The sequence below is a fragment of the Melitaea cinxia genome, chromosome 29 (genome assembly GCF_905220565.1).
Source record: "Melitaea cinxia chromosome 29, ilMelCinx1.1, whole genome shotgun sequence".
In the NCBI taxonomy this organism is placed as follows: domain Eukaryota; kingdom Metazoa; phylum Arthropoda; class Insecta; order Lepidoptera; family Nymphalidae; genus Melitaea; species Melitaea cinxia.
In genome coordinates, this window is record NC_059422.1 from 3,095,383 (window position 1) to 3,157,530 (window position 62,148).

General features: G+C 35.7%; 4 protein-coding genes across 4 annotated transcripts; all 4 read left to right on the forward strand.

Annotated features, from left to right (window-relative positions):
- Positions 1 to 19,134: 19,134 nt before the first annotated feature.
- LOC123667928 (adenosine 5'-monophosphoramidase HINT2-like) lies at positions 19,135 to 21,044 on the forward strand. Its single transcript, XM_045601758.1, has 3 exons — positions 19,135 to 19,297; positions 19,721 to 19,835; positions 20,772 to 21,044. The coding sequence occupies exons 1-3, from the start codon at positions 19,220 to 19,222 to the stop codon at positions 20,942 to 20,944; spliced, it is 366 nt and encodes a 121-aa protein (XP_045457714.1). The 5' UTR covers positions 19,135 to 19,219; the 3' UTR covers positions 20,945 to 21,044.
- Positions 21,045 to 23,596: 2,552 nt separating this feature from the next.
- LOC123668014 (adenosine 5'-monophosphoramidase HINT1-like) lies at positions 23,597 to 25,526 on the forward strand. The gene is made up of 3 exons (XM_045601832.1): positions 23,597 to 23,779; positions 24,384 to 24,495; positions 25,320 to 25,526. Exons 1-3 carry the CDS (start codon positions 23,666 to 23,668, stop codon positions 25,478 to 25,480), a joined length of 387 nt encoding a protein of 128 aa, XP_045457788.1. The 5' UTR covers positions 23,597 to 23,665; the 3' UTR covers positions 25,481 to 25,526.
- Positions 25,527 to 28,736: 3,210 nt separating this feature from the next.
- Positions 28,737 to 50,509, forward strand: LOC123667845 (translin). Its single transcript, XM_045601681.1, has 7 exons — positions 28,737 to 28,926; positions 29,102 to 29,189; positions 29,324 to 29,420; positions 31,034 to 31,149; positions 48,931 to 49,013; positions 49,855 to 49,946; positions 50,335 to 50,509. The coding sequence occupies exons 1-7, from the start codon at positions 28,849 to 28,851 to the stop codon at positions 50,468 to 50,470; spliced, it is 690 nt and encodes a 229-aa protein (XP_045457637.1). The 5' UTR covers positions 28,737 to 28,848; the 3' UTR covers positions 50,471 to 50,509.
- A 2,981-nt stretch (positions 50,510 to 53,490) lies between these two features.
- Positions 53,491 to 59,122, forward strand: LOC123667954 (cytochrome P450 6B5-like). The gene is made up of 3 exons (XM_045601783.1): positions 53,491 to 54,599; positions 55,481 to 55,734; positions 58,923 to 59,122. Exons 1-3 carry the CDS (start codon positions 53,491 to 53,493, stop codon positions 59,099 to 59,101), a joined length of 1,542 nt encoding a protein of 513 aa, XP_045457739.1. The 3' UTR covers positions 59,102 to 59,122.
- Positions 59,123 to 62,148: the final 3,026 nt, after the last annotated feature.

Genomic DNA, 62,148 nt, shown 5'->3' on the forward strand with positions numbered 1-62,148 from the left:
TCGATTAAATTTTAGATCTCATGGCAACCGAAGCTCTTTCGTCCCTTTTTATCTTAGTCCCTGTATTCCAAAAATCCATATACCTAGTTTACAATTAATTAGTAACTTTGGTCCATATACTTACCTAGTAAGCGAATATTATGTTTTGATTGAAATCCGTGCTAAAAAAAAATCCCAAAAAATCAATTCTAAATAAAAAACTATAATTGTATGGGTTTCTGATTTTAGATAGCTATCTGGAATCCAGATAGCCCAGATAAAAACAGATAAAATTTGTATGAAAATCGTATGAAAATTTTGGCATCCCTGTTTTCTACACACAATAGTTTACAATAATGTGCTGTGTGGCTACGGCACTAAAGAATTTAGCCACCCCCTCTCTTCCCGTGGGTGTCGTAAGAGGCGACTAAGGGATAACAAGGTTCCACAACCACCTTGGAACTTAAGAAGCCGACCGATGGCGGGATAACCATCCAACTGCTGGCTTTGAAATACACAGGCCGAAGACAGGCAGCAGCGCCTTCGGTGCGACAAAGCCAGTACTGCGGTCACCAACCCGCCTGCCCAGCGTGGTGACTATGGGCAAAACACATGAGTTCACGTTATTTTTGGCGTAAACTTGTGGAGGCCTATGTCCAGCAGTGGACTGTCTGTATAGGCTGTAATGATGATGATGATGATGATGATGAATTGGAAAAAACAATTATACATTATTAATATAATTGTTATATAATTTCTTCCTAAAACGATATAATTAATACTACCATAATTGATATGTTTCTTAGATGTGACGTTTAATTGACTATCTTTAAGGTCATTAAATTAATATCCTAAATTCCGTGTACTAAAAAGTCATTAACATCGTAATACATTTTCTCCAATAGCAGATCAAATAATTTTTTCTTAAACATTGCAGTTGTAAGGTCTTTTAAGGTATCGGGCAATGTGTTATAAATTTTTATAGCCATACTGTATACATTTTTTTATAAAGAGTTAGTTTTTGAAATGGTACATATAACTTTTGTGGATATCTTTAACTGAGGTAGGGCACAGCAGGAATTTCCTGCTCAAAATAGCAGCAGCACGACTGGGGTAGTACCTCGACCTTACAGAAGATCACAGCAAAATAATACTGTTTTCAAGCAGTATTCTGTTCCTGTTGGTGAGTAAGGTGACCAGAGAGCTCCTGGGGGGATTGGGGATTGGGTCGGCAACGCGCTTGCGATGCTCTTTATTAATTAAATAATCTATCATTTTTCTTTTATGCGTATTACATTGTATAAAATCAAAATTAACTGAGGAATAAATAGAGGTTTTAATAATATCCTTTAAATAATGAAATTCTAAGTTTTCTTTGAGAATATGATAAACTATGTCTTGGAAATTGGATATAAGTTTTATTAAATTTTTACTGGAAGTACAAAGCCATCGCCGACCTGCATACTTCCTGTATTTTATGTATTCAATTTCATCTTCGCTTGTGAAATAATTTTTGCAGACAGAGCAATTTTTAAAAATAATTGCTTTTGTTTTTTTCAAAAAATATCTGCTGATGTACTGTAGAGGTGCTAATATTCTTGGGTCTATGTCCTCAAAATTAATTTCTAAAATATTTTCAATATCAACTATACAGGTCGACGTGGCTTCAGTATTTTCGTTGAGTACAAAGGAATATAAAGCATCGCATAAGTCATTTTCACAATTTTTTCCTTGTGTGTGGACACTGTTTAAATTGTTTATTAAAAGAGTGGCAAAAGCGGACTCAAATTGGTCGCATGTCGGGTTAACGTTTCGACACCCGTGACTTCTAACCGCCCCAAAGAAATTCTCTAGGGGATCTTGATTAAGGTGCCGCAACCAGACTGATGTTACCCCATATTCAAGTCGTAATTTATTCAATAAAACTTGAAGTCCCTCCAGCGTCCACACCCAATTTTTTATGGTCGGAACAATTTCGACCCTGCCAGCAGAAGTCACAAACTGCATCGAGTTAAAAACTTTTTTTGCTTCTGTCCATGTCTTTATATGGCCAGACGTTAGCGTAGTTGGGCCGAGTAGTGGCTTAGCATTTTTATTTTTAGTATGACTTCCATTGACGGAGTGAAAGACGTTGTCCATAAATAACAGCAGATCTGCAGTTTCTTTGCATTCCATGGGTAGAATTCCTTTATCTGAAAATAAAAAAGGTATTCATTCATATACACATCTAATTGAGTGTAAAACTGTGTTATGTTTGTAAAAATTCTGTGTTATGTTTGGGGTACCTAGTGAACATTTTGTGATTACAAACTTCCTCGAAATTCGTCTCTACTGTACAAAGAAATGTCAATTTCAAGGAAAAGCAAAATGGCTAAATAATAACTATAAACTAAACAAACAATTTGCAGAATAGTCTTGGTCAGTGGACTCGCGTTGACTTTTAGAGATTCTAAGACTAGTTATTAAGTTTTCTAAAGTTGCAGTGAAGTACCGATGCATGTTGAAATAAAAAAAAAAATGGAATAACAAAACCATGGGCATTATAAGCCTGTGAATACAATACAAGCACTTACATAAAACAAAATATAAATTACCTGCTAGATTTCCCATATTGGATGCCACAGTGCGACTAAACACCTGAGATGTAAATTTAACTTTCATCTTGTTTAATTTATCAGGATTTAAGTGGTATTCTGTTAGCTTTGGTATCAGCCTTATGCCTTTATAGCCAGGGTTTTCTTTAAAAAGTTGTAATAAATAAGACCATTTGGCAGTTTTAGTCTCGCTATCTTTAAAAGTTAAATTTTTAGTCATTAAATTGTTCCTCATACCCTTGAGAAGGTGTGGTCATAAAGAGGAATGATTTCTTTATTATTTATTAATATTACATTTTCTTTTGGAATTTCCCCTCTTCTTAAGTAGATCCCCCTGGTCTCATTTATTAACAAACGTATCGCCTGACGATTATTTGTTCCTTGGTAACAGACTGATGCTACCACTATAAATCCTGCTTTTTGTACCTCAGTAATAACATTTTTTATCTGTTTAGCCAACTCTGGCCCTTTTGTGGCACTGGCTGAAAATGTATAATAAATGGCTTGTTTGAAGTTTTTAATCAGACCACGCACCATAAAGACTTGGGCGTGGTCAGCAAATTCTGGTTGCCTTTGCTGGCCATTATCTACTACCCCTGTAATTTTATCTTTTCTTTCATTATATATTATTTGTGCTTTTAATGATACTTCATCAAATAATAATATACACAATCTTTCTGAAATTTTCATTTTTCAGCCTTATCTTTTAATTGCATAAATATATTTATCTACACTAATGTTGTAACATTCTACTTATGTTTCCAATACTTGACTTATAATTACTACTGTTATAGCGCAGACAACAAAACACTCAATTTAAGCAATTTCACAATATGATGGTATAATATCCACATCGATATCGTAAAATCTCATTATAACATCGCGCGCATGCGCGCAGCTGCGCTCTCATTGGTTAGATTTTAATGGCGGCAAAATCACTGTGACAATACACGTACGCGTGAATTTAATTTAATAAATTAAAAGTTAAAAATGGATAGCGACGATGATATTTGTACGCCTCCGGATATTCTAGAATTGGCAACAAAATTAACTCACAATCTTTTGCCAGAAAAATCTAGAAAATTATATGAAAAAGAATATAATAACTTATTCCGACTCCGTCTACGAGCTCTACTGCTTGCCCCGCGACCGCTACAGCTGCTGGATCAATAATTAACATTAACTTTCAAAATTGTACCATCCAAAATTTGAACAATTATTATAAATAAACTATTGTCAGCTTTTACTCTTGTTGTTTGATTAATTGCATTAGTGAAGATAAAGTAGTGTATGCAACTGCATATAACACGGGTATTAAAACACTCGTTCATCATTACAGCCTATACAGTCCACTGCTGGACATAGGCCTCCACAAGTTTACGCCAAAAATAACGTGAACTCATGTGTTTTGCCCATAGTCACCACGCTGGGCAGGCGGGTTGGTGACCGCAGTACTGGCTTTGTCGCACCGAAGACGCTGCTGCCCGTCTTCAGCCTGTCTATTTCAAAGCCAGCAGTTGGATGGTTATCCCGCCATCGGTCGGCTTCTTAAGCTCCAAGGTGGTTGTGGAACCTTGTTATCCCTTAGTCGCCTCTTACGACATCCACGGGAAGAGAGGGGGTGGCTAAATTCTTTAGTGCCGTAGCCACACAGCACGCGTAGCCACACAGCACCCGTAGCCACACAGCACCCGTAGCCACACAGCACACGTTACTACTATAACACTCGTTACTATTATAAAACTCGCTGCGCTCGTTTCATAAACTCACACTCGTGTTTTAATACCCTTCATTATATGACAGTTGCATAAACTACTATAATAAAATGTTTGTAATATAACCAATGAAAGATTTTTTTTTACCAAAGTATGACCAAAGTCAGATAACATTTACTTAACCATGGATTTAAATTGACATCTAACAGTTTTTGTATAGAGTAACTGTCAAAAATTCAAAATTTATTCACGAATAAGACTGTTTATTAAATATGTTTATACTATGTATAAAAGCTATGTCGATTTCGACCTTTGTGATAGTGCCAACTATGAAACTTTAAAAATATAGACACAAACACAAAATAATTTTATGATATTGTATTTAACCCTTGATATACCCGGTGACTTCATACATACACAATTTACCTGGTGGAGTCCCCTGGACTCCCGGAAAAAAAATCGTAATTTTAACATGAAATAAATACTTTTTTAAATAATAATGCTTTTTATATTTATTTATTATATATTTGGTTTAACAATGGCATAAGTTTTTACTTAAAATTATACAATGACAGCCTTTAATTAAGGAACTTCTAGAATATGGCACTTTTTGTAATAAAATTACGAGACCTAACTTCTAGTCTCAACATTTCAAAAACAAAACAATTTTTCAAAGTAAATTTTTAAGAAATATAACAAAAACATAATAAATTTTTATAAAAAGCAAAAAAAAGAACATGGCCCGAACAAAAACAAAAAACGTGCAAGACCTTTTAGTCACGGTTGGTGACACAGTCATTGCATATTTTTTTTGCACAGCTAAGGCACACAGGCTTAGTACAGCTATGGCAAATATATGCAGTTTTCCTTTTTAGACGCGGTGGACAGAGGTGACAATACTTTCTCTCATTTCGGGGCAGTTTCTGCTCATTATTGCTCTCTACAGGTAAGTGAAGTGGAGCTGGAGTGCCTGTTATCTCCAAAATGATAGCGCGTAACTGCCGAGGAAGTTTGGTATTATATTATACAATCTACTTTTTAGCTTGCTTTCATCGAGTTCGGTTGTAATAGCTTTGATGAAATCGAGACGAGATAATTTAGGTATATGCTGCTGCGATTGATGTACTCCGTAGCAGAGTTGTGGTCTGAGAGCTCGCAGTCATCCTCGGATTCAGACACCACCTCGTTAGGTTCTAGTCTCCTAGGCTGGTTCAACGCTATATTTTGTTGATCCTCACCATCACCATCCGTGTCTCTGTCACTTACTTGTGCGAGCCAGTTGTTTATTACAGACTCAGCACCATCGTCAAATACGTTTATCGTACTGTGAGACACCATTATATCATCTGAAAAAAAAACAGTAAAAATACTGTAAATAGGCTAAAACAATAATAAATAAATATAAGATAGATATGTATATAGGTACTAGATAATAGATATAATACTTATATTCTTTTTTTTGTAAATATATACTTATAATAGGTACATAGTAAACACCCAGACAAACACAAACGCTAATGTTCATCACAGTAATACCCCGGTGGAGTCCCACGGACTCCACTAGCGTGATTACTTACCGATCGGAGTCACGTACATCAACATCCACTCTTCCCCGCGTTCGGTGCGTCACTGTGTGAAGGTACTGGAACGCACAATTTCAAAATCCAAAAACTAACGATTTTATGAGCGCGTAAAGTTTTCAATGGAGTCCCAGGGACCTACCGGGTAAATTAAGGGTTAATGCAGGGGAATAAATCACATGTTTGACTGAAAGAGAAAAATGGAACATATTGGTGTTTCGAAACAAATTGGATTTTATATTAAAGAGATACGAAAACTGAACAATTTTTTTTATAAAATGTAAAAAAGTAATTTTGAATTGCGTTCAATAGAAAGTCCCACGTCCAAAGTACACCTCTATGCCGCTGTACACCTCTATGCCGCTTTATTCTTATTCATGTCCTTTTTCTAAAGGTTGTCTGGAAGAGATCGCTCTTTAGCGATAAGACCGCCTTTTGTACATTCCTTTTTTGTTATTATTATTATTATTTCTCGCTTGTTTCTTTTATGTTATTTGTATTGTTTTTGGTTGTACAATAAAGTATATTTATATTGTATTGTATTATCCCAATATTTATGATTTGGCTATTAAAATGTGATATGGTGACATACTTCTGCTGCCCTTGCACCAAGGAACGCAGCAGTGCTTATCCGATGACTTGATTTTTAAACTAAGGGAGTCTTTTATCTCAAACTTAACTACACATAATTCACACTGTGTGAACTTCCAAATTCCAACTTCCAACTTCCAACACCTCCAACACCCCCAACACCTCCAACACCTCCAACACCCTCAACACCTCCAACACCCCCACCACCCCCAACACCTCCAACACCCCCACCACCCCCAACACCTCCAACACCACCAACACCTCCAACATCCCAACACCTCCTACACCCCCAACACCTCCAACACCTCCAACACCCCAACACCCCAACACCTGCAAAACCTGCAACACCTGCAACACCTGGAGCACCTGGAACACCTGCAACACCTGCAACACCTGGGACACCTGCAACACCTGCAACACCTGGGACACCTGCAACACCTGGGATACCTGGGACACCTGCAACACCTGGGTCACCTGTAAAACCTGCAACACCTCGGACACCTGGGACACCTGCAACACCTGGGACACCTGTGACACCTGCAGCACCTGGAACACCTGGGACCCCTGCAACACCTGGAACACCTGCAACACCTGGGACACCTGCAACACCTGGGACACCTAGGACACCTGCAACACCGGCAACACCTGGGACACCTGCAACACCTGCAACACCTGGGACACCTGCAACACCTGGGACACCTGCAACACCTGGAACACCTGGGATACCTGCAACACCTGGAACACCTGCAACACCTGGGTCACCTGCAACACCTGGGACACCTGTGACACCTGCAGCACCTGGAACACCTGGGACACCTGCAACACCTGGGTCACCGGCAAAACCTGGGACACCTGCAACACCTGGAACACCTGGGACACCTGGAACACCTGGGACACCTGCAACACCTCCAACCCCTGCAACACCTACACTGTGCCCTGTTCACACGCACTGGAGTCCTATCTCAATTTTGAAGACACAACCACACACAAAATTACTTTCTGATCACAAACATGAATTAGTCGGAGGAACATTGCCTCAACTCAACAACAAACGCATAACATAACACAGAAAGATCACGAAAATAAACAAAATGTCGCAAAAAACCGGCGCAAGCGTCAGAAATTAGCAGACATTTGTAATCACACTTCACACGTCAAAGTCGTGTAAACATCGTTTATAACTTGCTCCGTTTTTAAAATTGTTTTGCATACTTAAAGTTTCAAAAAAGTGTTCAAAAGTGTGATTGTTTTAAGATTTAATTATGTGTCAGTGTTTTTAAATTAACATTACATAGTAAATAGGGAAAAACACATTAATGTCTAACCTGCTTCGTAAAGTGAAAATACAAGTACCCTCAAAATTTAATTAAATTGCTAATCATAATATTAAGTTGGAAGATCAAGCTAGATAGTTGTAAACTTTTTTTTTTTGATTTTTAAATTTTTTTTTTTTTTTTAAATAAAGGCATCTTTTAAATGTGCTGGCTGCATTTGTGATGTGGAGGAGGATGAGACAATGCATTGCATGAGTTGCTACGACTATTACCATTATGATTGTTTAAATATACCGAAGAAAACATTTCGCAGTTTTTCTGTAGCTCACAAATCTAAATGGGTATGTCCAACATGTCGCTCTAAAGAGCCAAAAACAAATAATACGAACACACCAGTTCGATCAATTACTACTAATGCATGCAATGCAAAATTATACATGAAAATGTTACACTAAGATCGAAACCGACATCTTCAATTAATTGCACATGTATTTCTCCGGACATTATTAGAGAAATTATTCGGGATGAGTTGCGATCTGCTTTGGACAATTAGCTGCTTGAAATTAAAAACCAAGTAAGCGTATTTGAACAATCACTACAGTTTTTAAGCAATGAGTACGACAGTATGAGAAAGGAAATCGAATCTCAAAAGAGTAATTTGATCTCTTTACAAAAAGAAAATGACTTATTGCGCACCACAACCCGCGATATGGCGCAGCGTCTTAGTATGATTGATCAGCAGTCTCGTGCTAAGAATATAGAAATTAATTGTGTTCCTGAGCACCGCAATGAAAATATATTAAGCCTCGTTCAGCAGTTGGGTAAGATTATAAATTGCCCTGTCAAAGTAGAAGACATTTTCTACTGTTCGCGAGTCGCTAAAATGAACACTATTTCCACCGGACCACGGTCAGTGCTGGTTAGTTTCAGCAGTCCTCGTCAGCATTTTGTAATCTGTATTAACTGCGCATATTTTTGAAATAGTTGGCCGCTTAGGTCTTCATACTTTTTTCTTATCAAATTTTATGCTAAAAATTGAAGTTGATATTTTTTTTCCGAAAAAGTACAATAGATACTCATACTCTTTACTGCATTTCTAATAGTATAGTCTATGAGGAAAAAGATAACACCAAAAACACAACAAATTTCATTAATTTTTTCATCGAACACCTGCTCCGCCACTGTCCTTTCTAATGGAGACTTTACCGTGAAATGCCTTTGAAATATATTGGCTATTTCATGGGGCTCACACACCCCCGCAACGCTCACGGGAAGACTCGGCTTATGATTAAATTGATTGGTTGCTTTCCAAAATTTTGAGAAATTTTTATTTGCACGATGTTCAGCAATAATATCCATTTTAATTTGACGTTGGTTATTTATACACCACTTCAACTTGTGTTTGAAATTTTTTCTTGCCTCTTGCATTTCAATATAAATACGACCCGAGGTAGGTTTACCGAAATAATTCCAAGTTAAAAAACAAAGCCGGGCCTTGGCGTGAGCATCGCGAACGTGCCTATTCCAGCCTGTAATATATTTACCTTTCCTTATAGGTTTAATATTATAACTTTTAATAGCGGCCTCTCGAAGAATCGATATAATGTTATCATACATTCCGTCTAACAGTAATTTATGGCTTAGATCACAACATATTTTACCTGCACAGTTAGAAAGCTCCAAAGGAATATCAATTTCTCTCAGTTTAGAGTGACAATGCCTATGATACTTATCGATCTGATCCCCGTTACGCTCCCCCCATATAATTTTATTTATATTAATGTTATTATCAATTATGGCTGTAGGTTTAATACAATTCAAATTACATTCTAATATGAAAGAAGATGACAGAAAAGAAGACGAAAACAAAAGAGAAAAATTTGGGTGCATCCTATTTTCAGTAATAGATTAGAATATGGGCAGCATCATACATTGCATTCTAAACTCAGATGTTATCCAGATAAATTTTTTTCATACTACAGAATGAGTATTTCGTCTTTTGATCAGCTCGTATCTAATTGGGCCAGCAATAATTAAACAGGACACACCTTTCCGACTCGCTATAGCCGTTGAAGAAATGATCGGATTAATTATTCGGTAAGTAGGGTACCTGCTAGCTTAATAAAATCTCAAAGTCTCATTTCTTAATTTTTTTATTGATAATCAAAATATAAAATAAAATTGAATAATTAATTTTTTAATTAAAAGTAAAACAAGTATTTAAAACAAAATTATCAAGTATTATAAAAACAAGTCTTGTTGTACGAGTATACTTTATAGTTCGTTTTTAATCCCCGACGCAAAAAGAGGGGTGTTATAAATTTGACATGTCTGTCTGTCTGTCTGTGGCTCCGTAGCTCGCGAATGGATGAAGCGATTTCAATTTAGTTTTTTTTGGTATGAAAGGTGAATTACGGGTGATTGTTTCTAGATGTTTGATGAAAATCGCTTGAGTCGTTTAAAAGTCGTGGGGGGTGAAAGTGGGGAAGAATAAGCGAATGTCTGCAAATATAATTTAGTGGGGTATCAAATGAAAGCGCATCACTTGCACATTACAAAATAATATGCTATGTACTATACAATATAAATTTGAAAATTTTTGACAAGAACCTACGTATTTACAACAAAATCTAACCAATGAGTAACAATATTACTTATAGAAACAAAAAATAGTAATCAGCAAATAAGTAAAATAAAAGCAATCAATCTTGACCTTAAATGTAATCTTTACCTTAAATATAAATTTTAAAAATTTCGACAAGAATCTATGTATTAACAACAACAAAATTTACATTAGAAAAAGTTTACCTATAAAAAGTATAAAATGAAAAATTAAATTAAAAATTAAAAAAAAACCCTGACAAAATAATCTGTGGTTTTTTTTTTTAAGTTTTTAATTTAATTTTTATTATATATAGGTCTTATTATTTTTTAATTTCCTATTTATACTTTTTTGAACTCTGTTTATTTATTATAAGTAGTGTAGGGTGCCTGAGCCTTAGCGAAATGTTTTATAATTTAATGTTAAAATTAGAAAGAACTATAGTTCAAGATGTTTATTAAATTTAAATGTTATTAATGTTAAAGAATGTTAATGAGCGCATCCGATGATATACACGGTGAATTATGCACTGAAGTAACATGCACGGCGTCGGCCTAATTTATTTAGTGTGGCGCCATGCATGTGCGGTGTTGTTTTGCTGAGCAACACCTAAATGCTCGGTAATTGACCGAACATATTCCCGGGCGGGAACGGATCACAAAAAACTTAAAAATTTAAAATATGATACAATGCTGGATGAGGGTTAGTATGCGACAAATGATTGATACAATTTTTGTTTTAAACTAATGATTGTTGTTAGGACATTGTTTTGTTGATGAATATTAAAATAAAGTATAATAAAATAGGTAAAAAACTGTTACACTGTTAGTCTGTTTGTTCACTAAACACTAATTTTCTCGGAACTGGTTTTAAAAACTTTAATTGGGATTCACTGTTACATTTGCGCACTCCCGCACTACATTCACTGGCACTACACTGACACTGCAGTTCACTCATGCTGGTGGAGCGGGCCGGCGGCGGCGCCGGCGCCTCGGTGCGCGTGACCGCCGCTGCAGGCTCGGCGGCCGCCGCCGGCTCCCGTCGACTGCGCCGCCTCCTCCGATACAGTACGAACGCGCCGGTTAAAGCTGCTCCCGTAATCATACAATACAGAAGAATGTAATGGTGTATATCGTGGGATGTTATAGTTCCACTCGATAAATCCGAAGAGCCATCAGCTTCGTTTAGCAATTGGAGCTTTCGTTCTATCTCCTTTTTTAGCTGCTCATTTTCTATGTCTTTATCACTTTCGGTAAAATTGTGTACGGTGATGTTGATAATGTTATTAATTGGCGCAATAATATTAAAATTAAGGTCATCCTTTATATTCAAAGTGCTTTTCTGACTTTTGCGAGCAAATACGGTGAAGTTATCGGTTTTTATTACACAGTCGTCGTCTATTACAATAATGCTGGGAATTTGTAATGTTTGTGATGAAATTTGATCGCGACATATGGTACGGACTGGACTCGAACCACAACAAATGTACAGATAGGTATTTAATTTTATTAAGGTGTGCCACTCGTTTTGGCACGCGACTATTCTCGTCTTACAAATGTTAGGGTTTTCCTCGTCTTTGACACAAAATTCTTGATCATTTTTTATTTTGTAAATAGGGTAAGTTACAAATTAATGTTGAACTATCTTTCATCATGCAATTTTGATAATCTTCTTTAGATACAGGAATGTAGGAGTCTTTCTGAAGGCTTATCGCAACTCGGTCAGACGTGGGGATTATTTTTCTAATATAATTACCATTTCGTCGTGGAAGAGGAATAATTTGGTACAAGTCATAGGTGTCCCTGCTTATTAATGGAATTTTTATTTCAAATATAAAGAAGTCTTTAGTCATTCTTGCTTTAACTCGCAGTAATTTATAAATTTCTCTCACATTTGCTTGAGGATTAGGAATAGGGAGTGTGACGTCAGCTGTTAATAACCCAGAGATAGTAAGGAGTTCGGCCTGTAGCTGTTTGAATGTCAACAGATGCACGTTGAAGTGACCTTGATATATATCTGTCACTGTGTCCAGCCGGCCTAACATGCATACAACGAGATATCTCTTGACGAGAGAGAGAGATAATGTCTACATCGAGTATTTTCTCGATTACCCTAACATGCGCACTACGAGAGACAAAATTCTCTTCCGAAGACTTCGCCTTGCCGAGTAGAGAAACATTATCAACCATAATCACAACTGAATATCATTCTTATTTCTTATGTCGTAAAGTTGAATTTACAAGGTTATTGACCAATCGTGCCAAACCGGGATGAGCCAAAGTTTGTATAATTTCAAACGAGTGACACATGTTTTATTTAACAATGTTCTCGGCCTTTTGGCTTTTTTTTAATTTTTAAAATTTTTTGATTTTTGAATTTTTTTTTTGATTATTGATTTTACTTTTATTCTATTTAATTTTATTTTTAGTTATTGATTTTTTTTAATATAATTTTGTTTTGTTTTTTATTCTGAATGTTGTCTTGTCTAGTTGTACTAACCCGATATGGACTTATACTTTGGTCTGAAATAAAGTATTATTATTATTTAGAATAAGAAGCAACAGGGCGCAAATACGTTTTTTGTGTCATTATATGGCACACTTCACTCGACTTTTCGCATTTCCCGCTCTTCCCATACCGAAATTATATAATTATAATAGGGAAACGCCATGGTATACAAAAAATAGGCACCCGGTTTTATTTATTTTTCATTTATCGTCTTTCTCGTCGATAATATTGAAGACGAGAAGTTTCTCTTCCTAAAACGACAAAATTCGACAAAATTACGATGTCATGTTAGCTTCCGTAGAGATAAATATCACAGATCACTAAAATTTAATGATTATCTCTTCTTGACGTAACGAGAAGAGTATCGCGTGCACGCATGTTAGCTACTGTAGACATAGAGAGATAATACGAGAAAAGGGGTAGACAAAATTTTGTCGTGGCGCGCATGCTAGGCCTGCAGGAGTGTTCGTTGGATATCGGTTAATGTTTTTAACATTTGTTGAGCAGTTAAGACCATCAATGTAAAATCTTCCGAGAGTGAAATTTCATTTAATTCGCTTTGCATAGTTTGAATGGCTTTTTCTACACTGTTTAAATGTTTATTAATAGTTTTGTGTTGTTTACTAAATATATCCTCTGTCCGCTTGAGTAAATTATATTCTGATTCTATAATTGTGGTTTGTTTTTTCCACAAGGTGTTTAAATGTGCTTCATTTTCACGTATCTGTTTTATATCTTTGGTATACTGTTCGGCGAAACGCTCGTCTAATACTCCGAACAACGTATTCGCTAAGTATCCTATTCCGTCTACGAGTCCGCGACGCTGTCTGGCGTGGCCGGCAAAATGCTGACTTGTTAAAAGTTCATTGTAATATTGTAACTCAGTGTATTGGTGATTTAATTGCGTTATTATCATGTTACATTTATTGTTTGAATTCATAGCAGCACATGACTTTATTAAATAATTATTCATCTTTTCAAGGACTTTATTTCCTTCCCAGTATGGAGACATGTCATAATAAACTACTAAAGTCCAACTGTCCCGAATCAATTGCATGTTCGCTATGGGGTCGAAATATAAAACTTGATTTTCATTTAATTCTGTAATAACACCTTTTGTGTATGTTTTAGTAAATAATGATAGAAAACAGATTATTGTCACTACAAATTTTGCTATCGAGAATTTTTTAGGTTTTATAATGGACTCTTGCTTTACTTTTGCTGACGATGACTCTGGTGTAAAATTTTGTTCTTTTGAGTTAATTGGTAAACGCGCCAATTTCACAATTCCATATTTGTTTAATTGTTCGATTTTTGTTCTAAATTCATTTTGTTGCACAAACTGCAAAATACATAATTCAGCTTTATTTAATTTTTGTAATGTGAGGTGACCCGCTGACGGTGACGGCAACTGCTTACGCTGCGGGTTCAATGATCTACGTATCCATGCAATAATACGTTTAATTGTTATTATAGAATTATATTTATGAAGCAAATTATTTATTAAGTTTTCTTTGTTCTTAGTTTGAATTATGTTTGTTTGTTTAATGTTTTTTGATCTCAACTCTAAATCTGTATGGTACTTTTCATGTTTTAATAATAGCTCATGTTGACAAGAGTGTCCTCCAATCCAAGAGGGACCTTGCCACCATAGTACATTATCTTTTAATTGAGATGCATATAGTCCCCGATTAGCTGCGTCCGCCGGGTTATCACTAGATCTTACGTAATGCCAACAATTTCTTGAAATGACGTTGGTGATTTTTATGATACGATTTGATACAAAAGGCTTCCAGCGGCTGGGTTCTCCCTGAATCCATCCCAGCACCGCCATCGAATCGGTCCAGCAGTAGAATTCAATTTTATGGGGAAATAAAGAAGTTGTAACTTGATCTATTAGTTTTGATAGTAACAAAGCACCGCAAAGTTCTAGTTTTGGCAGAGACAATGCATTTTTGTGTGGTACCAGCTTTCCTTTCGCTGCAACTAAAATCGTTTTTGATTTTCCTGGAATTCGAGCATAAACAACACAGGCGTACGCTTTCTCTGATGCGTCGCAAAACCCATGTAGTTGTACTATGTCTGTTGAATCGCACAATAACCATCGAGATATTTCGAAAGTGTTAATCAACTGTAAATCTGTTTTTGTTTTTAACCACTCTCTGTAAATATCATCTGTAACTTGATCATCCCACTTGAGGTCAAGTCTCCATAATTGTTGAAATAATAATTTTAGTTTTGTTGAAAGAGGACCACCCTAGTGGGGCATAGTGTTTCGAGATTTCTGATAGTAAAATTCGTTTTGTAGGTCTCAAGTTTTCTTTACCTAGTTGATACGGGAAAGTGAACACATCTAAAGATGAATTCCAGCACAACCCCAATGTTTTTGACGTACTGTCTGTTTTAAAATTAAATAGTACATTATTTTCACCCTTTTCTTGTTTAAAATCTGTTAATAACTCTTCTTTATTCGCCGACCATTTTCTCAAGTTCATGCCAGCCCCTTTTAATAATAAAATAAGGTCATTAATTAGTTTTTTGCTTGCTTCTAAGGTGTAACATCTGTGAACTAAGTCGTCCATGTAAAATGCTGACTCTAGAACTTCATTTATTAAAATTTGACGATATATTTTTTCGATATCAGCAGTAAAGGAAGGATATTGTCGCCACTTTAATAATAGCATTTGTATGTTTTGTTGGAGATTGGGACCCGTATACATTAAATCGTTAAGGCTGTATACAGTACTCGTTCGGGCCCGTCCGTTAAATACCACTCGGTTCTTGGTGGTAGTGGATTCGATGCGCTGAATCACGTGGTGTGGTAGATAATTTTCTAATTCGGGATCAACGTCATCATCTAATTTCATATGTTTCAATATTTCGGATTCAGTCATAAATGCTTTGTAATCTATTGCTAACTGTTCCTGTTTTTCTAATTTTCTTTCAAGATTTAAAAATTGTGCTACAGCCATTTGTTTCGAGGACCCTAATTTCTGTTGTAAATCTTGTTTAAGGGGAAGTCTAACCGCATATTGTCCATTTTCTTTTCTTACTGTTGGTTTTAAATAAAAATCGATGCATTCCTGATCCTCGACTGAAAGGTTTGTTGACGATTCATTTTTTTCTTCAATTTCCCAAAACCGTTCGATGTTTTGTACGTTGTTTAATATAACGTTACACTGATATGTTCTCGTATTACCGCATAACACCCAGCCCAGCTAAGTTTGTTGCGCAATAGGCAAGTTGTCGTCGTCGTTTTTAATAATCCCACTTAAAATAATTTTTGAATATATATCGGCTCCAAATAATAAGTCGACGGAGCGACTTACATAAAATTCTGGGTCCGCTAACTGAACGTTTGATATGAATTCCCAATTTGGTTTTTTGAAAGTGTTGTTAGGCAAATTTTTAATTAAGTTGTTCATAATAAGTACTTCTGCGTTAAATGTAAAATTATTAAAGGTTGAATTACACTCGATGTTTACAACTCCTTTACAAGAGTTTTCTTTTTGTCCTACTCCAAAGATAACTCCCTTACATTTTTGTCGCTTGAGACGCAATAGTTGAGCCGCTTTCTCTGTTATTAGTGATATTTGGGACCCTTGATCGATTAAGGCCCGTAATTGATGCTGGGTTCCGTCCGCTGCTTTAACTTTCAATAACGCTGTTGCTAGCAAAGTCTCAGAATAATCATTTTGTGACACATGTGAGTTTGACGAAGCCTTTTCTGTTTTCATGTCTCCAGTCAATGACCTAGCTGACCCTTGATCATGCACCGCGGTCTCATATGCGTCGTGCAAAATAGTATTATGTTGACTAAGACATTTGCGACATGTTTTTGTTGAAATACATGTATTTCCGTTATGTTGAAATAAACAATTGTTACATACTTTTAATTTATTTACTGTTTTTAATTTTTGTTCATTCGACATTTCCAAGAATTTTTTGCAGTTGTAAAGCCCGTGGCTTTGCTTACAGAGAGGGCATTCGAAGTTGGATGAAATGTGAAATGTCTTCATAAAAGGTTTCGTGTTTTTCATATGAAAATTATTGTTATTTTTTGTTTGAACAAATAAAGGCTGTTTAGGAAATGAATGTTGGTTTTGATGATTTTGCAATGTTAATTTTTGTGGTATGTCTTTGTTAAAGTAGCTTGTTTTTTGAATGTTATCAGATTTTCGTCGTGACGATTCCAAGGCAAAGAACTTTCTTTCTAAAAATTCTAAAAGTTCTTGTAGTACAGGCAGATCTTGAGGTTTTCTTAGAGATTCGATATACTCAGCGTGGGTTTCTGAATCCAATTTTTGAGACAACAAATGGACCAATATTGGATCCCACGTTGATATATCGATCTGTAAATTCTTGATAGCATTTAAGGTTTCAATGGTGACGTCATGCATTTTCTTTAGTTGTCCCGCTGACTGTTGTTGTATGTTAGGAAGACTTAATAAAGTTGAAATGTAAGAAGTAAATATTAATTTTTTGTTATTATAGCGATTGTTTAGTATGTCCCAACAAGTGTTGTAGTTTTCAGAGCTTATTTGGAGATGTTGAATAAGTCTTTCTGCGTCTCCGCGCACATTGCTTTTAAGAAACTGCATTTTTTGGGCATTGGAGAGAGTAGGGTTGCTATGCACAGCCTCCGTGAATAGATCTTTAAACGACACCCATTGGTTATGATTGCCGTTGAAAACCGGAATTTCTAGTTGAGGGGTTGACTTTTCGCGATGCGTGACTGACCACATCTTGGAGTTAATGTCCCTTTTAATTTTGTTATATTGTTTTTCGTAGGAATCAAAACGTGTTTCGTATGAAATGTTTTCTTCACCCATTTCACAAACTATCTCCCAGTGTAAATTATCCACGGCCGACCACCTGTTTTGTAATGATGTAAGCGCGTCTTCAAACTCCCATTTTTCGGATATGCAACCAACGTCTATGAGCCTAATAGTCCTTTCAAATGCTTTAAAGTTAGACTCCTGTTTTCTTAAAAGATTACTCAAGTTTAAACTCGAAGTAGACCCTGAATTCTCCTCGGTAGTAGCCTTCGTATACTCCTTAAAATACGACTCCTTAGACATACCTACTTCCTGTTTTCTTTGTTGTGTAAACTTTTCCAAATAATTTTTTGTTTCAGTATAAAACTGTAATGTTTGTTGATAAATAATTCTCTATAAAATACGAATAGTTCGTTTTCTCCGGTATTTGTTCTAATTTGTTATGATTTTCTAGAAATTCTTTCCAATATGCCTCGAGAGTTTCTAGACGACGTCTTATGTAAGACGGAGTTTTACGCTCCGATGAATCTTTTTTAAAATTAGTAAGTAACTTTTTCATTGCACCCATGATCTCGTTTTGAGATTCTACAATGCTAACGTAGTCTTCCATTATTAGAAAATAAAATTAAACGATCTTACTTGTTTTCTGCAGCAGCTGACGTTACTCAAGCAGGACGCCGAGTATATCACCACCTTTGTTTTCGGACTACAACGAATAGTAGCCCGACGCTGTGACTTTGTTAATGTTTGTTCACTAAGTTCAAGCACTGACTGTTCTCCAAAGTTCTCTGTTCACCTCAAACCACGAAATTTTAACACGCGCGAGGTTTTTGCTCGAAGGACCACGATGTAGGGTGCCTGAGCCGAAATGTTTTATAATTTAATGTTAAAATTAGAAAGAACTATAGTTCAAGATGTTTATTAAATTTAAATGTTATTAATGTTAAAGAATGTTAATGAGCGCATCCGATGATATACACGGTGAATTATGCACTGAAGTAACATGCACGGCGTCGGCCTAATTTATTTAGTGTGGCGCCATGCATGTACGGTGTTGTTTTGCTGAGCAACACCTAAATGCTCGGTAATTGACCGAACAAGTAGTTTACTTTATTTTTCACAAATTAATTAATTCTGATTCAGACTTTGAGAAGTTTGACCAGTATGTACCCGTCGACGAAGATCCGGGCGTAGGGAAATCACGTACACGCGTGTAGTCGTGTTCCATCTTGCCGTACGACTGACCAACTAAGTTGGAGATAGTCAGCGAGCTTGTATAAGGTAACCGTGCTAATGAACAGTTGGAAAACTTTTTAATTTTACGTCGATCGGAAGTGAATTTTGATTCTGATACGATCGGTATCCAATTAATTAGTTGGACAACTTAGTTGGAGAAGATGTGCGGGCTTCCATATGTCACTATACCAATTAGTATACTCTGCGATTTAGTCGTAACGGCGTTCGGCAAACTTAATTGTAAGTGTGCGGGAGCACCAAGTGTGCGGGAGCATTAAGTGTACGGGAGCACTTAGTGTTATTAAAGATAATAATTAAATTGTACTCGGACGTGTGATGACGCTATACAAGATATCTTTAAAATGTCAGATGGGACGCTAAGTAAGAAACTGAGCGATATGTTTGTAAATAAACCTGCGTTTATTTACGAAGATGACAAGGTGAGTCCATATTACTGGTTTATTAAATATTTACAAACATATTTTAAAAAGTTTTAACAACTCATAAATAATTTATATTTTTCTATCCGCCAACCCGCATTGGACGAGTGTGGTGGATTAAGCTCTGATCCTTCTCGTTCTCCTACCTAAGGAAAGAGGCCTATGCCCAGCTGTTGGATATTGCAAGTTGAAGCTTTATAATTATACGAATTATGTATATTTATACGAATTTACTAATTTATATTATTTTTGTCTACGTCGAAATATAGATTAAAAATGAATTTAGATAAAACATCAATAAAATTGTTGGTATCGATAAAAAAGAAACAATTAAATTTATTATATTATAATTATGATTAAATATTTAATGAGAAAGAATTTATTGCTTAATTATTACCTAATTAAATTGATTTTTTTTATTAGTGTATGGTATTTGAAGAAGAATTTAAACGACAAGCTCCCATTCACTTTCTGGTTGTTCCAAAACGGATGAAATTAAAATTATTAGGCGCTTCAAGTGATGATAAAATATTATTAGGTAAATATAATTCTAATTATTAGTAACTTTAGCTTTACTTCATTTGTTAGTATAAGTTTTAAAATATTTATAGTTTGCACACTTAAAGAAGCCCTAGAACAAAATTATAAATAATTAATGTTATTTTCGACTCTTTCATTAGCGATCGAAAATGCAGGTGGAAAAAAGTTGTTATAAATTTAATTACTAGTTTATGATTTAATAAGGTTTTAAGGATAAATAACGTGTATCTATATTTTTTCTTAAAGTACGTATTTTTATTTATCTATTTATTTATTTATTACAGTTTACATTTATTGCACTGACAGTATACAACCAAGGCGTACAATAAACAAGCATAAATTAATAACACTACAACAAATACATTAAATAACAATTTATCTTATAATACGTATATACACGTTAACATAATTCTAAATACTTAAAGCAAGATTTAACAAATTCAGACGACTTCATAGCGAATATATCAATACTACTATTGGAGGCCAACATATTATTAAGTAAGCGAAGGGCTGACTGCGTTGGGGCGCTCCGAGCTGCTTGCGTCCGCATACACTCCACCGCGAACAGCGGCCGGGAGCGCCTCATAACCGTACAGCGCGGTGCGCATATACCACATGCCCCAATGTCGTAGGGTTATCTATTTTATTATTTAGTAAATGGTAGTAGTGGAGCACAAGGGCACACTTTCGCCTTAGCTCAAGTGTATCCAAGCCCACCATACCATTCACATAAAGAGAGGGATACAAATAAGGATAGTAACTATATACTTTAAAGAACAAATAACGGGCAAACTTTTTTTTGCACTCGCTCAACTAAGGTTTTATAAAGTTTTTCGTGTGGATTCCAAATTAAAGCAATTTTAATGAATCAAAGTTAAGTGAATGCGTATAAAGTCTATGTATTAAATTCTTCATTGCTTAAGTTTTATTACAGGACATTTGATATTAGTAGCAAGAAGAGTAGCGCAAGATAAGGGATTACTAAAAGATGGTTTTCATGTAATGGTTGATGAAGATTCAAAAACGTCGAGACTTAAATGTTTACATGTTTTCGGAAGGGCTCTACAACATATGATGTGGCCAGTCGGACCTGAGAGCAGACTTTAATGAAAATTGTGATTTTTGTGTTTCTTATAACAGAACTGATCTATTATGATTTCATGACTGTATTATGATTTAAAATTTTAAATATATAATGGAAAAGAAATTTCATAGTTTTCCTCTCCTGGAATGAACTTGGATCTCTGGCGGGAAGACGCTGGTAAGATCGACTGGCTGGCAGCGGTGAATGGTAGGCCAGTTGATGAACAAATCGATATACTTAACTCCTTGATAACTCATCTATACGATATCCATGCACCAATCAGACGAATCCGAATAATACATTCACCAGCACCTTGGATTACTCCTGAAATAAAAACTTTACAACAGAGGATAAACTTGACAAAAGCAAAATATAGGTCGAATCCAACTGAAGAAAACAATTCCATTTATAAAAAGTATCGGAATCGATGCAACAAGTTGTGTAGAGATACACATCGATGGCATATTCACAAATCTATAGTAACACATCCAGAGTCTGGTAATTTTTAAAATCTCTTGGAGTTGGCAAAATACTCAATGCAAACATACAATCTAATGCTATCGATCTCAGTCAACTAAACCATCACTGATGATATTGATTATGCAACTAAGTTAAATACTATTAACCTTCTTTCAGCTAGTTTAGCTCCAACATCATCCTCATTTTCCTTTCTTCAACTAATCGAAGGTGATATTAGGAAAAATATTTTAGCTATAAAATCTGATGCTGTCGGCTGTGATGGTATTAGCCGTAAAATGATTATTCCTATTATTGATTATCTGACTCCAATTTTAACTTCAATTTTCAATAACTCCATTACGACCAGTACATTCCCCTCTTCCTGGAAAGACGCCCAAATCATTCCTCTCCCGAAAAAAAGCAATGCTTCTTCTCTTAGTGATTATCGTCCTATCTCCATTCTCCCATTCTTATCTAAAGTTCTAGAACGTCTTTTATATCATCAGCTTGAATTTTTTCTTTGTTTAAACAACCTTCTGAATCCATTTCAATCGGGTTTTAGAACTGGTCACAGTACAACTACTGCTTTGGTTAAGATTACTGATGACATCAGATTGGCTATGGACAACCAGGAACTTACTGTATTGATATTGCTTGACTTCAGTAATGCTTTCAATATAGTGGATTACGACATATTACTGGCTGTTCTTAAATCTCTTAATATATTTCCATCAGTGATTAAGTGGTTTCACAGCTATTTAAATGGTCGTCGTCAGCGTATTAGAGTCCAAGACTCGTGCTCTGAATGGCTGACCGTGAATGCCGATGTACCTCAAGGCGGCGTTTTAACTAACTAACTTCTCGTATAACTTCTCGCTACCATTTGTATGCTGACGATCCAGATTTATGCTCACTCCAAGTTAACTGATATTCCTTCTACAATGAATTCATTGAATTCAGACTTAAATGAAATGGTCAACTGGAGTAATTATTTTGGATTGAAAGTAAACCCCGTGAAAAGTCAGGCTATTATTATTGGTTCGTCGCTTAGATGAATCACTTTTGCCACCTATTATTTTTAAAAACAATATCATTCCTTACAGTACAGAAGTAAAAAGTTTAGGCGTCATTTGTAACCGAAATTTAGCTTGAAATTCACAAGTAAAGGAACTAAGCCGTAAGATGTTTTGTGCGATCAGTTCTTTGTGCAGGTTACAAAATATTTTATCTATCCCCACAAAGATTGTGTTAGCAAAAACTATCCTTCTACCTATCCTTGATTATGCCGACACCTGTTATCTTGACCTAAGGGAAGACCAACTTAATAAACTCGAGCGTATTCAAAATCTCAGTATTCGGTTAATTTTTGGGATAAGGAAATATGACCACATCTCTGATTTTCGAAAGCAACTCGGGTGGCTCCCAATTAGATTCCGCCGAAATACTCACTCTCTATCGCTTCTCTACTGTTCACTGTTCAATCCGAAGACGCCTTGCTACTTATAAGAACGCTTTGAATTATTATCGAATTCTCACGATCGGTCTCTTCGCTCTGATAGTAACTTCCTTCTTAAAATTCTATCTTATACTTCTTCTTTTTACTCTAACTCATTCTCTGTCCAAGCGGCCCAACTATGGAATTCTTTACCCATAAGTATACGGCGTGCACAATCATTAGAGTCATTTGAAAGACCATTACTTAAAGTTGCTATAATATCGTTACTGATTTAGTGCTATATTTCTCTTGTACTCTATCGTTTATATTCATAATATCTATTAGTTGTTTGTATATATATGTGTATGTATGTATATATATGTTTATGTGTGCACTTGTATATGTAGTTTCATGCCTGTAATTATATCTATTTAAGTGTATGTATCGTTATATAATTATATGTGTTTACATATATTATTTTAAAGTGCACCTCTATGTGCACCTATATGTATTGTATGGAAAATAAATTTTAGGTATGTTTTAAAAAGAAATTAATAGCTAAAGCTTGTTATTCGGTGCATAATAACACAAATGATAAACATTTGTGGATTAAGTTACATTGTATTTCATCCAAGATGACGATATAAAAGTGTTTTTGAAGCCTACTTGAATAAATAATATAAGCTTAATAATTGTGTAACAGTAGTATAATAATTAGTATTATTAGTATAATTTTAATAAATTAAATAAAGTCCGACATAATTGTCTTCTAATGTATGGAATACTTTTGCAAATTGACATTTGTTCTTGGAAGTTGGATGTCAAGTGGATATTCAAAAAGAACAAAAACATGGCGGGCGGTGAAGTAGAATTAGCACAGTCTGCTTCTGCAGGCGGCGATACTATTTTTGGTAAGATATTGAGGAAAGAAATACCAGCTAAATTTGTCTACGAAGACGACCAGGTACTAACTATTGTTAATTTAATTGCACGATTACTTAAAATCATAAGCCGTCGAAAATACGATCAGCTGTTTCAAGCATCGTATTAGAATAATTATCACTTATGGGTTTATTCTAACTTCCAAGGCAAGGTAAAAAAAAAACAAATTAACTTTTCCATCGTTTTTTTTTTTTTTAATTTTTATCTTGGAAGGTACACGATTTGCATGCCGCTATGGAATGCGATCCTGCAATAATTAGCGGAATTACAAATGCGGGATTACACCCGCGGGATCCGCAAGCTTTTATTTTTTCAGCCTAAATTAGTATAAACAATATGTACGGCACCGACAGTGTTTATAATTTCGTAGTATAATTATACTATTTGTGCCATTATGTTGTAGTATGTAGTATCGTAAAACAGGGATACAATGCGAAATACTTGCGGATCCGCGGGACTGATGGACTCTCTCTTGCTGATTTGCGAGGATGTCTTTTAGGTGCAGGATTGCATTATCTACATGCCTCATTTGCCTCAACAAAAAGTTTTTTTTAATGAGGTTAGATAAGTTTTTTTTGTTTTATTGCTGCATTAAGTTAAATTTATGTTTTTTAAATTTCTTTTAGTGCGTCGCATTTCACGATGTGAATCCGCAAGCACCAACTCACATCCTTGTGATACCGAGAAAGCCAATTTCCCAGCTGTCAAAAGCTGAAGATGAAGATGAACAATTACTGGGTAAAAATATTTTGTATACTATCATGGCCAGCAGATGCATGTTTGCGTATGAAAATGATTTTGTAATTTTCACCAATACTTAATTTTTTAAAAACAAAAAAAAAAAAAATTGACACATTTTATATGGGATTTTTTCAATTTTCTTAGGTTTTTTTTTATAAATATTTATGGTGATAAAAGTACATATTCTGTAATTATTTCAAATGTCTCCCTACTGTTATGAAGATATCACACATGTGTATCACACACCTGAATAAAAAGTAAACTTAAATAATTATTTTATAGTTATCTTACTTCTTTGTCAAATTCACCATAATATACCATACCATACCACCATAATATATATATATATATATATATATATATATATATATATATATATATATATATATACATCCTGTATCCATATATATATATATATATATATATATATATATATATATATATAACAATCTTTAATATAAACATGGTCCTCTGTTCCTAAGGTTGGCAACTTAATGCCTATGTTTTAGGTAACAGCCAGGTCATATATTGTGTTTATCTATTATAACTATGATAGTTTACACATTTCATGAACATTTCACTAGATTAATAACTCACTAGATTTAAAATTATATCATTTCATTGTATAAAACAAAGTCGCTTCCCGCTGTCTGTATGCTTAGATTTTCAAGACTATGTAACAGATTTTGATGCAGTTTTCTGTAGTAAAAAGAGTAATTCCAGAGAGAGGTTTATATGTATAAGGGCAGCTAAATTGTTTTTTTTGGAATTAATAAATTAGTAATTGAAATAAAATTAATCTATTTATTTACAATTTCCAGGTCATCTGTTAATCGCTGCTCGTAAAGTTGCCGCACAGGAAGGTTTGGACAAGTCCGGCTTCCGTTTAGTCATCAATGATGGAAAAAATGGCGCTCAAAGCGTTTACCATCTTCATATCCATATCCTCGGAGGCCGCCAATTGCAATGGCCCCCAGGCTAAGTGTCGTACTTCTAAACTGTGATTAATAAATTGAATACTGTTAAAATGTACTTTTATTTTACTTCATACTTGCAACATCAAAATCCATATAGGTTCTGGGTTTTGTATTTTATCTAGACTAATAATTACAAATTTTGGATTTGTTGGTTGTGAATAAAAATATCTGAAAATATAGTGGGAGTTTATTGGTTGAAAGAAATCCAAATAAACTTATCTGTTGATAAACAGACTAAGAAACTCCGTTTTATAGCGATGTAATGAATATTCATACACATTCGCAAATATTCGCGATTTATCGACATTCGTATTTGCGCAAAAAGATGCGATTAATTGGTGAATGTTTTTATTTTATTGTAATATCATATGTTGGTATATTATTACTTTAATGGATGATTAATTATCATCATCATTTCAGCTTATTGCAGTCCACAACTAGACGTAGGCTTCTCATAATCGAATTTTACCGTTTGTATAATGGGAGAGTTTAAAAGACCTATTAAATATAGAATCTTCATCAGGTTTCTACCATCGCATCCTTTGTCACTGGACTAGGTATAATCCAAGCCAGTTGGATGCATGATTTGTACTCAATGGGCTTCTCGCAATTTCTTTCCACATAAGAACAAACTGTGAACTGATTTTCCTCCTGAGATTTTCCAGTAACAATATTTTACCTAAATAAATAAATAAATATCTTATATACACGCCGCGTTCGCGTAACGATCACAGCGATGGATTGTACCTGTTGCGCTGGCGGTTGCGAGTTCGATCCCCGCACATGACAAACATTTGTATTGACCATACAGGTGTTTGGCGTGGTCTGGGTGTTTGTGCAGTCCTTGTGGGTCTGCCCACCGTGCCTCGGAGAGCACGTTAAGCCGTCGGTCCCGGTTGTTATCATGTACACCTGATAGCGATCGTTGCTCATAGTAGGGAATATATCGGCCAACACGCATTAGAGCAGCGTGGTGGATTAAACTCTGATCCTTCTCCTACATGGGGAAAGAGGCCTATGCCCAGTAGTGGGATATTACAGGCTGAAGCGTATACACATGGTCGTCTGTTCCTATGGTAAACAACTTGATGCTTGTGTTACAGGTAACATCCGATTGTTAAAGCTATTTTTTTTTATATACATCCCAATAAATATATAAATACAATGCGGAACGGAGCATGAGTGCACTTCCAGCACGAGCGCCGCAGCTAAGGTGGAGTCAGACGTCGAGCTCGAAGGTATTATAATAGTTCTAAATTCTTCTAATCTCAAAACTTTAACCATGGATATCTCCACACTACACTCCATAACCATTGGGTTTCGCATGGTGGGAGTGTTACCAGAGGGTAACCCATTCCCCCCCTCCCCCATCCCCACAAAACCCCATAAATCGACGCCCGATTGTTTAGAGTAGCGTTGGGCGTTATTTAACGTAATCGGTTTCAGTAACTAGTTACGAAGCGAATAACCATGTACGTAGTTTCGCCGATACGAATGTAACGATTATTTTACGTACGCAGTTTTATCAAAAACTTAACACAACGACCGGCGCATAAGCGTTTTGCCTAATAACGTAACACAATACGCAGATACGCTTACGCGTAGGGTAAATAGAGATGGCTATAAGTACTATAGGTGTATCTTTGTTTTCGAATATGCTCATGCGATTTTGAACTTAACGACTATAAATTAAAGTTTATTTTTATATGTACAGTTTTTAAAGAAATTTTAATTTCGGTCGTGTTTCTTTTTAAATATTTTCGAATTTACTATTTAGTATTAAGATTAATGTTATTGTCTCGCGTTGAAGTATATACTAAAAAGTGTGGGTTTTGTTGTATTTTTAATTAAGTCTAATGTATATACGAAAAATAATTAAAAGCTGTATATAAAATCAAATGAACTTCTAAATACGCCTGCATTGATTATTATGTCTATACAAAAACCAAAAAATTAATTTAAATAACATGTTTTGCAGCCAGTCGTAAGCCTGGATAAAGTATGAAGGAAAGTTAATTTGATTATACTATCCATCAATATTAACGTACGTAACGGCATTCGTATGTGTTACAATTTATAACATATAACTACTTCATAACCATAACTGATGCTGATACAGAAATAACTAGTTACGAAAAATAAGCAGTTTCGAAACTAGTTACGCGTATCCACGAAACTACGTATAACCGATTACACATATAAGACATTACGACCTAGTCGTGGGTCGTAACGTCTTTTATGTGTAATCGGTTATACGTAGTTTCGTGGATACGCGTAACTAGTTTCGAAACTGCTTATTTTTCGAAACTAGTTATTTTTGTATACAGTATCAGTACGGGACGGCGACGTCATATTACTTTTGTTTGTATTATGGTTATGAAGTAGTTATATGTTATAACTTGTAACATATACGAATGCCGTTACGTACGTTAATATTGATGGATAGTATAATTAAATTAACTTCCCTTCATATTTTATCCACGCTTACGACTGGCTGCAAAACATGTTATTTAAATTACTTTTTGATTTTTGTATAGTCATAATAATCGATGCAGGCGTATTTAGAAGTTCATTTGATTTTATGTACAGTTTTTAATTATTTTTCGAAATACATACATACATACCTATACCTAATTAAAAATACAACAAAAAACCCATACTATTTTAGTATATACTTCAACACGAGACAATAACATTAATCGTTAATAATTAATCACTCGTCAACTGTCATAACTTAATGCTAAATAGTAAATTCGAAAATATTTAAAAAGAAACACGACCGAAATTAAAATTTCTTTAAAAAAACTGTGCGTATTAAAATAAACTTAAGCTCATAGTCAATTGCGTACAAAATCCCATGAGCATATTCGAAAACAAAGATGCATCTATAGTACTTATAGCCATCTCTTTTTATCCTACGCGTAAGCGTATCTGCGTATTGTAATGATTAATATTATAATAGTAACCTGTTACGTTATTAGGCAAAACGCTTATGCGCCGGTCGTTGTGTCAAGTTTTTGATAAAACTGCGTACGCAAAAAAACTGCGTACGTAAAATAATCGTTACATTCGTATCGGCGAAACTACGTATATGGTTATTAGCTTCGTAACTAGTTACTGAAACCGATTACGTTAAATAACGCCCACCGCTATTACGACCCACGACTAGTTTAGAGTATTACTAAAGTATCGAATGCAAAGTATCGAGTGTATCGAGGTATCGGTATCGAATGGAAATGTACTCGATACCACAAAGTATCGATACTGTAGATTGACTTGAATGACTGACTTATGACGGCGAATTTCTGAATTCATAAATAAACAAACATACCTATTTGTTTTTATTCGAAATTACACGATCAGCGAATTAAAAATGAGCGGTAACCAAGTAATTAATTCCATTTTCAGCGAATTCCAGAAAAGTTTGGATGAAGAACAAGAATTACGGGAAGTAAGTTATTGAATTATAAAACCGCACAAATGCCGATTTGTGTACTTTTATTATTTTATAATGAAGCAAAACGTTTCATATACTAGTTTGAAGTTTAAAACGTGTAAAATTTAATCTAAAACTGTATGTATTTAAATACACTATTATTAATACGTAATTCTTATTCGATTTTTAGGTTATTCGCAACATTTGCAAGGAGGTTGATCAAATATCTCGTAAAGTAACAACTGCTTTACAAGTGATACATCATAATGAAGCTGAAAGTAAGTATATTATTATATTTTTATGTTATGAATGCAATAATAAAAAAATGATAAGCAAATAAAAAAATACGTCAGGTATATGGAATCATTTATAAAAGTCTAAAAAACTTAAATTTGTTTTTATTTTATTTCAGTTGGACCAGCATGTCTGCAAGTACGTGAACTGTTCGAGAAGGCTAACGAAGGTTACAGAAAGCTGAAGGAAGCCGTGCCTCCAACGGATTACTATAAGTATGGTAGAGTCCAGTTCAAATCGATTGAGTATGTAACAGCCATTACTCTGAAAACAAACTTTCATATCTCAAAAAACAAAATTACAGACTTCCATACAAATTTTTACCCATACTTTGATTCAGCCTGTAACAAACCACCGCTGGGCATAGGCTGCTTTCCCAATATAGAAACGAAATGAAATGAAATAAAAAAAATATTCACCATAAGTTGATACACTTAACGAAAGTCAAAATATTTTTTTTTATGTCACTATGTCGGCAAACAAGCGTACGGCTCACCTGATGATAAGCGATTACCGTAGCTTATAGACACCTGCAACACCAGAAGCATCGCAAGCGCGTTGCCGACCCAATCCCCAATCCGCCAGGAGCTCTGGTCACCTTACTCACCAACAGGAACACAATACTGCTTGAAAACAGTATTATTTTGCCGTGATCTTCTGTAAGGTCGAGGTCCTACCCCAGTCGGGCTGCTCCATATTTTGAGCAGGAAATTCCTGCTGTGCCCTACCTCAGTTAATATCATTTACAAAAAAACAAAAACCTAAACAGCACTAAAAGAAAGTTAAAGTGGCGAAAATATGAAACTCAACAAACTTAAATAATGTACCCAGTGTTATAAGCAACATTAACTTAGTCAAAATATTAAGTTACTCAAAATTTCTAATGTCCCGGTAGACATTACCTTCCTATTTTATCCTCGGCTTTATTAAATATCACACTAAATAACATAACGTCCCTAATTTAGGCCGAGAAAAAAAAAGTGGGAGGAAAAAAACTGTAGAAAAAATATTCGGCAGAAAAAGGATTACCCCTACTTTGATTGACATGAATTAAGCTTTCCCAAGGGTAAAACAAAAAGATATTTTAATGTGCATAAACTAAGTTTTCCAGTGCTAACAATGGCCATTAGCCAGAAGTTGTCACTCATCAACCAATGAGAGGGTGACGGGCGGGAGGACCTCGTCTAGCTTCATTCTTCTTATTATTCGTTTTATTGTTCCAAACTTGTAAAATTCATTACATGTTGTCAGACAATTTATTTATTTTTTATGTCACTAGGTCGGCAAACAAGCGTACGGCTCACCTGATGGTAAGAGATTACCGTAGCTTATAGACACCTGCAACACCAGAAGCATCGCAAGCGCGTTGCTGACCCAGTCCTCAACCCCCCCAGGAGCTCTGGTCACCTACCCAGTCAGGCTGCTCCATAAACTGCACAATACACGAATACCTCCTTATATGAGTAATCTTTTACTTCAAATTAAAAGTAAATGTTAATTAGTTTCATTTCTTCTCAGTATTTTTATAGGGTCCCATATATTAAACAATTGGCGCATTAATCAAATATCTTTTGTTATTGCAATATGAATTATTATATCCTCTATTAATACAAATAAACGAAACAAATGAAGGTTATTTTATTATTAGCAGAGTATGTGGTAAGGTTGTCTGGAAGAAATTGCTCTTTTAGCGATAAGACCGCCTTTGCACATCTTCCTCTAATTATACTACTTTTGTTTGTATCTTTTAATGGTGTGCAATAAAGAATATTATTATTATTATTATATGTGAGATACAGGAATTTCATCAGTAATATCTTTGTCGTAGGTACCAGGATCACTGGAGGTTCATGACCCAGAGGTATTGCTTCCTCATTTCGCTGACCATCTGGCTCGAGAAAGGCATCCTGGCTTCTCATGAGACAGTCGCCTCTGTATTGGGCAGTAAGTTTTTAATCCTTAATGCTTGTAATAAATATAAATATTTATAACATACACACACGGTCGTATGTACTTATGATAAGCAACTTATTTTATTTATTTATTTATTTATTCTTAATGTACACCAAAATACAGACACGTATAAAGAATACTATGTACTTGTATCTACAATACAAGATGTACAAAGGCGATCTTATCGCTAAATAGCGATTTCTTCCAGATAACCTTTGGGTACTGGACACGATACAGTAGTAGCGGTTAGAAGTAAATAGATAAAACTACGAACTTAATGCTTGTGTTACAGGTAACAGCGGACTGTTATAACTATTTTTTTTTTGATAAACATACACATAAATAATACATACATAAATAAATATATATATTACACCCAGACTCAGGCGGGAATCGAACCCTTCAACCTGCAGAATAAAAAGCAGGGCCACTACAAACTGCGCCAACAGGCTAGTTAATAATATAAATAATACTGCTTATAGGCATATTGTACAGTAAAACAAAATTTGAAAAAAAAATTTTTTGAAAAAAAATGTTTAAAAAAAGAAAATTAAATGAAAAGAGTTCGCAACACACACTTAAGGAAAGTCAAAATAATATCATTAAAAAAAAAAAAAAAAAAACTAAATAAAAAGACAGTTAAGGTAGCGAAAATATCAAGCAATAAAATAAAAATTTACATCTTAACATTAGGTACATTACAAGCTTAGGTAATGTACCATGTTATAAGCGACCTTAACTTCAAAATGTTAAGTTTCTCAAAATTTATAAAGTAAAGAATTTCAAATCCAAAAGTCCATTGGGAGTGTCCAGTTATTTTTTAGATGATTTTATTAGTAGTTTAGTCAAGAGTATTTTTTTTTCAATGTTTGTTTCATAATACAACTTAAAAAAAGTATAATATGACATTAATGTTACTGTGGGATCTTTTAAATAATCTATTCGCAACCATAATTTCTATTATGACTTTTAAGTACCGTTTGTTGGTGGTGATCTAAAAATTAGAAAAAAAAATTGAGTGATGACTTTGAAAATATATTTGCCATCTTTGGAGGACGTAAATGAGTTAAACTGCACAAACACCCAAACCACGGTAAACATCTCTATGGCCAACATGTTTGTCATGTGCGGGGATCGAACCCACAACTGCCAGCGCAACAGCCGCAGACTAGTGCTGTGACCGTTACGCCAACGCGTCGTCAAAAATAAGTTCATTTAATAATAATAATAATATGCTCTTTGTTGTATACCATTGAAAGAAACAACAAAAAAAAAAAAACATAATGTAAAAGATGTAAAAAGGCGGTCTTATCGCTGAAAGAGCGACAACCACACTGAAGTTAGGAAGTCAAATAATATTGGTGTGCAAATTAGAATATTTAAATAAAGTACAAATAGATAATATATAATAATAAGCATACATAATACTTACATATATAAAATACATACATATCTATATATATAATAAAATGGTAGGAAAGTCAAAACTGTACATTGAATATTTTTTTTAAAGTAATACTTGAGGGGTGATCTACAATCGATACCGAAGCCAAAAATATAGTTTTTAGAATTTTTGTCTGTTTGTCTGTAGGTATGTCCGGGATAAACTCAAAAAGTACTGCTGGATTTACTCCAAATTTGGCAGGAATATTATTAAGAAGTCGGGTCAACATATAGGCTACATAATATCACGCTATCACCTACCGGGAACGGGCAGTGAACCTTTATTTCTTCAACGCATTCTGTAACAACGTGTAATCTAACGACGCATATTTGAATGTTGAATAACCATGCTATAAGTTAGCTTCACACTATAAATAATGTAGTATGTTTAGTATCAGCATTGCACCGGTGTGAAGCCGGGGCGGGTCGCTAGTACATAATAAATATATATTATATCATACAAGGATGATATAGGCGATCGTGACTTGTTAAGTGACAGTTTCAAAACTCTTACTTAAGGACGGCAGGATTAAAATGGGTTTATAATTACTGGGATTACTTCGATTTTACTTCTTTAAAAGTGGCAAAACTTTACTACATTTTAACAAATTTGGAAATAATCTTACTGTAATAGCGTTGTTCTGTGTGGCTACGGTACCGTACTGTGTGGCTACGGTACTAAAGGCTACCTCTCTTCCCGTGGGTGTCGTAAGAGGCGACTAAGGGATAACACAGTTCCACTACCACCTTGGAACTTAAAAAGCCGACCGATGGCGGGATAACCGTCCAACTGCTGGCTTTGAAATACACAGGCCGAAGACGGGCAGCAGCGTCTTCGGTGCGACAAAGCCAGCCCTGCGGTCACCAACCCGCCTGCCCAGCGTGGTGACTATGGGCAAAACACATTAGTTCACGTTATTTTTGGCGTAAGCTTGTGGAGGTCTATGTCCAGCAGTGGACTGTATAGGCTGTGATGATTTATTTATTTATTTATTTATTATAATAATTAAAACGGTTTACACCAGTTACATTAATTACTAAGAGAAACATAAAACACAAACATAAAAAACAGCAATCAGATAATTATACAATAAATAGAACCAAAAGAAAAAAGAAAAAAAAAAAACAAAATTAAAAAAAGAAAAATACAACAGTCAATAAAACAATTATACATCTCGCTCACAAAACTTCATGCATACAGATAGTATTATCGACCATTCATCCGCAAACAGATCACACTCAGGGTATGCATCCAGAAGAGCGTTGAGCGTGGTGAGAATGCGGGGAATGGGCGATTTCGCTCTCGCGACAATACGCGTTGGAGGTACGGCAAACAGTTTATGTTTGCGGAACTGAATGTACTTATATGGGACAGCAAATCGACACAGCCCGTCACACAGGTCAGGGGCGTCAATCATACCGCGGAATATCTTGCACGCTGTGACCAACTGACGGTGCACCCGTCGGACCTCCAACGAATTATAATTTAGGCAACCCAATAGGAAGTTTGTTGGATACAAGTAGGGATAGTATCCATTAACTCGCTTATAAAGATATCGCAAGAAGGTCTTTTGTACCTTTTCCAGTAGAAGATTGTAGGTGCTATGGTAGGGATTCCATACACAGGCACTTGTTTCCAGTTTGGATCGCACGAGTGCATTGAATATCAGCCGCAACACACTGATGGAATGGAAGTCTTTTGTACTCCTAAGCACAAACCCAAGGCGCTTATGGGATTCTTTCGCTAAGGACATCACATGGTCGTGGGATGTTAGTTTCGCGTCGAATACAACCCCAAGATCCTTAATGGTGTCTGCCCTGATCATTACATGTTTGTTAATTTTATAATCAAACTTCAGAGGATCCCGCATTCGACCGAATGTCATCGTGTAACACTTATTCGTGTTAAACTCCATTTTGTTTGTGTCACTCCACTGGACAATGGAGTCAACGTCCCTCTGTAATGCAACACAGTCAGCCTCTGATTTGATCTCCATGAAAAGTTTCAAATCGTCAGCGTATAGCAGACACTTACTTTGAGCGATAACTGTTGGCAGATCGTTTATCATGATCAAGAACAGCAAAGGCCCTAGGATTGATCCCTGGCTGACGCCAGAACGCGTGTGATAGCGTCGCGACTCATAGATACCGAGCTTGACATACTGCTGACGGTTGCGAAGGTAGTCTGCAATGAATCTGAGCAGACCAGGGGCAAAACCAATGGCTGCAAGCTTTTCCAGCAGTATGTCATTGTTGACCCTATCAAACGCCCTCCGGAATCGAAGTCTTACTGAGGTAGGGCACAGCAGGAATTTCCTGCTCAAAATACGGAGCAGCCCGACTGGGGTAGTACCTCGACCTTACAGAAGATCACAGCAAAATAATACTGTTTTCAAGCAGTATTGTGTTCCTGTTGGTGAGTAAGGTGACCAGAGCTCCTGGGGGGATTGGGGATTGGGTCGGCAACGCGCTTGCGATGCTTCTGGTGTTGCAGGTGTCTATAGGCTACGGTAATCGCTTACCATCAGGTGAGTCGTAAGCTTGTTTGCCGACCTAGTGACATATAAAAAAAAAAAAAAAAGTATAGCACATCGACCTGTCCCCCCCTATCAAGACGAGCAGAGACGTACTCAACGAGAGTTAATAGGTTCGTGTCCACTGAACGTTTGCTTCTGAAGCCATGCTGCTCATTACATAAAAATGTGTCTACTTGGGCACATAGATACTTATGCAAGATATTTTCAAATATTTTCGCTGGTGACGAAAGGATGGCAATCGGTCGATACTCCTCAACCACATCTCTCCCTGAGCCCTTTGGTATGGGTGTTACTCTTGACACTTTCCAATGAGAAGGATAATTACCAGTTTTTAATGCGAGGTTGAAAATGTGGCATAGTGGGAGGCAAAGCCATTCTTTAGCACCTTTGACAATATGAGGTGGTAGATTATCAGGACCAGTGGAGCTATTCGGCCTCAGTTTATTTATTGCATTTTCAACGTCAGATGGAGTTATCTTCAACAGATTTATTAGGTTGCTGTTCTTGTCATGGCCCACGAGAGAAACACTAGACATGTTCAGCTCCGGATTGTCAGGTAAAAAGACGCTGGCAAAACACTCCGCAAATGCTTCTGCGGCTTGAGGTCCAGAAAACTTTACATTTTTGTATGTAATGGTAGGCTCAAAGCCACCCACAGACCGCAAACCAGAGATATGCTGCCAAAACCTTCTCGGACAGACTTTGATATCCGTTTCAATGCTCTGTATGTATCTGCTATACGCGACGTCAATGCGATATTTAAGGTCTGCTCTGATATCTGCGAATTGATGAAAGGCTTCATCGGATTTCGTACGCTTCCAAGCTTTGTGGAATTTTAATTTCCGTCTAGTATCCCGGATGATATCACATGTGAACCAAACCGGGTATCGCCTACTTGTACCCAACCCCCTACGTTTCTTTGGCATACATACATCGAATATGCTGTAAATAGTGCTATAGAATTGCTCACAGGCAGACTGCGTGTCGCCAGCTTCCAAAACTTCACGCCATGTGTGTTTCGATAATAAGTCCACGAGCAACTCAAGGTCACACTTTTTAAAATTCCAGTCCTTTACTGGATCGACATTACTCGGTTTAAGGAGCACTGCGTGACGGGCCGTGTCAATAACCACCGAGATTTCTAAAGGCGGATGATATGCGTCTGGGGGTACGATACCCTCCGTAGCTGTGACTGTAACCTCACGAATGTTGTCACTCTTCTGGATTAACACAACATCTAACATTCCTCCATACGCATTCACCACGACATTCTTCTCAGACAAACTACAGAAAGATACAAAATAACAATAATAGTTATTAACATTAACTGAAGCACTATTAAGATTTAAATCTCCTAGGATAAACAAGTTGCCTTTTAAGTTGGCTATAATACTTTCGACTTTATTGAAAAAGGCCAAGTAATCACTATCATTAGCACTTGGTTTGATATAGACTACACACACATATATTGAACGGCCGCGCCATGAAAAATTTGCCCATAAATCCTCACCGCTGCTTGTCTCAAGATCACGCCGTCGTTTTAAGGTAATAGTAGATCGTGCCGCAAGTAGAACCCCTCCACAGGCCGAAGGTCTGTCACGACGCAAGACACTCCAATCTCCACACAACAATTCACCATCACATACGGTGTCATCAAGAAAGGTTTCTGTGACAGCAATTATGTTGTGCTCCAGGGCACTAATACTGTTACGCCACGTTCGAATCTTCGTTTTTAATCCTCTTACATTCTGATAGAAAATGTTGATGGTAGAAACGTGACTGCTAGGTGCAAGGGAGCTAATGGTTAGGTGGGACTGCACGTTCTTGAAAGGGCAGCTGGCCATTGTTGGTCTGCGGTGGGTCCGCACGCTTTTTGTAAGTAATCCAGGTTTTTAATCTGGCATTAACGGGCCACACCTCAATCGACATGCACCTTTCAAAGCAAGCGTCGGGTACACCTATCTTAAAAGATTTATAGTTCCCTCTTGGGTTAAGTTCTTCCACTGTGCAAGCCGCGTTAGGACATAATTGATCGAGGTAGTCGCGAACCTCATCAGCGCTGGATACCATGTTCCATAGGTGAATATATTTGCGGGCCTCAACTGCTTTAAGTGGTGTAATATCAGGGCCGGCCGTGCCTGCCAGTGAAAGATGCTGTCGACTCCTCCTCTTCACAACGGTCTGTCGCTGCACCTCGTTTCCTGAACCGGAGTCGTCTATAGACGTAGCAGTGGGATCAGCACCCCTGAATGATTGGGCTTTAATATTAGTTTGAGGTTTTGGTTTTGTCCGACGCGGCCTATCTCCCAATGGTATACGTTTCTCTCCTACAGTGCCTATTAAAAGTTCTGATGACTTATGAGGGGATTCTGCTTCCACAGGATGGATAGGCGAGACAAGTGCATTGGAAATTTTGCTGTTAACCTCATACGATTTCAGCTTTTCTTGGAGTTGACCAACCTGAGTCGCGTAGCTCTCGAACTTACTTTCATACTTCGTTATTAGTGAAACTGCATTGCTAAGCTGGTTTCGCAGAATCGCCATTTCCTCGCGCAGACCGCGAATTTCAAGTGATAAGTTCGCGGAGATATCCTGCTCTCCGACTAAAACGGTACTAGACGTTGAGGGCTTTTTTTTACGGAAAGTTACACCTGTATCGCGATGTCGCCCGGCGGCGGCGACTGGTGTGAGGCTATTGTCCCCGCCTATTTTATTCACGCAGATGCATTCGGGACAGATCCAGGTTCCAGTTTGCTCAGAGTCCATCGTCTTTTCCCCACCAGCGCAAAGAAGGTGATACATTTTACTACAGTCCTCCACCGTGCAAAGCAAGAAATCCTCATCTTTTGTTATATAACTATAGCAAGCAGCGCAGTTCATCATTGCAGCCAAAAGCAAGCAAAGCGACGAAGTGTAAACAGTGGTTGTAGCGGGTGCAGTGGTGGTACAGAGCGGTGGGGTCAGTGACCTCCGCTACGCGGCTGTGACAACTTAACGATGCAGCGAATTGTCGTAGGTCAAGGCGGTGAGCGTTAGCAAAGTTTTTAAACAGTATTTGGTTAATGAATATGGCGCTCCACCTCAAATTGATTTCCAGCAACTTACATTAGCTGCTTTTCTTCTAAGATATCTTATTTCTCGAACAACAGTATGTAGAAAGCAAACTCCTGACATCAAACTGGCACTACTATGCAGTTGTAAGTATTGCTATTAATTTTCTGCAGGAGCATATGATAGATGGTGTAAGTTGTCGTAGGTCGGGCAATCCGCAAATTTGTGAGGGTAGAAAACAGAGCACTTAAATAATATGGTGTTGTTATTCTCTTATTTCACTAGTAAAACCGCCAGATTCTACACGCAAAATGCTTTCCTCTTTAGGGCGAAACACAACCACATCAAATCAACACTATTCACTAGAGAACAAATGCCTTAATACCACTTTTTAAATTTTTGTTACAAGCTAAGTAAAACACGTCACATGTACGTACATTGATGTATGTACAACGATGATGAACAGCGTTGTTAAAAACGGAACAGCTAAGTACGGAGCGAGGGCATCAATGACAGTACTGATTAATTCAACTGAAATGCTCCACAGATATATAATTTTTTAATATTAGGACTTAAATCTATAATATATATAAACGCGAAAGGTCATTCATCACGAAATCTCCGAAACTATAACACCTACAAACTTGAAATTTGGCAGGTAGGCTCCTTATAGGAAGTAGATATCCGCTAAGAACGGATTTTACGAAACTCAACCCCTAAGGGGGTGTTAACGCCTTGCAAGTGTGTGTCACACACACATTTGCATACGTCGACCGATGCATCGGGCGCGCCCGCTGCGGCGACCCGCTCACTTCATTATCGTTGACGATTGTACAAACACACATTTATGTACCTTATTTTTACATTACGTATTAAATTGTATTGCTGTTGAAATCGAGTTTAAATACTACCGCAAGCGAGCACCCACCGACGCAGACGACCAATTCCATACATTTTGGTTCATCGAGCCGAAGCTTTAAAGAAAAAATCAGTGGATATTCATAAAGATTTGGAATAAAGGAAACGAGCGAATCGACGTGGCGTGTTCGCAACGGAAAGTTACATAAGCTGGATTGGATACGACCTTGCACCTACCTTGAAATTTGAAGTGCATAATATAGTAAGGATATCGGGTGGCGTTATTGTAAGTTCGTTCCAATTATTTCCCTATTAATAACTATTATTTCATATATTTTTTAAAATTACTTCTTTAATCAAAATTTCTTATTCATTTAATTTCCGAATTATTTAAATCTACACCAGTAGATACTTAAGGTATTAATCGTCACGTTTCTTACCCTTTGGGGATGAGCAGGCATAAAAAATAATTTATATAGTCATAAAAATAAACCTGCCTATTTATTACCTCTTATAAATTAGCTACTGCTTCATATTATTTATTCATTTTACTTCAAAATTAAAATATTAAGATAAAGGTGGTTATTTTAATGCAAATAAATTGCATTTAATTATCTATTTATTATATTCATATACGTTTTGTCTATTTCAGAGGTTTTGATTTGGATTAATCGTTTTGTGTGTGGATTGTGTTTTACGAATAGTGGGTAATTATTACTATTACGCATTTCAGTCGATCGCGATTGTGACGCACGACCGCTTACTGCCGCTACCTACCCACTTGCTGTGGGGAATTGGTTGCCGACCGGTATTTCATCAGCCGAAGGCGCTGTCGGCTACTCGCATCGCACGCTTAGCTTTTTACCTAGCTGCGCACATTCACTGAACCCTCGCTTCTCTTCATTATTGCTTTTAAGTATTTTTCTATATTTTCTTTAATTAGTTACGCCTAAATTCTATTTATTTTATTTACAGTTTATACTGATTTCGTAAGTACATAATACATATCATATAACTCATAATGGACCCTAAAACTTTAGTAAAAAGGCGTGCAACATTTAAGGCTAAGCTTACTCTTTTTAAAAATTATTTAGATTCATTTAAAAACTCAGATACGATAACATCACTTTTAATTAACGAGCTCAACATTCGCCTTACTAAAATAGAAGAACTTTATTCAGAATATGATGATGTTCAATCTAACCTTGAAAATGTATCTGAAATTCCAGAGGACCAATTCACAGAACGTGAGAATTTTGAGTCCCAGTACTTCCAGAGCATCGCCCTTGCCCGAGAGTTGTTGGCGCGGCACGAACAGCCCGGCGCCACCGGTTCCGGTTCGATGCCCGGTTCTAGTACTGTGCATGGAGGTGGGCCAAAACTTAAATTACCTACTATACCTATACCTACCTTTTCGGGACAAAATCATGACTGGCTTGAATTTCGTGATACATTTATTTCTCTTGTGCACAATGATAACTCCATTCCTAAAATACATAAATTTCATTATCTGCGCGCGACTTTAAAAGACAGTGCAGCATTAGTCATACGCTCGCTCGACTTCTCAGCTGCCAATTATGACGTAGCATGGGATCTTTTGTGTGATCGATATAATAACACACGACTGCTTGTTACAAATCATATTCAATCGATTTTTAATATTGAATCAATAGCTAAAGAGTCTTCTAAAGCGTTACGTAACATTATTGACATCGTAAATAAAAATCTTAGAGCTTTGAAAACTTTGAAATTGCCTACTGAACACTGGGACGCACTAATCGTGTATATTATTGCTACGAAGTTAGACCCTGTCACAAGCCGTGAATGGGAAACTTACCGTAACACGGTGAAGGATTTGCCGACACTTGAGAATATAACTACTTTCCTAAAAAAATCAATCTGATCTGTTGGAGACCATGGAGGACACTCACACGAAACGTAGACACAGTGACGTCACTTATAATAATCGTCAAAAATCATTAGTAGTGACCTCCAACCCCAACTCCTCACATATAAATAAACCGTATGTTTGTCCGTTATGTAAACATAATCACGCTATATATCGTTGTTTAAAGTTTAGGTCTTTTTCGTTAGAGAACCGAATGTCAAAGGCGAAATCTCTTAAATTGTGCTTGAACTGCCTACGTCAAGGTCATACCAGAAATACCTGTAAAATAGGGCCTTGTCGAGTATGTAATAAGCAAATAAATAGCTTATTACATACACATGAATCACACACACCAAGTGAATCGATCACTGCACATAATAATATAGTTCTTTGCTCTGCGTCGCCGTCCGCGCCGCCGCCGAATATAGTCCCACCGTCGATGTCTTCTTCAGTGCTGCAGTCGATGCCGCCGTCGCCGCACAGCCCACCTGAAACTCAAAAACTTAATCAAATTTTACATGATAATGTAGCCTTGTCAGCTATCGATAAAAACTGTGTGTTGTTGTCAACAGCTTTGATCGAAGTTACTGACTATAGTGGTAAAAAACATACTATACGCGCATTGTTAGATAACGGCAGCACGTCGAGTTTTATTACAAAAAACTTATGTGATAAACTTAACTTACCAACCACTTCGATCTCGTCATTAGTTGAAGGGTTGAACTGTCAAACTTCATGCTTATCCAAACAATGTAACGTTATTATATCATCGCTTAATTCCACGTACAAAGAGGAAATTAAATGTTTTATAGTGCCACGTATCACACAATTATTACCTATTACGCAAGTTGATTGTAAATCAATAATAATTCCAAAGGGGATTACTTTAGCCGACCCCACATATTTTTACCCATCTCAGATAGATATGCTTCTTGGCGCAGATATATTCTGGAGTGTGCTTTGCTCCAATAACATTTCATTAGGAAAAAACAAGCCGACGTTAAGTGAAACCAAGTTTGGTTGGTTAATCTCCGGTCTTGCACAAACACAATGTTATTCAAATACAGTCCATTGCAATCATGCTATCATATCATCTGATCAAAACATTGATAAACAATTAAATCAATTTTTTGAATTTGAAGCAGTGTCAATACGTAAGCATATATCTAAAGAAGAACAAGAATGTTAGCAACAGTTTATAGATACCTATACTTACGATTCTGACGGACGTTTGTTGTGAAGATTCCTTTAAGTGAATCTCCCGATAAACTTGGTGATTCTTATCAACAAGCATTATCTAGATTTCTATCTTTAGAGCGCCGATTTTCAAAAGATTCTTTATTTAAAATGAAATATTGTGAATTCATTAAAGAATATATAAGCTTAGGTCACATGACAGAGAATACGTGTCCGAAAAATAATACTTACATAAATTTATTACCACAAATTTGTTAATTCTTTAACTTAAATAAATAGCATTAAAATTCCAAGATTCGTATTAACTGATTACTCTCTATTTGAGGTCGAAATTCATGCCTTTAGCGACGCATCAACGCAAGCATATTCAGCATGTGTTTATATTAAATCTATCCCTGTTATGGGACAGGCAACAATTAACTTGTTAACTGCAAAAAGTCGAGTAGCTCCAATAAAACCTGCAACGGTCCCGCGACTAGAATTGTGTGGTGCGCTGCTCGCCGCAAGGTTAGCTGAAAAGGTAAAATGTTCATTAAGATTAAATATAAAAAGTTATACTTACTGGTGTGATTCCACTATTGTTCTTGGCTGGATAAAATCTGAAAAAAGTCATTTACTAGAACCATTCGTTTTCAATAGAGTTCAGGAAATTCTTGACATGTCAGAAGCGTCCATGTGGCGCTATGTACCAACGCATTTGAACCCAGCTGACATCGGGTCACGTGGTGCAGATGCAAAGCAATTGGCAAACTGTTCGTTATGGTGGTCAGGCCCATTATTTCTTTCTCAGAATCAGTCAGAGTGGCCTGCTCAACCGACCGGTTCTAAAATTCTAAATTTACCTGAGCTCCAAGTACAATGTCATTTAACATCAAAACAAAATGATCATTTCACCTTTCATTCAGACTTTATTAAACGTTTTTCAAAGTTGGGAAAGTTACAGAGAATCATAGCCTTTGTTCAACGATTTATACACAACTGTCATAATCCAAATAATAGACTTAGTGGGTATTTAAAGGTTCATGAACTAAAATTAGCATTAAAATCATTATGTAGATTTGCTCAACAAGAGGATTTTCCTAAAGAATATATATTATTAAAAAATAAAAAAGAGTTACCTGTAAAAAATAAATTACTTAATTTAAATCCATTTTATGACTGCAATGACAACTTATTGCGAGTAGGAGGCAGACTATTAAATTCCTTCTATAGTTATGAAACTAAACATCCCATATTGCTCCACTCATCATACAAAATCACAAACTTAATATTCGAATATTATCACATAGCTTTTTTGCATGCTGGACCGCAACTGCTATTAGCTTTAGTAAGACAACAATTTTGGATTATAGGTGGCAGAAACCTTGCAAGAAAAACAGTTCGTAATTGTATAAAATGCTGTCGTTTTTCTGGCAAAACTGCACAACCAATTATGGGTAATCTCCCTGCTCAGCGCTTATACACTGAATTCCCATTTATTAACACAGCCGTAGATTACGCCGGGCCAGTTATGATTTTGAATAGAAAGGGAAGAGGTAGTAAGCTAATAAAATCATATTTGTGTATTTTTATATGTTTGGCGATAAAAGCAGTACATATAGAACTTGTCACCGACCTAACTAGTGACAGTTTTTTAGCCGCACTTAATCGTTTTATAGCCCGTAGGGGTAAGCCCGCCAACATCTTTTCGGACAATGGTACGAATTTTGTAGGTGCCTGCAATGAGCTCGCAAAATTCCTTAAGCAAAGTTCTGATTGTATAGCTTCTAAGGCTGCAGACTCTTCAATCAATTTTAAATTTTACCCAGCGTATAGCCCCCATTTTAATGGATTAGCCGAGGGTTCCGTAAAGTCTGTCAAACACCACCTAAAGCGAGTAGTGTCTTTAGCTAATTTAACTTATGAAGAGATGAACACAGTCCTCATACATATCGAGGCCATCTTGAACTCAAGACCTCTTACTCCGATGTCGTTAGATCCATCTGATCTTATTGCTCTTACTCCATCTCATTTTTTAATTGGACGAACATTTACGTCACTCCCGAATCCTGAGGTCAAAGAAACCGCTGCACTACATACACTCTCACGTTATATGAGAATGCAGAAACTGAAGACTCATTTCTGGAATCGTTTTTATATGGAATATATAACAGAACTACAGAAGAGGCAAAAATGGCAAAGAAAAGGCGGACAACTGAACCTTGGCGAGATGGTGCTGATCAAGGATGACCGGCTGCCTCCTAATCAGTGGCGTCTGGGACGAGTGACACATATTTATCCCGGTTCTGACGGAGTGGCTCGAGTAGCAGACGTGATTACCACTTCGGGATCTGTACGACGTGCCTTCAACAGACTATGCCCGCTGCCAGTAATGGATCAGCAGAACTTCGTTCCTGGGGCGGCAACTTGTTAACGCCTTGCAAGTGTGTGTCACACACACATTTGCATACGTCGACCGATGCATCGGGCGCGCCCGCTGCGGCGACCCGCTCACTTCATTATCGTTGACGATTGTACAAACACACATTTATGTACCTTATTTTTACATTACGTATTAAATTGTATTGCTGTTGAAATCGAGTTTAAATACTACCGCAAGCGAGCACCCACCGACGCAGACGACCAATTCCATACAGGGGGTAAAATGGGGGTTGAAAGTTTGTATGAGAGTTCCATGTTTTTGACGTAAGAGACTTGAAATTTAAAATGTATGCTCTATAGATGGTAACAAGGTGTTCAAATAATGTATCTTTAGAAATCAACTCCCTTTTTGGGGTTAAAACGGGGGATGGTAGGTTGACTCATTCATCACGAAATCTCCGAAACTATAATAGCCACAAACTTGAAATTTGGCAGGTAGGCTCCTTATAAGACGTAAACATCCGTTAAGAACGGATTTTATGAAACTCGGCCTCTAAGGGGTTAAACGGGAGTTGGAAGTTTGTGTGAAAGTTTTATGTTTTTGAAGTAAGAGACTTGAAATTTAAAATGTTTGCTCTATAGATGGTGAGAAGGTGTTCAAATAATGTATCTTTTTTTTATGACACTAGGTCGGCAAACAAGCGTACGGCTCACCTGATGGTAAGAGATTACCGCAGCTTATAGACGCCTGCAACACCAGAAGCATTGCAAGCGCATTGCCGACCCAATCCCCAATCCCCCAAGGAGCTCTGGTCACCTTACTCACCAACAGGAACACAATAAGTCCTATGTTTTTGAAGTAAGAGACTTGAAATTTAAAATGTACGCTCTATAGATGGTGAAGAGAAAAAGAGGTCACTGCCTCACTCATCACGAGAACTCAAAAACCGCTGGATGGTCCATTCATCCAAGATGGACAAAGATAAAATTTGGCAGGGAGGTAGATTATGGTTAGTTGACGTCCGCTAAGAACGGATTTTGCGATATTCCACCGCTAAGGGGGTTTAATTGGAGTTAGGTTTTATGAAACATATACAGCAGCTATAAGTTCGCCTGTTAGGCTATTTATACTGCAGCCTGAAAATAAAATTAAAAATGTGGTGTATAGAGAGGTTCTATAAAAATAACTATTAAATTATACTAAATTGTGCGTTTTAAAAAGTTGCTCAGTGTGATAAGCATTTCAAGTGACTGAAATAAAAAAAATATTTGCGTTAAACATCTTAATAGTAAAGCATAACAAAAGTGTATATCATTTATTCCCTCAAAATCTACGGAACGGATTTTCATGCGGTTTCACCATTGGAAAGGAGGCTCCATCATTGGCAAGAGGAAGGTTTACGGAACGGCTAAGCCGATTTTGATGATTCTTTCACTGGAAGTTTGCCGGGAAAACTTTGTGACGCAGTGATTTGAACGCGGGCGAAGCCGCGGGCACAGCTAGTGATTGTATAATATCTAATGAATCAATCTGTGAGAGTGAAAAATCAACATTACATTTGCCAACACTATTAATAGTTTGAGTAGAATTTGTTAAAGATGAAATCAGTCGAGAAGTTGAATCATTGGGTATTTTATAAAAAAAAGGCTTCAAAGACGTTCGCTAATTTTTCATCTGAATTTACAGTAGCATTGTTTATATTTAATCCAATTGACACAATTTGCTTATTACATTTCCCACAGATACTATTTTTGTATTCCATGTGCCCTTAATTTTATCATCTGAATTAATAATTTTATCTTTGATGTATTTTGATTTAGCAGTCATGCAAACAGCTTTTAAAGTTTTAGAAAATTGTTTTACATAATCCAAAAAAATAGTCTCCTGCTTCCATTGCTCCATACTGTACAGTTCGTACAACCTATTTCTTCTCTTATAAATGTCATAATCAATCAATTAATTATTCCTGGCCAATTTGTCTTTGATTAGATTTGGAATTTTTATTTTTCCGGGATGTGGGGCAGTATATGTCTGGCCCTTAGCCGTTGAGCCTTGAAAGTGAAACAAACCAACTCAATTTCATTTCATTTATAATATCAGTGGATATTGATTATAATAATATCGTAATCATTTATCACAAACTCATTATAACCGGCCGTGACTTTTTATTATATAATTAGATGATAATCCGATAAAATTAATATAGCTAGTAATGTGCTGTTGTGATAAATATTTACCTTTAAATTAAAAATAAATAAATAAATAAATAAAAGTTAAAAAAGTTTTACTTTATAATAAAATAAGTATGTATATGTAATAATTGTGTTTGCAGGTAAACGAAGAAAAACCGTCTTCAATTTATATCGACAAGTAATACAACGTAGGTAGACAAAAAAATTGTCGAGTAAATACACATTATCAAAGATTACTCCGAAAGTTGTAATCAGATCTCGATGCAATTTAAATGCGACCACATGATAAACATCGGCTTTCGATTAAATTAAAAATCATCAAAATCGGTACACCCAGTAAAAAGTTATGCGGCTTTTCGAGAGTTTCCCTCGATTTCTTTGGGATCCCATCATCAGATCCTGGTTTCCTTATCATGGCACCAAACTAGGTATATTTCCTTTCCAACGAAACAAGAATTATCGAAATCGGTCCATAAACGACGGAGGTATCCCCGAACATACATTAAATATGTATATATATATATATATTTATACGGTCGAATTGAGTAACCTCCTCCTTTTTTTGAAGTCGGTTAAAAAAATCACCATTGATTCAAACGACTTCACCTCCTCATATTATAAGTTTTATAAAAATGTACATCGTTTCTTCAAGAGTAAAACTCCAATAAAACTCTATAATCTATACTAATATTATAAAGCTGGAGAGTTTGTTTGATCGTTTTATTTGTTTGAACGCGCTATTCTCAGGAAATACTGGTCCGATTTGAAAAATTCTTTCAGTGTTAGATAGCCCATTTATCGAGGAATGCTATAGGCTATATATCACCCCGCTAAGACCAATAAGAGCGGAGTCAGAAACTTGTTAAAACATAAATTGACGCTTGCTATTCATATCGGTACAGTAAATGATAAACTATTATGAACTTCGTATCACCTTATTTTTTTCTGAAATATAATAATAACATAATATATCAAAATAAAATATAGCCTATCTTTTAAGTTGGATCAAACTGCACACGGTGTGCAAATTTGACTAAAATCGGTTAAGTAATTTAGGAGTCCATTGAGGACAAACATTGTGACACGAGATTTATATATATTAAGATAAACAGCTAAAAGCGCTGTAAAACGCCGCTCTTATCGTCACTGCTCAGCGTTGTTCAACACGATTTCGTTATATATTTTTTTTCAATCCACGGGCGTTATACCGTTTCTTAAGAAGAACTGCAATAAATGTAAATGAAAAAGTTTACGCTTCAGCCTGTAATATACCTTTGCTAGGCAAAGGCCTCTTTCCCCGTGTAGGAGAAGGATCAGAGCTTAATCCACCACGCTGCTCCAATGCGGGTTGGGTTTAAGTTAAACACTTAAATTTCAGTAGGATTTAATTCCGTGTCTGGACTTCGGGAACACACACAATATAAACACACGCTCAAATTGTGAGAATCATCAGTTTAACCCATAAAAACTTGATATAAGGCTAAGATTTTTGAGGTATGGAACGTCAGAAAATATTATGCTCAATATTTGGAGCAGCCTGACTGACCTTCTGTGGTGAGTAGCCTGAGAGCTGGAGGAGGGTTGGTATTGTCGACGAACCATAGTGATCATAGCAACTGCGACTCGTCTGTTGGTAAACGGATACCGTAACCTATGGACTTTTGCAACACCAGGAGCATTGCAAGGGCGTTGCCGACCCTGAGGGGTCGTCCGTTATTCACTTGGGGATCGAAAAAGTTGGGAGGGATTCGGGAAAAAACATCACTAAATAGGGGCTGTAATGAGATATGACGTGATTCTTAGGTGGAGTGAAGGTAGTCTATATCCTCACCACATATCACCAGGATAAGAAGTTGCTAATAACATTGCTTCAACTTCTTTCAGTCATCATCAACGTGCCATCCTGATTTTCATTAATAATTATAATAAAACTCTTTATTGTACACCAAGAGTGAGCAAAATTACAAAAATAATAATAAGAGATAAGTACAAAAGGCGGCCTTATCGCTAATGAGTGATCTCTTCCAGGCAACCTTTGGACAGAGGAAATGGTTAAATAATCGTTATCTATCTTACCACAGAAATACAAAACTCCTTTGGAGTATTATTTAGCTTGCTGTATTATCTTCTGTAAAGTTGGGGTGCTCAGTGAGGTGGTTTCAGATTTTAGCAAAATTTCCTGCTGTTCCATACCTCAATAATAGTACCATTGACATATTATTTACTGATATTTTTTTTTTCTAGTAAGCGCAGTGGAAGAAAAGGAAGGCTTTCACCTCGATATTGAAGATTACCTGGTCGGGCTTTTGCTCTTGTGTTCTGAACTGGTGAGTAAAATGTGGTTCCAAAAATAAGTTTTAAAAATTTCTAAGAATGTGATAGTAAGACATAATTAAAACTATCTATCAGGTTTTACCCGCGACCTTAAAATGTAATATGTACAAAATTAATTTAAAATATTTACTTCAAGATATTTAAGTGTTGAAGCCGAGTTGCACGAAAAGAAATTAAAATTTAAGTAGTGATTAAACTAATTTAATCGCAAGAATTGTATGAAATTCTTGTGATTAAATTAGTTTAATCTCTATTTAAATTTTAATTTTGTTTCGTGCAACTCGGCGTAAATGTACCTAATTTTGAACTTTAGAATTTCTTTGGCCTTCTAGTATTTTAAATTTTGCTGTTGCAACGGTATGTCCTTTAGTAAAATTCTTGACCTTTTTTCTTCAGTTTGCGTTGTATGACTGTACTATATATAGTACTAGTGGACCCGGCAGACGTTGCCCTGTCCGGAAAACAGCTACCAAATTTGATTGCTTACATACCGATAGCAGTGCCACCTGCCGAATCCAATAGCAATATAAAAACTACCCTATCTCCCAAGTCAGAAATTTGATAAAAATTAGTTCAGTACTTTCGGAGTTTATCTGGAACATACATCGTGACACGAAATTTATATATATATATATATATATATATATATATATATATATATATATATATATATATATATATATATATTATATAAGATATTTATAAATTCTACAGTCTTATGACTATAATATAATAAGAAATGTTAACTAACATTACATAAGTTTACGAAATATGAAATATATAATGAAAAAAAAAAACATTAATTATATTTTTTATCTTTCTTTTTTATGATAGTCTCGTCTTGCCGTTAACGCAGTGACAAGGGGCGATTACGAAAAGCCTCTACAGATATCGAAATTCGTTATGGAACTTAACGCGGGCTTCAGGTAAGAGAAAATAAAAATCTATTAAACTTTATATAGTATGATTTTCTGGTGAAAATAAAGTAAACTAAGTATTTTTATTTAAACTTGAATTTCAAACAACCACCAATAAACATTTTAAATATCTCCTTTTACATACGAAACAATGTCAGTAGAAGAAATAACAGCCGAAAATACTTGACATCATTTTGGAAAAGTGTTGATACTCTTTAAACTGTTAGGTCAAATTTTATCAAACAGCTAAGAACCACCGCAAGGAAAATTGTATCAATATCGGGCCGTCCATTCGAGAGCTACAATGCCACAGACAAAACAGCGTCAAATATAACATCCTTTTTTTATCATAACATCCTTTTTTGCGTCGGATTGAAATGTATATAATTATTTTCAGGTTATTGAACCTCAAGAACGATCACCTACGAAAAAGGTTCGACGCTCTCAAATATGACGTTAAGAAAATAGAAGAGGTTGTCTATGATCTGAGTATTCGAGGACTTTTGCCCAAAACTCAGGAGGCAGAAGCATAGATCATAATAATTTATTTAATAAAACATAAAAATACTTAATACTCTGCGTTTTATTATAAAAATTCATTATTCATTTAATAGTTTCCAGTAACACAAAGGCTATTTTTTGCGTCGATAGTACTATGAAATTACCGCCGAAATCGCTAGGTACACTAAGAATAGTCGTTTTAAAGTAATTGTGATAAAACAGAATATTTGTGGTATAATAGCGATTCAGGGACTTAAGATCGGTCATAGCAGTTCTGACAGTGGTAATAAATGTTAAAAAATAAATAAAGAAAAACTCCGATCATCCAGTAGCATTGTCGTGTCGAAGCCAGAAGAGTAGCTACATGTGCTCCACAACACAACGCAACACTAAGCTTCAGGCAGTAATATCCCACTGCTGGGCATAGGCCTTTTCCCCATGTAGGAGAAGGATCAAGGCTTAATCCACCACGCTGCTCCAATGCAGGTTGGCGTATACATATATGAGTAACGATCGATATCAGGTGTACATGATAACAACCATAAAAACATATTTCCTAAAAGTTCTTACAAGTTTTTTTTTTGCAGTTAAAAAAATGTACGTCATTACAAACCAAAAATTCATGAATAATTTGCTCGCTCAGATTGCGACAAGTACTAAGATAATCTAATCACTTTTAAACTTAATCGAAAAGTATTACTAGTCAATATAATTTTACGGTTTGTCGAATACTGTAGTGCTAGAAAAGAAAGCTCCTCTGTAGCAGCTATACGAGTATTTAGTAGGAAATGGTAATTAGTCTAATCAGATTTAGAACATTATCAACTGTAATTATCATATTGCGTATTTGATTAAAGGATATAAATATCAGTAGGCTTATCAAAAATTTAATTTTGATTCCACAATCCATCATATTTTTGCTTATCTATTTCACACGAGTAAGAAACTATTTCGTTAATTTTATTATTTTTATAAAAAAATATAAAAACGATATTAGGTACATATCGTCTATGTTATATAGAATGTGATTATTTATACTTTTATTTTAAATATACTATACTATGTTTTAAATATACTACCATACTTTTTAAGTGTTTCAAATGAAACCAAAATCTATATTAACTTGGGAAAATTTTATTTATATTGCTAGATTCATTCAATAATTTAACCTACCTTAGATATCTGCTAGAAAACGAAATTAGATGTGACGCATTACTTTTTATCTTTGTTTTATAATATTTATTTATTTATTTAGTCAGAGATTTTCGAGGACAGATCATTATAGATTAATTGCAGTCTAGCTAGTGGTGAGTACTTTCCCAAATTACTCTTATGAAGCTGATGACTTTCTCAGACACTTTGTCTATGTGATATTAGGTAATTCCTTCTTAAACGCTATCAATACACCTCCTCCCCTATTTTTGTGATTGTAAATAGAACTAGTTTTACGGTCTCGCCGATATATATAATAATTGACATCGAAAATCTTGGTGTCGAATATACTGCTGCTAAGCCAAGTCTTGGTTGAGACAACGATATCATAATTACAATTAAGAACTTGATTTCTTACATTTGCTTGACTCAAACGAAGACCTTGGATATTTTGACAGTAAAATGTGGTCGAATCGAATGTTAAACAATGAACTACCATAATCGTCTATGAACTATTTAATTGTAAAACTAGGAAAGATTGGCAAGTGATTCAGGATTTTGTATTAACTTGTACTCTGATGTTTTATACTTTCGCATATAAATTCTTGCTTTGATGCGAGCTTCTGCTTGAAGAGCCTTTTTGCCGCTGGTAGGTGCTTAGCGACGTATATTGGTGTCTTTTTTCCTCTGATTCCAAGATGACTGGAATTTAATTTTTCATTTTTGGATTTAGCTTGCTTTCAATAAATAACTTATAGCCGCTGCCAAAAAAGTATCACAGATCCTCGGGCTGCTAAATTTTACCAAAACAGAGCGTGGTCGCGGACTGTCTTTGTTGATTTGTCTAATTCTACTACAACTTTGAATATCAGTGTCGGACAAATTATATTTAACTACATTAGGAAGCTGTTTTATTGTAGAAACAATATTTTCGGAACGGTGTTGCGGAATACACTGAATTTCTAGATGAATCGTTCGAGACTGTTGTTCGACTAAAGAGCCACAAGCGTTAAGTCTCTCATTTCACTCCACATTTTTGTCATATCTCATTCAGTATTGGAATCAGAAGGAGTTAATGAGAAACGCATAAATTAGAGTAAAAGGTATAGTTTTATAACATATTTATAATTTTTTGTATAAGTATGCGTAATTTGTGATTGGGTACATTCGTTACAAATTATGGTAGTGGAACCTTGTTATCCCTTAGTCGCCTCTTACGACACCCACGGGAAGAGAGGGGGTGGCTAAATTCTTTAGTGCCGTAGCCACACAGGAGCCACACCTTGGAACTTAAGGAGCCGACCGATGGCGGGATAATCATCTAACCGCTGGCTTTGAAATACACAGGCCGAAGACAGCAGCGTCTTAGGTGCAACAAAGCCAGCTCTGCGGTCACCAACTTGGCTGCCCAGCGCGGTGACTATGGGCTACACACATGAGTTCACGCATTTTTGGCGCGAACTTGTGGAGGCCTGTGTCCAGCAGTGGACTGCAATAGGCTGAAATGATGAGGATGACGATGATGATGGTTACAAAGTATAAGTATTGAAAGGTGACGAGAAGTGAGGTTGACAATATAGTACATCGATGAACAATTTTTTTTTATTAACATTTTACAGTATACCTAAATCATTAGAAAACAGTTTCTTGACGAAATTACAATCAGGAACTTGAATAATAATTAATAGGTCCCGAGTACTATTCACCTAGGGTTTAGGCCTCTACAAATTCACAATCCGCCTCTAATGACAGTAACGATAATTTTATTGGTTTGAATGAATATATGTATGTCATTTTATCAGATTATTGTCGATACGATAAACTATATATTTAGAGAAGTAGTTTCATGTCGACTTGATTACACGCGTTTAATCTCTCGGAAGAAAAACATTAAAAAAAAATGTTTTTATATTTAATAGCAGTATTAATAATAGCGTTCTATTATTATGGGACCAGGAATTTTAAATATTGGGAAAAGCAAGGAGTCAAATACGAAAAACCTTTATTTTTGGTTGGCAGTAATTTGAAACAGTTTATCGATAAAGTCAGTGTGTCTGAGCGTTTCGCTGCTTTTTATCGAGAATACCCAAATGAAAGATTTGTCGGGTTCTTCGAGGGTAATACCCCTGCGTTACTTATCCGAGATCCTGAGCTTATTAAACGCGTGCTTATCACGGATTTCCGTTACTTTCACTACAGAGGACTACACCCTCACAAGACGGAGATAGAACCTTTGATGAGAAACCTCTTCACTGCAGATGGCGACATATGGAAGTTAATGAGGCAGAAACTAACACCGACATTCTCGAGCGGTAAACTAAAGGCCATGTTTCCTCTTATCATTGAGAGAACTGAAAAATTAGAAAAAATTGCAGATGATTTGGCTGAAACAGGTAATGAGGTAGACATACGAGAGTTAATGGCGAGATACACGACTGACTTTATTGGTGCTTGCGGCTTCGGTATAGATTCACTAGCTTTAAACGAAGAGAACTCAGATTTTCGAAAACTTGGCAAGCGTATCTTCACAACCACGAAACGTGACCACTTTGTATCATTATTAAAGAGAATGGCACCAGAAATTTTTAAGCATTTGCATTTTTTTCATCCAGAGGTTGAAGCAAAAACCATATCGATTATTAGACAAATTATGTCCGCGAGGAATTATAAACCATCTGGTAGGAACGATTTTGTTGATATGATGTTGGAATTAAAAGAAAAGGGTAAAATTGTTGGTGAATCTATGGAAAAGCGGAATGCTGATGGTACACCGAAAATTGTGGAATTGGAGCTCGATGAACAACTGTTGGCTGCTCAAGTATTCATATTCTTCGCTGCTGGATTTGAAACTTCATCCTCAGCTAGCAGTTTCCTTCTTCACATGCTGGCATATCATCCAGAAGTACAAGAGCGTTGTCAGAAGGAAGTTGACGAAGTTCTGGAGAAGTACAATGGAAAACTTTGCTTCGAAGCTGTAAAGGATATGAAGTATTTGGAAATGGCTTTGAAGTGAGTATTTTAAAATAAAACTTAAACTCAAAATTTCTAATTTAAGGTGAATTAAAGCGATACTACATTTATAAATAGGTGTTCTATATATTTTTACAATAATAAAGACGACGATAGTAAATAAAGTACGAAAACATTTTGAAGCGTTGAAAATCATAGAGCTAAGAACCAAGAACATTTGAAAACTTCATAAAAAGCTTTGGAGACGTAAGGTTAGCCTAGAACTAAGATTTATTTGATAATAATTATGTTATTTAGCTAAACGAAAGGAAAAAAAAACGACGTATATTTGAGATTAGTTGGAACTTGATCTTTTTCAATTACCTGAGCTGGATTCACTTTTTTCACTCATTTCGATGTGTTGATTTTTAGTAGCAAATGTTTTATGGCAATTTATTCAGCTACTTCCGCTATGATGTAGTCATGTACATCTGTACAATGTTTATTAATTCAAGATTTTATTGGTTCTCTCCAAGTTCGTGCCAAACATCCCGGTTCTCCGAAACCCTCATCCAGCCTCCACAGGCGATGTAACGGATATCAGCGGTCCAGCAGGCAAGAGGATATCAATAGGATAAGGATAGGTCAAGATGTGGTTCCATACCACGTATGCTTCAGCAGTCATCGGTCCTGTGATATATAGGACCAGCATACTCCCAGAACACAGACAGAATAGTGTATTTGGGATCCAGAACAAATGCATCACAATCATAATTGTTATATCATGTCTCCTATTTGTTTTCTGCCACATCGCAGTGGAGAAGTGTAGTGGATTGAGCAATCTAACCAAACATAGTCCAATTCAAAATAACATAGTTCAATACCCAGCAGTGGGATGTTATAGGCTTAATTAATCAAACAATCATTTTGTTATTTTGCAGAGAGAGTATGCGCTGTTTGCCATCACCCGGCTTCCTTATCCGGAAAGCTGTTTCCAAATACACAATACCAGACACAAATGTCACTTTGGACGCAGATAGCCTCGTTATAATATCGACTGAGGGCATGGCCTCCGATCCGAAGTACTTTAGAGACCCAGAGGCGTTCATTCCTGAGAGATTTCATCCGGATAACATTGATAAGATACAGAAGTGCACTTTCATGCCCTTTGGTGATGGTCCCAGGTCTTGCATAGGTAAGATGATATTTTTATGATAAAATATAACAGTAAACGTTCATTGTATTCGCTTGCATAATCTTTAATTCTTTTGTATTTTGATAATTAGTGGTTAGAGTAATTGTCATTATTTTTTTTTTGGTGTCGACGAAAATGCAAACATTGACAAAATGTTTGTGTTGTGTGGTTTGTGGTTGACTGTGAGAAGCATAGTTGCTAAAAATAAATAAATATCAATAATGTATTATAGTATATGGTCACGCGGTGGTTTACTCGCGTTGATTTTTATATTGAAATCTGTTTCGATCTGATCAAAATTTTAGCGTGTTCATGCTTCAGCCTGTAATATCCCACTGGGCATAGGCCCATGTAGGAGAACGATCAGAGCTCAATCCACCACGCTGCTCCAATACGGGTTGGCGGATGTGTTCATACAAGCTCTAATTTTTTTAGCACAATAATACGAAGTATGTATGTATTCATAAATATAAAGTAAAAGTAATACGATAATTAACTTTTTCAACAGTATCATGTAAAATAATGTCAGTAATTAATATTAACTGACACAGGTAGTTGGGCACAGCAGTAAATTTCCTGCTCAAAATGGACTGCACGAAATGGACCAGTGCGACTGGGGTAGTACCTAAACCTTACAGAAGAATTACAGCTAAATGATACTGTTTTTGGGGATTGGGGTTGTCGGCAACGCGCTTGCATTGCTCCTGGTGTTGCAGACGTCTATAAGCTACGGTAATCGCTTACCATCAGGTGAGCCGTAAGCTTGTTTGCCGACCTATTTGCATGAAAAAAAAAAAACAAGTACCAAAAGTTCACCAGTGATCTGTGGAATATTTAATTTCAGTTGCTAATGAAGATAAATGATTCGATATGAAATAATTGTACTTTTTTTTATATCTTCTGTTAAGTCGAAGTACTTCCCCAGTCGAGCTGCCATCATACTGCAGTGTTATTCATCAATATAAATTCTATATAAAAAAGCAATATGAAAGGAAATGCAACGAAATCAATGTACAATTTAATATATCACATGTATATAGTATAAAGTATAAAAAAATAATTCGTATGTAGCGATTTCGTTTACTCTACAGAGGTTATAAAAGATATATAGCATTGTTTATTTCACTCTTTCTATATACGTTCAATTTTTATTCAGTTTCCACTAAGTCATAGTGTGTAGTCAATATAACATGCTTCAGCCTGTAATATCCCACGGCTGGGCATAGGCCTCTTTCCCCATGTAGGAAAAGGATCAGAGTTTAACCCACCACGCTGCTCCAATGCGGGTTGGCAGATATATTCCCTACTATGAGTAACGATTGCTATTAGGTGCATACAATAACAATTGGGACCGACGGCTTAACGTGCTCTCCGAGGCACGGTGGGGAGCCCCCAATATTTTCAGAATTAGACTTTCAACTTTAAAAAGTAGATATTTTTTATTATTATTATTATATAACTAGGTCCAACGTTACGCGATAAGAAACGTGAATAAATTACCTGACTATCTGTCACTCTCTATCATTCCTTATCTTTTCATACACAACAAACTGATTAGTTAATAATTAAGATTGTTATCTCTATTACGCACAAAACAAACACGGGCCTCTGTTCCCAAGGTACGCACGAGGCAATCTATTAGTTGGACAACTAATCGCAATATACATCGATTTCAGCGGGCTATTACCTAAACAGGTAAAAAACAGCCGGCTGATATATATATATGTATGTTATGTTTGTATGTAAATATGATATGTATACTAGTAGACCCCGCAAACGTTGTTTTGCCATATGTAACCCTTTAATCCCCCCCCCCCCCCCCCTTATATCTCAGGGATATGAAAAATAGATGTTGGCCGATTTTCAGACCTACCCGGTATGCAAACAAAATTTCATAAAAATCGGTCCAGCCATTTCGGAGGAGTATGTTAACTAACATTGTAACACGAGAATTTTATATATAACATATGTATGTTTGTATGTGTTAAGTATATATTGTTTTGTATTTATTATGTAGGACACGAAAATGCATCATGTTTGCATACATATTGTTTTATTTACAAATATTACAGATTACAGATCGATTACGCTGCTACACCTACCGTTTCAATGCATATTTTCCTCTTTCTAAAGGTTGTCTGGAAGAGATCGCTACTAAGCGATAAGACCGGCTTTGTGCATTACTATGGTTATTTTATATGAAAATAACTGTTTTATGTTAATCTTTTCTGAGCCTGTAATATCCCACTACTGAGCATAGGCCTCTTTCCCCATGTAGGAGGAGGATCAGAGCTTAATCCACCACGCTGCTCCAATGCGGGTTTGCGGATATATTCCCTACTTGAGTAACAATCGATATCAGGTGTACATGATAATAGCCGGGATCGACGGCTTAACGTGCTCTCCGAGGCACGGTGGGGAGACCCACAAGGACTGCACAAACACCCTTTCTGAGTGGTGTGCAATATCTATACATAAGGGAACTTATTGCTTGTACAACTTATTGCAGCCGGCTGATATGCATGTACATTTAATAAAATATATTTTACACGCATATTTCGGACGGGTATCGAATCTATAGCTTCCGTAGCAAAAAACAGTATCACTGCAAATCACGTCAAGGGGCTAACAACACTACAAAATACATATAGTAAATTAAATACTATTTTTTAATCATTTTTATTTATATTATTTTCAGATTTATTTAAATTTTTTAACATATTTAATATTCTTTGTATTTTTTTTTTATATCTTGTTTGACAATTTTATCGAAAAAAAAACATCTAAAAAGATAATACGTAATCTTTCTAATTAATATTAATTTTAGGAATATTTTACTATCATTTAGTTATTGTGACTTTTTTGGGCCTTATATCGATTATTTTTTTTTATACCACTAGGTCGACAAACAAGCGTACGGCTCATCTGATGGTAAGAGATTACCGTAGCTTATAGACGCCTGCAAGACCAGAAGCATCGCAAGCGCGTTGCCAACCCAATCCCCAATCCCTCAGCTCTGGTCACCTTACTCACCAACGGGAACACAATACTGCTTGAAAATAGTATTATTTAGCTGTGATCTTCTGTAAGGTCGAGGTACTACCCCAGCCGGGCTGCTCCATATTTCGAGCAGGAAATTCCTTCTATGCCCTACCTCATATATATAATTTATATAACTTTTGTTTCAGGTGAACGTATGGGTATTATGCAGTCGTTGGCGGGTGTGGCAACCATTTTGAAGAAATTCACAGTAACTCCATCTGCAAATAGTATCCGAAAACCTCGGATTGACCCTAATTCTCTTATAGTTCAGATTATTGTTGGAGGCTTGCCGCTAGCTCTTAAGCGAAGAGAGAAAGTCAATTGAAATAAATCATTAGAAACCCTTTGTGTAACTTATTTTTGGGCATAAGATTACCAAGTGTTAGATTTTTCAGAACTAGAGCTTTCTTAATCTTTTTAGACAAATTGTATTAGTACGATATAGAAAATAAATAAGCAGGTCTTACTTAAGTCAGCATACAAAATCTTAATTGAAAAAAATATATTAACATCAAATTTCATTAGCTGCAAGTATAAAAAAATGTACTTGAACAGGTAGAGTGTGAACTAATAATAGCAATTGAACAAGTCTTTTGTGAAGATAGTTTTTTTCAACTGAAAAAGTTAAAATTACGGCCCATTATACATAGAAACTCCTTGCTTCATCTGACATAGAATAGTGTAATTTTTTTTTTAATTTTTGGGAGCAAAAGTATCACAGCGATAACGCGACGAGATCACAACAGTATCGCAACGATATCGTTCGATTGACTCACTATGCTCAAAAATCGTTTGCATGACATTTAAATTTTGGGTTTATTTTTTACCTTTAGAAAATTAACCTGAGACTAAAGAGAATATTTAATAATATATACGAACGAATTGAGTAACCTCCTCTTTTTTTGAAGTTGGCTAAAAATAAGAAAAAGAACTTAGTCTTAGAATAAAACAAGATTATGATAAATATTTGTTATGATTTTGTGTGATGTGTAAATACACTTCCTACCTCTTATTTCTGAGCAATTTATATTTCAATATTAGGTAGAGTACTTAAAAATATTCTGCGGTATATATTTGTCCTATTTCTTAAAAGTAAGAAAAAAGACAAACTATATATATATATATATATATATATATATATTATATATATTTTTTTTTTTAAATAGAAAACACAATTCACGCGCCAAAAAGTAAAAAGTTAGGTTAAGAAAACTAAAAGTAGAAAAATACTAAGTGCAAATTTTTATTATAAAACAAAAATGTTTCACTATTGCATTTGAAGAATAAAAATACATGTTTCGTTCGGCACTACGTTGATCGATGATTCAGAAATAGAATAAGACAGAAACAGAAAATGGAAAGAAGTAACAAAAATAAATTTATAGCAATAGCGATATTATGTTCTTTTAACTCGTCACTCAAATAAAATTACAATGATAACACATGATACCATTTGGACACGTACAAACAATTATTTTTTATTATAATTATAATAAAATTAGAATCACAAACAGCAAAGTCCAAAAATAAAAAATAGTTTAAAAAAAAACTAAAAGAACACGCTTTTTCTTACTCACGCTTAGTCGGTTACAAACATACAGGTGAAGCTAATAAAAAGTAAAAAGAAGAAGAAGAAAGAAGCTGTAAAAAACAAGTTACTAATTCAAGAGGCTAATGTCTAAAATTAATATTTATAGTTAAAAAAATAAATCTTCTAAATCATGAGAACGTGCAAATGCTTTTACTGCGTGAAAGATTTTATCGAATATTTTATAATAGACTTTACTTCCAAACACCCTTGTTACTGTTACCCAGTTCTTATTGAGAAGTGCGTGGACGGCGTCACCTGGAATAGCATTATTATTTTAAAACTATTATGATTAAATAAATAATTAATATTTAAATATTTAAAATAATTAAAAATTACTCTTTTGGTTATCTCCATTGAATAAGTTTCTGTACTGGTATTCCACACCATTTTTTATGATAAATCCAGACCGATAACGTTTTATTCTTAATTTATGTATGCCATTTTTATTTTTAACTATATTAAAGAACATAAGCATGTCTACTTGAATGTTTTCTGAAAAAAAAAAAACATTAGTCAGTTTGTCAGATCAAATCAAAGAGCTTGCTGTTTAAAAACTTAATTTAAGTGATTACACTTAAATTAAGTTTTTAAACAGTTTTAGAATATTATAATATTATTAAGTTTTTAAACTTTATTACTTAAATTAAGTTTAAAAACTTAATTTAAGTGTTAAAGTGATTACAACAATCTATCTATAATATATATAAACGCGAAAGGTCATTCATCACGAAATCTCCGAAACTATAACACCTACAAACTTGAAATTTGGCAGGTAGGCTCCTTATAGGAAGTAGACATCCGCTAAGAACGGATTTGACGAAACTCGACCCCTAAGGGGGTAAAACGGGGGTTGGAAGTTTGTATGAAAGTCCCATGTTTTTGAAGTAAGAGACTTGAAATTTAAAATGTATGCTCTATAGATGATGAAAAGGTGCCCAAATAATGTTTCTTAGAAATCAACTCCCTTTTGGGGTTAAAACGGGGGATGTTACGTTGACCCACTTATCACGAAATCTCCGAAACTATAACAGCTACAAATTTGACATTTGGCAGGTAAGTTCCATATAAAGCGTAGTCATATGCTAAGAACTGATTTAACGTAACTCGACCCTTAAAGGGGTAAAACGGGGGTTGGAACTTTGTATGAAAGTCCTATGTTTTTGAAGTAAGAGATTTGAAATTTAAAATGTATGTATAGATAGTAAAAAGGTATCCAAATAATGTATCTTTAGAAATCAACTCCTTTTTGGGGTTAAAACGGGGGATGGTAGGTTGACTCACTCATCACGAAATCTCCGAAACTATAACAGTTATAAACTTAAAATTTGTCAGGTAAGTTTCTTATAAGGCGTAGACATCTGCTAAGAACTAATTTTACGAAACTCGATCCTTAAAAGGCTAAAACGGGGCTTGGGAGTTTATATAAAAGTCCTATGTTTTTGAAGTAAGAGACTTGAAATTTAAAATGTATGCTCTATACATGGTGAGAAGGTGTTCAAATAATGCATTGTAATCTATATATATAAAAGAGAAAGATCACTGACTCACTCATCACGAGAACTCAAAAACTGCTGGATGGTCCATTCATCCAGGATGGACAAAGATGAAATTTGGCAGGGAGGTAGATTATAATTAATAGACGTCCGCTAAGAACGGATTTTGCGATATTCCACCGCTAAGGGGGTTTAATTGGGGTTGATAGTTTGTATGAAACTTATACAGCAGGGTCGGTTTAAAGCAAAATAACCGCGTTGCAACCCTATGTGTTCAAGAAACATTTA

Coding starts and splice junctions, on each gene's coding strand:
- LOC123667928 (XM_045601758.1), top strand. CDS start 19,220: ATGTCAGATGGGACGCTAAGTAAGAAACTGAGCGATATGTTTGTAAAT. Junction 19,298..19,720: donor TTATTTACGAAGATGACAAG/GTGAGTCCATAT, acceptor TTTTTTTATTAG/TGTATGGTATTTGAAGAAGA. Junction 19,836..20,771: donor TGATGATAAAATATTATTAG/GTAAATATAATT, acceptor GTTTTATTACAG/GACATTTGATATTAGTAGCA.
- LOC123668014 (XM_045601832.1), top strand. CDS start 23,666: ATGGCGGGCGGTGAAGTAGAATTAGCACAGTCTGCTTCTGCAGGCGGC. Junction 23,780..24,383: donor TTGTCTACGAAGACGACCAG/GTACTAACTATT, acceptor AATTTCTTTTAG/TGCGTCGCATTTCACGATGT. Junction 24,496..25,319: donor TGAAGATGAACAATTACTGG/GTAAAAATATTT, acceptor TACAATTTCCAG/GTCATCTGTTAATCGCTGCT.
- LOC123667845 (XM_045601681.1), top strand. CDS start 28,849: ATGAGCGGTAACCAAGTAATTAATTCCATTTTCAGCGAATTCCAGAAA. Junction 31,150..48,930: donor AGTCGCCTCTGTATTGGGCA/GTAAGTTTTTAA, acceptor TTTTTTTTCTAG/TAAGCGCAGTGGAAGAAAAG. Junction 49,014..49,854: donor TGCTCTTGTGTTCTGAACTG/GTGAGTAAAATG, acceptor TTTTTATGATAG/TCTCGTCTTGCCGTTAACGC.
- LOC123667954 (XM_045601783.1), top strand. CDS start 53,491: ATGTTTTTATATTTAATAGCAGTATTAATAATAGCGTTCTATTATTAT. Junction 54,600..55,480: donor TATTTGGAAATGGCTTTGAA/GTGAGTATTTTA, acceptor GTTATTTTGCAG/AGAGAGTATGCGCTGTTTGC. Junction 55,735..58,922: donor TGGTCCCAGGTCTTGCATAG/GTAAGATGATAT, acceptor CTTTTGTTTCAG/GTGAACGTATGGGTATTATG.